Source organism: Pinus tabuliformis, chromosome 9, assembly GCF_031772625.1.
Source record: "Pinus tabuliformis cultivar Carrire ecotype Pingquan chromosome 9, CPIR1, whole genome shotgun sequence".
Classification (NCBI taxonomy): Eukaryota; Viridiplantae; Streptophyta; class Pinopsida; order Pinales; family Pinaceae; genus Pinus; species Pinus tabuliformis.
The window spans coordinates 159,989,898-160,061,986 of record NC_142307.1 but is presented as its reverse complement, the minus strand read 5'-3'; the positions used below and the strand labels follow the sequence as shown (position 1 = coordinate 160,061,986).

The window sequence follows — 72,089 nt, the reverse complement described above, 5'->3', positions numbered from 1 at the left end:
ACATGACCGTTGGGCCAGGCCAGAACGAGGAACGATGATGAATATCATTCCATGGTGCTTCCTCTAGAGACATAATTTCCATGATAATTTCGTCAGAAGGAAAAATCTTAGTTAAGGGATCGGGAGAATCCAAAGAACCAAGCCACAGGGATTGAGAATAGGCGTCAAGAGACATACTTGAATCAGTATGATTAGTGGGTACTGAAGCTGAATCCGTAACAATCTCCACATAATCAATCTTGGTAGGGCTTGACAGCATGACATCACCCCATGTATCAACAAGATCAGGAGAGGGAATGACCCAAGGATTAGACTTAACCAAGATCATGTAGACTGAGGAAACATGCAGGGTGGGAGAGGAAAAATACATGTCAAGGTGGGATCTTTTAAAATTCCAGCCCCCACGCTCTCATAAAGAGCACCAGTACGCTTCACGTAAGGAGCATTGCCATCTCAGGAAGAAGAGGCAAAGGAAGACAACTGGTCGACTGTGAAAATTTTCCCTTGATGAGGAAAATGGATCACGTGGACCAGAGAGGAGGCTACAACATGCATGGAATGGGTCCAACTCTATCCGTGTAGAAGATTATATTTAATATTTGCATCAACAATTTCTACTTCAAAATTGACTGTCTTGCCTTCCAAGGTAATGGAAATATTAGGAAGGACACTGAAAGTTCGAGAATCATGTCCATCAAAGGCTTCCAATGTGTTAGGTGATTGGTTAAGGGTAGGATAACCAATTTCCTTCCAAGAAGAGATAGACATGATGCAGGTGGAGGCACCTTCATCAATGACGGTCTTATGAATTTTCTTCTCATTAATGATCACCTGAATGAAAAAGGAAATTTGATGAGGTAAGCATAGAACATGGTTTTCAAGATCAAAACAAATGAGATTGGAATCAAATGGATCAATACCTCCAATAGCTAACAACAATTCTTTTCGTCGAGAAGGACAACTTTGAAGGACCTCGAGAGCAGACATAGCTAATGGTGCTTGAGCCAAATCCTCAACAATGTTATAATCCTAAGCAGCTTGAGCATTTGGATTATACAAGGACTTTCACAGCACAAATAGAGAGCATGTTTGAATAGAAAAATTAGGATTAGGTCACTCTATATGGAGAGGACCAAAGTTAGATGAGATAGAGGAGGAAGGGGTGCCTTATTTCTCTTTCCCTTCCGTCGGAGTAGGTGTTTGATAATCTTTTGATTGGTAACCACATTTATAGGTGTTTTCATCATAAACACTTGGGAACCTATGGAAGTGGAAGACTAAGGTTGGTCTATTTGGGTTGTTGGGACGGAAAGGGATCTTTCAAGATAGCCGCGGTCCCTTTGAGCGATTGACTAACTTTAGATCGTCGGGGACAATATTTAGTGTAGTGATCCTCCTCGGGGATTTGAGGCTTCGGTTCTTGAACTGTCTCTGCGGCATATATATCTTCGGTGTGGCATTCTAATCGGATTTGAGGCTTCGGTTCTTGAACTGTCTCTGCGGCATATATCTTCCGAAGACATAATGAGTTAAGTTAAACAGATCTCTTCGCCGTGAACGCAGATCTCTTCGCTGGGAACGCAGATCTCGCCGTGAACGCAGATCTCTTCGCCGTGAACGCAGATCTCTTCGCAGATCTCGCCGTGAACGCAGCTCCCGTATTGATTTAATATTCTGGGCTATCTCTTTGCCGCTGGGTTCTAATCCTCTATAGTTAGATCTAGATCTAATCTTTTCCGACTAGATCTATATCTAATCTTTTGTCTTTTTCCTCTACGGCTGGGTTCTACAAGGAAGTAAAATATGGCTCCCAGCTTTGCGAAAATAGCAGCTGGCTCAATGCCGTCAGCGCCTGGAGGGCAAGCTCCTGCCCATATTGTCAGTGAAGCTCCAGCACCCACTGTCCAGGTGGTCCAAGCCTCACTCGATGAGGCTTTGAAGTTTTCTGAAAGTGCCCTAATTTGTCGGTTCAATGGTTTTTGGCCGCGACTAACAGCTCTCCACAATTGGATCTCAGAGGTATGGAAGCCTGTAATTTCTGATGACATTAATATCTATCCCTGTGCTAGGGGTTTCTTTATAGTAGATTTTGAAAATCCTAAAAGCAGACAATGTATTATGGATTCCGACCCTTGGTTTTGGGAAAAATCAGGCTTATTCATGAAGCCATGGAACCCATCATTCGATCCCTCAACAGCAGTGATAACCTCAGCACCAGTTTGGGTGAGATTTCCAAGCCTACCCTTGCATCTCTGGAATCTTTCCTCGCTAAAAGCCATTGGAAACGCAATTGGGAAATTTTACTGCAGGTGTCCAGAAACAGAGGAATATGCCATAACCACCTATGCACGCATTTGTGTGGAAATGGACTTCAGTGCCGGATTCCCAGCGGAAATAAACCTAACAAGTAAAGATTATATGTGGAACCAGAAACTCGATTATGAAAGTGTCCTCTTCCGATGTCGATCCTGCTTTGAGACAGGCCATCTAGCCAAAAATTGCCCAAAAGCCTCCCAGAAAAATCCTGGTAAAAAAAGCCACCACAGATCTACTTGGTGGGAAGGAGCACAAAAAGAACACTACACTGTCATCAAAGAAGAATACTCTAGAGAAAACTCTGAATCACAAGAAATTGGGCAAGACAGAAACAACTCTCAAGACAAGCATGGAGAAAGCCCTGCCCAACAACAAAAAAGTGCACTCGACAACCCCTCAAGTGTCAACAGTTATGAGGATTCGATTATCGTGCAAAATAAATCTTCATTTAACAACAAAGCAGATCTCTTAGACCAAACCTCTTCTCCGACTATCTTCAAAAGGACGAACACAATTGACCACGAAGCTAAGACACCATTGTTTCAAGAACCAGAAGAGATGAAGGAGATGCACGATAAAGGAAGTTGGAAGACCGTACAGAAAAAAAAGAGAGCTACAACACCAATCTCGCCAAGAAAGACAAGGCCAGACAATTAAAAATTAAAAATATTATAGGTCCGATAGACCAATTTGGTCTCAATGGACGGTAACCACCATCATCATCATCATCATCAAATGAGACATGGATACTTAGGCTTTCTTTGAGAAGCATCGCCAGTAGATGACTTAGGAGGGCCTTGTTTCGAGGTATCAACTTTGGCCTTGAATTTGCCCTTCTTTTTACCCTTAGAGGATTTGTCCACTGTGGTAGACTGAACAATGTGAACCTCAGAGGTTTTACCAGGACCAGCTGAATTTTGAGAGGGATCATTAGAACTGGTGTTCGAGACCACTTTCTTCTTGGAAGAAGATTTTGCGGGGATCTGAGACATAGAACCAATCACTCCATCAACAGGTGGGGTAGCTAGAGAATTCAATGCTGTCAGATTAGGTGATGGTCTCAGAGCATCGGGTAACATCTCATAGAATGTGCCAAATTGCGAGTAGACTAGGTCCAAATATTGGGCATGAGCAATGGATTTCTCCTCTGTAACACACCCACCCATAGCTATGTCCCTAGAAATTGGGCCAACGAATGATTTGGTGAACCATTCTCTTAGCAATTGGTCAGTAATTTCAAACTTGATCTGGCAACGATGACGTCTCCATTCATGCACGTCATCGGAGATATGGGTCGCAGTGTCTTTCTTAAGTGACGTAAGCAGATAGGTGCTAGTTTCATAGTGAACCGACAACTGGAAATGCGTGAGGAAATCCATAGTGATATTGTTGAAGTCACTATAGGTACCTCGAGGCAATTTTATGTACCATTTCGAGGCGGCCCCTGTGAGAGTTCTTTGAAAAAGCCATAAATGGATAGAATCATCAACCTACGAATTGGAGGAGCACCAAAGGCAATATTTCATCATGTGGGCTTGTGGATCCTCCTTCACTTTTCCTTGAAATTTTGGGCAATTGCCCAGAACTTTCATTGGAGCTAGAGGCCAATAAGGTGAATGAAGAATAGGATCATTAGTAAGCCTTGACACATCAGGGAGTTCCAATGTGGCCAAGAATGGAAATTTCCTATTAAAATAATTTGGGGCCTCTAAGTTGGCCCGGATTGCGGAGTGGTATAAGAACATACCAAGACTTGACTTGAGACTATTAGTTGAACCAAAAGAGTCGGTTTGAATGAAGAAACAAGTGGAGTCGGAATGGTGGGTTGCATTGGAATTAAAGTGACTACAGTTTGCACAATCAGTCGAGAGGTTGGGTTTTCAACGAACGAACCTAAGGTAGGCATTGCGTCGGAAGACCAGATAGGGTTGTGATATAATGACGAGGCACTGAGAGTGCCCTAAACAAACTGAGTTAGAGAGGTGTAACCACGAAGCAACGAAGGCTCGTTATACTTAAGGTAGACACTAGTCAGAATGCTTCCCGTATAAGAGAAACCTTTTGGAGGGAACGAATATCCCTGCTCATCAAATACGTGAGGAGTGTGTGTAGCAGAAACCTCCGAGTGACCCAGAGAGGAGACTGAAATCTTGCCTTTTGATTTCATGGGTGGAAACAAATGATGATGAGCAACCAAAGATGTTCAAGGAAATAATTTGAACAGAACGCTAGGTAGATCGTACACACTGTACGAACATTGCAGTGATATCACAACAGGATCGAAAAATAATTCAGAGGGTAAACAACTAGTCCTTGCTAACCTTCAGGAGTCAACGGACTCTCGAGAGTCTGGATAGGATTATCCAGAGATTCTGAGCCAGATTTGTAAGGTCACCAATTATCTGATGGAAGAGGACGAGATGACAAAGATTTAATACTCAAAACAATTCCAAGTTCAACACCTTGATCCTTAAGTGACTGTGAGAGTTTAGGGAGAGGCTCCTCATATGATCTTTCAGATGGAGGTGTAGAAGAGGAACTAGGTCAACTTGATGGTTCTGCCATGATGAATTTGTCTCAAACAACAAGAGAATAGAGATTAATTTCAGGGCTTCTTTAAAATATATTGAAGGTATACTCACGATGTGGTCCATAATAACACTATCAGGAATGTGATGTGATCATGGGAAAAAAAATTAAGACACTGAAATAGACTGATGACTTTTCATGTTCTAAGAGTCGAGAAAAAGGAAAAGATGACTCTAGTCACTTTTGGTTTGAACAAGCTCGAAAGGACAAGTGCTCGATGATCTTTAAAATTTAAAGAGTGAAAAAGAACAAAATGACTACTCAAGATAATCTAGGCAAAAGGATTACCAAGAAGTATGGGCAGGAAATCTCCCTGAATGTTGTGCTCGGTGTATCACATTTACAAGGCGACAGACTTGACTTCCTATGAATAAAGAATTGCAAACCTAGTGGGGTCTCCCTATATATACACGACGGTACAGGGAGCGCAAGTCCATACTAGCATTTTCTACTGTCGAAATGAATGACGGCTTCTAAGTTTAAAGACGTTGTAACACGTCTCTAGCCTAGGCCTCTAAATGTGAATGTTAAGTTTCAAATGTGCCTTAGGTTAATAGAATACATTTTAAAGGTTTATATTGAAATTAAGTCTCAGTTTATAGGCCCTATCGATGTCACTTGAAAAAGTCCTATATGCAACTATATGAGACAAAACCCTTTTCAATTCGATGAATGTTTACACTAATTGAGAGTAGACAAAACAATCAATGCAACAAACAAGCAACTGAGAGTAAGATGACTCTTCACTACTTCGCTTTTAAAAACAAAATAATGAAAATTATTTCCACTTCCTATCCTTCCTATCAAATGCACTTCAACTAGTCCTTTCAACAGTAAAAGAAGATCATTTCATTTTAAATGCTCATGATGATGCAGTTCTAGCTTTCAATGATGCTACTTAATGCAACACATCAATTTGTACAAACTAGAATGATGTATTTTTTGAATGGAATGATAAAATGAATCTTTCACATAGACATTTCAATGAAATTTTTTCAAACAACCAACATCAATCATAGACCAAGCAAGATAATAAGAGATCCTCTCAAACCAAGCATGCAAAGACTAATCGAAACAAAATGAGCAATGTAATCTATGCTCGAAAAGAGATGTTCAATCAAGAGAAGAGAAAACGAAACTTTTTCACTTTTTCAATTGAAAACAAAGCAATACGAGAACTAAAACATGAAATGCATGGGGCAGCTAACCAACAACTTGACTTGATGAGCAAACAAATGGTTGAATGGACAATGAACTAGATGCCCTAGGGACACAAACCATCCAAAATCTCAAAAAATCAAGTAAGGCAAACTCAAACCAATCAAGCAAACAAATCAAGCTAAGGAAGTTTTCTAGCCAAGGAGAATACAGGTAAACAAGGCAAGAAACAGAACTTATGAGGAAAAGGCACATTGGCAATGATTGAGGAGAAACCCTAATTTTAACCTACAGGCATCGGCGTGAATGCCTAACTAAAATAAAGTGCCACAAGGGGCTATGACGCAACTGTTTAAGGGTAAATAATGCTGGTCGGTGCGACTGCCAGAAAATAAACAGTGTTGATCGAGGGATTCAAAGAAAAAATAAAAGTTATCAGAAATCAAAACTAGACTTGTCACTCTAAATTCAAGAATCTAGGCAGCAAACAGTGTAAAGCATAGAAAACCAAAAAGAAAGAGTGATACGAAAAAAGTCAACAAAAATCATGAAATTCAAACAATCCAAAGAGAGATATGGATCCCTAGCAGAGTTGCCAATTTGTGGAGTAGGAGTATCCTTTCTGCGGACAGAGACGATCCCTCTAGCCCAAGAGTGGGTCTAGCTGCAAACAAGACAATCTAATGTAAATTTCCTTAGATTAGAATCAAATAAGAGGGACTACCTCTTATAGCGCTAATCCACTTGATGTTGATCTTTCTTCCTTGCTCCAGCTTCCTTTCGTTCCTTTTCTTCAAATACCTAAAACAAACATGCAAGAAAAAACAACAAATGTGATAGCATAAAATTGAATTCAATCTACTTAAAATGTTAAGGAGTTTTAAGCTATCAAATGTAATAATACACATGATATAGGAAATAAACCATTACTTGTATTAATATAAAATTCAAAGAGAAATACAACCGGAGCCTTGTCGTTGTAGGTTCCCTTTGGCATGTTCAAGTTCCAACAACACTATAAGCATCTCATGATTCACCCTCAAAACAATGGAAGTTCAATGCCTCTTTTCCTTAGCTCCAAACCAAAAACTATAAGCTTATTCTCCCTTCACACATAAAATAGAAGGTTGAGGTTCTCAAGATGGCTATCAAAATTTGCAGATAATTCCAGCCCTTTCACTAGCTAGCTGAAGTTGTCAAATGAGGAGTTTATATAGCTTTGATAGAGGGGAAATGGATTCTCTTATGGTGGGAGAGGCCTTATCCCTTTTGGTTTGTTCCATATTAATAGGGGAAAGGATCCCAAACAGTCTCTCTTGGCTCTATCCAGCCCAACCATTTACCAGACTTCTGTTCATGAAGCTTCTAGACCTGGAAGCTTTGACTCCAATTTTAAAAACTTACCAAAAGAGGGTCGGTGTGGGTGATGAATGGCTCACTTGCACCATTCTATGCTAGTCTTAGTTTTAAACTCTGCAAATTAGTGCTGGGAGGGAACTAAGCGTTGGTCTTGAAAACTTATCTTGAAGGAATATTCTTAGGAATTGATGTAAGAGGGAAATGTTTTGCAGATGAAGAGGGATGTAGGGACACGCTCTTCATGGCAGGGAAACATATGAGGGTCACTGTAGAGGTCTTCGAGGATCGAGGAACGGGGAGTATAGGGACAGTGACAAAATGTTGTGTAACAACATGTAAGGCTATCTAGATGAGGAAGATCCTCGTTGGTTTGTTTGGTCAGCAGATGGTCCGATCCGACATTGATTTATTGTGATAATCAGAGTTGTATCAAACTCTTTGAAAATCCATTCTTTCATGATTGGTCGAAGCATATTGATATCCAGTATCATCATCTCAGAGATTGTGTTTTGAGGTGGATCATGTTGTTAGATTACATTCCCATGGAGGAGCAAGATTCTAACATCTTGAAAAAGGCATTGTCAAGATGTAAATTCGAGTTTCACAGAGACAAGATCGTGGTAGTTGATAATCCCTTTCTTGTTGAGAGGGAGTGTTGAGAAATGGCAATAATAAATTCTAGTTTAATTTGTCCTTGAATTAAATTGTGAATTAAATTCAAATTCTATTGTCATAGCAACTTAAAATAGTTAAATTAAGTTTATTAAACTTACCTAACTTAGGAAATTCGAGTTGGAAGTAATTCTGAATTCATTTATATGTTCTCCCTACATTGTAGGAGTCCAGTGTGAGTTAATTGTAGGTTGTAAAATAGAAGACTCAGTTTCATGAGTTAGTTCAGGTAAATTAGTTCTGAAATTGATTGAGAGAACTAATAGTGAGTTAATAGTCAGTGGTGACACTAATGAACTCCACCAATGCTACTCTATTTAATTGAATATTTACTCATTAGAAACTCATGCATGTCGATTTGAGAAAGACCCAATTGAGACTAAAGTGCAAGGACAATGTACTATTTATTTTAGATTTTTGTGAGTTGCACTGATAGTGCATGCATTCAAGAACTGATCCTTGAGGGATTACTCTATTTTTAGAGGCTTTATTTCCCTTTAAATAAAAGTTATTCTTCCTAGGAATTACACATTGGAATAAAGAGTTGGAGAGCTTGTGAAGAGGCTAATATTTGGCCTTGAGCTTTCTTATGAGTTGGAGATTGAATTTGCTGAGTGCTGGGATTGTTCTTGAGAGAACAAGCATTGCAATTTCATCTTGATTTTCCAGATTAATACAAAACAGATAGTGGGGTTTTGAGTTGTGGCTTTCCCTGGATATTTATTGTGTTATGTGCCTTTGATTCTCTTGAATTCTCTATTGATTATTGTTTTCTCAATGTTTATGGGATTCCGTTGTAAAGAGTAAAAGTAGATTATTGTTTTTTTCTTTAGTACATTGCATGAGCTTGTGAATCTACCGGATTTTCTACATAAAGTGAACAAGAGTGTCAAATTCTAGTTAACTCGAGTTTTTTCCTCGTGACTAAGAGAGAATTTTGGTAACAAAAGTTAGATGAAGGGGGAAACTTGTTGTAGATTAAGATAATGTGGTCCTCATGGTACATAGCTTGTATTATAGTCTAATATAGTCTAGGAGAAAGGTGTATTTCAACCAACAACATAGTATTCTCTGCTAAGATGATGAAAAGGTATCTTCATGTATAACACATTTAAGAAGATATCACAATTCAAATTGATAACTTAATATCTCTAAAAAAATTTAGGGTAATTGAAAACATTCATCAAAAGGATAGTAGTATCCTCATATATAACAATTCTCCATCAAAAAGTCATTGACAATTTTCAATATACATATATGACTACTATATCAAAACTTATCATAGATATCATTATTCAAAGGTAAATTCAGAACATTACATCCAAAAATAGTAATATCATCATGCATAATAATTCTCCATCAAAATAATGTTGATAATTTTCAATATATACATAAAAAAACAAGATAAAAATGATAATATCATCATCATATTTAATCAAATTAACTAAAAGACAATGTATGATTACCAAATAAAAATGTTTCATAGATATCATTATTCTAAGGTAAATTCACAACATGCATAAAAAAATAGGAATTTCATCATACACAATAATTATTCATAAAAAAATGTAAACAATTTTCAACATATTCATAAGGTAACAAGAGAGTACTGATAGTATCATCATCATTATTCAAATCAACTAAAATCAAGTGTATGATTACCATATTAAGGAATCCCAACTAAATATAAAAAATAACGCATGGCTAGCTAGCATCATGAAAATCATAGTCAAGATCATCCCCATTATCATTTCCATGATCATCATCCTGACCATCCTAATAATATCATCCACATATTCATCACCAATTCCGTTGCCATCCTCATCATCATCGTCTCTGATATATGATGTAATCTAAACATAGTCTGTATCATCATCTTCATGGTCATTACATGTAGCGTTCTAGAAAAAATATCAATAGTACATGTTAGTACTAATTCTACAGCAAAATGAATAGTTTTATTACAATGCTAACCATAAAATGAGATAGGACATAATAAAATTTAATAGTTCTAAAAAATAAAATGAAGATATGGTTTAAGATATATTGGAGATCTAACTAAGATTACACTTGTAATTCACATTAAGTAGTAGAAGCGTTTTTTAATGCATATGAAGTAGGTACCCATTTGTTCTTCATATTATATTGTGAATGTTTCTTATGATTTCCATGCACGATTGGTAAATTGAGAGTTACTCGAAGCTTTATTTCAAATTATAATTGTAATTCAGGTTAGAAATAGAAGAAATTTTAACAAAAAAAGAATGTCACATGAAATATTGAGTTGTTTTTAATGCATGTACTTTTCTATGTTAGAAAATAAGTCACATACAATATGGATGTCACATAAAATATAGTAGAAAATAATTGTTTTCTACTATTGATTGTTTCCAAGCCCATGGTTTTGGTAACCACCAACAATAGAAAATAATTATTGACCATGGTGATTTGATGGAAAAGGTGGATATCCAACAATTTCCACTCAAAGCATTGGTAAAAAAATCATCTAACTTAAAATTCTTTAACTAAAAGCAGGTTAACAATGTATCCATTCAGCTATTATTTTACTTCTAATAAATTAATACAAAATTAAATATTAATATTTATAATTTATATAATTTATTTAATTTATTAGAGTCAAGTTATTTTAAAATTCAAATTAGAAAATATTAATATTTATAATTTATATAATTTATTTGAGTCAAGTTATTTTAAAATTCAAATTAGAAAATAGTTAAATTTTATAATACAAAATAATTTTAATATTAACAATATTTCACTTTAATATATTTTAATAATTATATAAAGTACAAAACACCATTGACTTTTATCCTCTATTTTGATAAATTATTTTTCATAATTATTAAAATTAAAATAAAAATTCTGAAAAATATTGGTTATCTATTTTATTCACTAAACAAATGACAAAAGCATCTTCTTCAATAAATACGTGAGGAAACAGCATCTTCAATAATAAATTTAAAATTCAAACAACGTCATTCAATAAACAAGTGAGAGACATCATCTTCAATAATAAATTTAAAATTCAAACAGAATCATTCGATAAATAAGTGAGGAAACATCATCTTCTCACGGATTTCGGCCATTTAATCACATGGCTAGACTTTCAAATTTTAATACAATTTCACAACTTCATGTTTTCGCCAAGGAAGGCACTGTATAAAGAAGGTCTTTCCTCTCCAAACGAATTTTGGCAGGTTTCCATCGTATCAGAGATTATACAACTCACACATTGCTGTTGGGAAAAGTATCTATTCTGAACACCCCTATCCCACTCTAAGGTGTGATAGTGCCTTAGCAACAAACAAGGAAAACTACTTGAGTATTCTTCTTTATGAAATGTAAATGAGGAGAAAGGATGTAACTAACCTGTGTCTTTCGCTAGTTTGTTGATCCAATCGCTCCTCTCTTCAATAGCTCCCAGCTCCCTGCTCCCTTACCGGCCCAGCTTTACCGAATCCCTGCAAGATCACAGAAGAGAGAAACTACACGAAGATATAGATTTACATTCATAAAAAGCTTAGGATCAGATTAAGCTAAACATGCAAATATAACAAAGCATCATTGATACACAGCATGTAGGAGAAACTCAAATAATTTTATTGATATGATAAGAAAGTCCAAGAGGAGATACAACCAAGTGAGTCCCGATCCAGCCTCTACCTCCCAGCAAAGGAATCCCTTCCTCTCCTCCAACAAAGCATAAATCACCCAATGTACTAATCTCAATCTCAAACCAACAACAATTCTTTGCAAAGTACAAAATTCCAGCCCCTGGATCTCTGGGATGAGGGATCCATATATAGATGTAAGCAGAGAGGATGAGTCAACTTATGTTTTGACTTGTGGCTTCTCTCTGTCAGTTCTTGCTTCCACTTGGAGACTGAGAGCCTCTTACTCATCACTTGGTCGAATTCAGTGAGGCAAGTGTCATTGGAGAAGATTCTGGAAGCTTCCATGGTCTTTCCACCTCGTTGAATGACTCTGCCACTTGTCATTTCCCGCTCAACGCACCTGGGTAGTGCATTCAAGTGCGTTGCAACGCACCTAGCCAGTGTATTTGGGTGCTTTGCAACGCAGGCAGCTAGTGGAGCTTCTGAATTGATCCTGATTTGACTAGTTCTGAGTGGTTTTTGGTGGAGAAAAGCTGTCATTGGTTGACCTTGTTCCTTTAGGGGCAGGAACAACACTTTTAGGGACTTTGGATCGCTTGGATTATGGACATTTCATGCTCAAAGTTGTAAGGCACAAAAATGTCTATAACAGTTGCCCCCTAAAGTATGAGGCTGTTTATCGGGTGAAATGCTTTATTAGGAGGATCCGAAGTTCATTCAATGCTGGGAGGAGACCTGTAATAAGATACAATACAATACATTATTTTTCATACTGTTTTCATGATCTAGCTGAGGCAGGAATTCCCATGCTCAAATTTATAAATTCATTTTTATGTACATAGGACAGACAATCGTCTGATGGTAGACTGATGATTTTGATGAAATCATCATCCTTTTGGTAGGATGATCATCTGTTCTGCAATGTTGTACATGTCAATGTCTTTATTTTTTCCTGAATATATATCGCAGCCTGGATGGATGAAACTAGATCTGGGGTCTTCAATCTCGTCTGATCTTCACTCTAAGTACAAGTCGATCCATGTGAGAAATGTTTTGAAGTCGAACATGGAAAGACATCGCTTGATTACCAGTCAATGATGTAAACTGTTAACAAGCGCGAGAGGAATCACCGATAATGATAATGACCCTCAAGGTACTGCAGTACAATTCACCTGGTGTGAATAAAGGACATGGCGTCGAAGACCACGCAAAATCTTTCGGTCGAAGGTCATTGATGTATACCTGTCGTCGGAAGTGAGAAACTTGCCATTGAGGCATGCAAGCTTCAAAGTACTGAAGGGGGGTGTTCCTAGATCAACTTCTTGGATAATGAGCTGATGTCGACAAGAAGCGATCTGTCAAAGGAGGGCCTTAATGTATCCCACATCAATGACACAGAAAGGAGCAAATGATTTTGATGGAGGTGAAAACGATCTGATGATATATGGTTCAGGGTGGCGGTCATGAAAGAATGAAGTATAATGTATGGTAGTGGATGGGACACGGTTGACTTCTCTGGATGACTTCTCTTGAACATATCGGCGACACTTATATGATGGATTGGTAGCATTTACCCCAAAGGTGGATGGTATGGCGAGACCATGGTGATGTGACCGGTGAATGAAACAACCCAACCCGACTCAGGCACGGAGTGGAAGTGTCATGTTCAAGAGCGACATGCTACCAATAAAGGTTCTTTGAGTTTCTTCCCAATTTTTCCCCAGTCATTGCTGACCAGTACCTCTTTATTTTTGTCAAGCTTGAGGAGGATAACATATGCTTGTTCTATAATTTGCCCTTCGGGCAAACCCATCGCTATGTTTTAACGAGCCTAGCGATAGTGAAACTCGTTCTCGTCTAAAGACAAGTTTGTCGCTATTAATCTTTTTAACGAGTCTAACGACAAAGATAACTCGGTCCTTTTCATTTTTAGAGAGTCTGAAAAGGTACGTAAAGTTAACTCCGGAGTTCCTTTTTCGTCATCTAATCCCTTAAGTCCGAAAAAGTATAAAACAATACAGAAGGGATGAATTTTCGATAGTTTTAACGAGCCGAACAAAACAAGCGCTCGATCTTTTTGTGCAATAATCCCTCAGGTCCAAAAAGATTAAAATCTAGAGGAGGGATAACACTTCCTGTCGCTTTAACGAGCTGGAAGGCAAAAACTTGGAAATCTTTTCATATTTTACGAGTCAAATGAAAAGAGCTTAAAGAAGACTCGTCTTTTGAGGAACGAGTGATAAAATGGGTAGCAGCTGATTCCAGGTAATGGTTGGAATTTTCCAAGCACGACAGTGTCACAAGGATGGCTAGTGAAATCACTCTTCGCAGCTGTTCCTCAAAATGGGTAAACAATCAAATGGAGGTGAATGATCGGCCAATGGAAAAGTGGAGGTGACGGTGCAAACACGACCAAGGCTTTAATGGCTGATAATGTTACATTCACGGTGGTTATTTACCGGAGGATAGTTCATTTTTTAACGAGCTTAAACGCGGGTTGAAACACTTGCTCGATCTTATGTTTATTTTTTAACGAGCTTGAACTATGCGCTAAAACTGCTCGATTAATCCAGTCATATGATAAGAATGTCTCATGTAAGATGCCATTTTTTATGGAGCTTGCGCCTTACAAAGCTATGCCCCACATCCTTTCGTTATGCAAGTTCGGAAGCGACTAATCCTACGAGTTTAAAGGGTTAGACCTACGGGTTTAAAGGGAGGACCTAAAAATTTAAAAAATAAATAGCCGCCCCTTGCTTGCATTCCAAAAGGTTTGCATGCCCCCAGGTATAAAACAGAGTTTCAAGGTTACCTCTACTTCACTTCCGCCAAAACAATTTTTTTACCGAGAGAGGCCTACCTCTTTCAGGTCACCCAAAGATTGTTCTATTAATCTTTCAAACAAAACACTTCTTCGGCGATGTCTACCGAGATAAACAAAGGTGAGCGACGATGCCCGCCAACTCACATAACTTTGACAAAAGAATCTTATTCTAGAATAACCCATATCTCAATCACGGATGGGGTACAGACTAGTCATATTCTCCCACGGAAACCTACCCTATACCCGAAGTTTTCCTGCCGAAGCAGACCAGGATGCATGCCCCCTGGGTTCCAGTCATATCCCTCCGAATTACTCGTGCTCATCGGGAGGACGGACCGTGGGTTGAGACATTTCTTGTGTGAAGAGACCATTTAGGGACGGTATATGATTATTTGTGATGCGTGATCCAGGAAATGAAAGCTAGTCCACGAGCTTGACCACTCTTCCTTCGTGCGGAAAACACATTACTCTAAAGAGTGAGGAGACGATGGCTCCCATGCAATATATATAGTCTCGTCCAAGGAGTAGGTTATAATCCAAGGGTCCTTGAACGACCATCACGTTCATTTGAATGGTCTTCCCTTTCAATGTTATGGGCACATTGGGGAGGATCCCTAAAGGTCGACTGGTTCCTTTATCAAAGCCTGTCTAATTTCTCATCTCAAGAAAAAGCGATGGCAAACCAAGTGCTTTCCAAGCAGTAGACGAAAGGATACTCACAGATGCCCCCTCATCAATGATGGTGCCAGCCATGACCATTCTGTATATTTGGACGATAATTCAGAATGGTATGCTTGCTGGCAAACGGGGTCTGCCTAGTTGGTTCCAGTTGAAGGATACAACCAGGTTGCTTGGTGGTGGGACCGAGTAGACGACCAGGTATCGCTCTGACGAACTTCCTTCCTGCGATAAAGGAATGGGTGGATTACCCCTGTGTTCGTCGGAGTCTGTGTTGATGAAGAGAATTTGGACGGTGTCATCCTTATTCTCCTCAGTGACTGTATCATTCGAAGATAAGACCTCTGAAGGCAAGACCGGGTCAACTACCGCCTTGACCTTTTGACTTTCGTCAGGTATGGATTCAGCTGGTTCATCCTCAATGACCAGCACTTCAGCTGACCACTTGAGCGGGCCAGCTGGATTCTCAACTAACGAAGGAATCGGCAAGAGTTTTTTATATCCAGGAGGAAGTCGTAACAGTGAAACCGGACGATCATCCAAAACTCTTTTAGCTTCGTCTAAGAAGGGACAACGGTGGATGGCGTGATTTCCTTCGCACAGTTTACAAGGAGATCTAGCTCTCCCTTTTTGTCCTGGGACTTCACTTTCGCTAGTTGACGGTGTGCTTTCAACATGGCTATCAGAGGTTGACGCCACCGGATTGTGCAAATGGGGAGACCAGTCCCTTAGTATCCGAGGGATGCAGGGACAATCTCTGTGAAAGTGGTCTCCCTTGCAAATGACACATGGCGATTTAGGCCTGGTCAGTGCAGTGTGTGGATTTTTGTTAGACGACACTCGTTTGCCCCTAGCCGCTTTTGGCTCCTTCTTCTTCTTCTCTTTCTTCTTCTTTTCCTTCTTCTCCTTAGGAACTTGACTTTTGGCTTTGCCAGCCCCATCAAGCGAAGAGGAAGGAAGAGAGGAAGAATTAGAGGAAGTAGAAGGTTGGTGGGTAACTCTGGACTGGTCTAACTGCTGATTCGACTGTTCAGGAATAGTGGTGTTCTGAACGACATTGGTTGAGAAGAGCCAGACCGGTAAGCCAATTGTCAGTCCTGGAAGCGACAATGTGGCCATATGGGGCGCACCAACATCTCCCCAAGAGGAGAAGGGACTAGGATTTCCACCAAGGGGAATTCCTTGGTTGGTAGGCTCCATTTTCTCAACCTAAAGATCAACGCAGGAAAAAGGGTATGAATATTCCGTTTAAAATAAATTTTAACGACGCTCGGACACAACTTGCTTTTTCAATTTTAAAGAGTCCAGAAAAAGCAAAAGATGACTCTAGTCTCCTTCGATTTTTAATGAGCCTGAAGTGACAAGTGCTCAGATGGACCTTTTTCTGTTAAGGAGTCTAAAAAGGAATGAAAGGGACTGCTCTCGAGTTCTAGGTAGAGGGTGTGCCAAACAACGTTACTTAGCACTTAGTCACACAACAATCACACACTCCTTTTAACAGTGCCTCCTCTTGGCACTCACCTCAGCACTCTAACAGCCAACACAAACACGACATCAACACTTCTAGACAACGCTCAGCACAACAGCTCAACGGCTCCTCTAACTAGTTAATCACAACACACTACACACTCCACAATGCGGCTTGATTGGCCGCACCAATCTACACACCACTGGCAGACTCTACCTGCGTTTCACACCACAGAGCCCTCACAACCCTCGCCAAACATAGCTCACCTGAGCTCAGATCTTCTCACAGCTCACTTGGCTCTTTCAACAACGCTCCAACTTACACCACCGAGCTCTGACTGTTAACTCCAACTCAGAGCACATAGCTACAACTCACAGCACTCACTGAGCTATCTCATAGCTCTTCACAACTCATCCTCACACCTTCTCTGTGACCTCACAGGTCACCTCTTTTTCTCAAGCTACGGATTCTATAGTCTGCTTCTCCTTACAGCCTTGGCTGGCTGATTCTCAAGGCGGCTCCTCCACGCCACTGCTCCTCTACACAGCTTCACACAATGGCTCACTGGCAAATCGGCGCCCTCCTCATACAACGCTTCAAGGCACACTGGCTCCTCACATGGTGGCACACCCACAACAGTTCTTTAAGCCACACTAGATCCTCATACGGTGGCACTTCCACAATGCTCGCTCTTCCTCACACATTGGATACAGCGGAAACCCTCAAATTTAGAACACAACACACAGTCAATCTTCTCCTCCAAGCGCAGACCAGCCTTGAGATGTGAAACTAAGCTGAAACCTTCGCAGAAAACACGCATACTCTGGCTCCCCTCACGCAGCACTAACACTCCCGCAGCACTCAAACAACGACACTCCTCCCAGTGGCACTGAGTAGCACCCTAGTGGCACTCAGAGCTCTCGGCATCTCCAGCAGCACTCACAGCACTCAGCGGCACTTAGCACTCCTCAGTGGCAGCGACACTCAGCACTCACAACAAGCTGCGTTGACGCAATGATGGGCGATTCGGCAACCCCGAAATACAAATGCATTACACACCGAGCTCAAACCCTCAGCGCTGGTACCATATTAGAGATTATACAGCTCACACGTAAACACAGAAAGTTTCAACTTGTCTTCATTCATCTGCTGAACAGGTTTTTATACATCACAAAGAACTTTCTTGAGTCTGATGGGGCGGTGGCTTCTTCAGGAAGCTTGCCCACAACATTAAGGAATTCTGCCTCCCCAGTACATAGCATAAGTAACTCTCTTCTCATATCTGGTACGTTGTATAAACCTGCTTCTTCAATATTTTTGATCTTCATATATGGTACGCAGCATGAACTTGTTATATTCTATATTTCCTCTGTGTTTCATCATGTTCTATCATCTTCTATATTTCCTCTGTGTTTCATCATGTTCTATCATTTTCATCTATTTCAGATGCTAGTATTCAACACATCGTTATATTATTTTGATATGTCCACAGACAGTATTTTGTCATATTCTGATCTAATATGGATCTATATCATCCCTCTCTCTTGTATGTTTTTGGGATCTTATAGTTTTTTTCTCATGATCTCTCTTCATGACCTATTTGGGATATCTCCTTGCTATCTGCCCTATGATGTATACTCCAAATATCTATGAATATAATAAAGTTTTTTTTCTTACTGAAAAAGGGAAGGCCGGGGTTTTGAATTTAAGGCATCTCGTGTGTTTGACAGAAGATGAAAAAATTATAAAATAGTGAGCTATTTATTGTGGACAACGACAATATAGTTGGCCAATTCAAGCATCAACCAAAGAAATTTTCTATATATTGCGTTGGGAAACTTATTCCAGTGAAAAGTGTGTTGAGCCTCAATACGCAAGGAAAAGAAAGAACGATGGCATCTGCAATTCCAGTTGAGCAGAATCATGATGGTCTGAGTGGAATTATTGAGAAGCTAATGTCGAATGGAGTTAACAATCTTCAAGTGCAGGAGAAGTTTATCCTGCCTCCCAACGAACGCCCTTGCATGTATGAGGTCTGCTATTCTGACAGCATTCGGGTGGTGGATCTGAAAGATCTAGATGGCCCTAACAGAACAAAGGTACTCCAACAAATCAGCAGTGCCTGTGAGGAGGATGGATTTTTCCAGGTATATATGTCAAACCCTAACAGTTTTTCATCCTCATGACTTTTCTTTAATGTTTCCTGTTTTTGGAACACCGATAAAAATAAATGGAGTGAGTGAAACACAAATTTACTTTTTATTGGTTAATGGTTTGGAATTATTTTGAAAAGCTGGATGGTTTTAAAAGTTACCAAATTCTTGTTTCAAATTCAACTATCCACTAATTAAATTGTTCCATAAAATACTAGATCTATGAACCAGAAATAGCTGATCATATACTGGAATTTCTTTAATAGTCAGTCATATTCTGGAATTAATATACTGAGTGAGCATGAAGTTGAATATTTGAGTGACTGTATATTTTGTTGACCACAATATGGTTGATACGGTGAAGAACAGATAGTGAACCATGGCCTGCCAGAGACTGTCATGAAAAGCATGATGGATATCGCCAAAGAATTCTTCGAAATGCCCGTGGAAGATCGAGCATGTCTTTACTCAGAGAACCCAAGGCAGCTCGTTCGGCTCTCGACCAGCACGAATGTTAGCAAAGAGAAAGTCCATGACTGGAAGGACTATCTCAGACATCCTTGTCATCCTTTAGAGGAAGTCATCGGTTCTTGGCCTCAAAAACCTGCAGCCTACAGGTCGGTAAACAGCAATTTTTTAGACACAACTCATCGGATATGTGATGTAACTTGTTATGATTTAGCTTTTGCCTTCTTTTTTTCACAGGGAGGTCGCTGGCAAGTACGCTTTGGAGATGAGAGCACTATGCTTAAAGCTGCTGACAGCCATCTCAGAAGTTCTAGAGCTGGAGTCTGATTACCTGGATAAAACATTTGGAAAACACGACCAATTGATGGTTATAAATTATTATCCTCCATGCCCAAATCCAGATCTTACCCTTGGTATACCAGGCCATTCAGACGCTGGGGGCATCACTGTTTTGATGCAAGGCGATGTGAGCGGCCTGCAAGTTCTAAAAAATGGAAAGTGGGTTGCTGTAGAACCAGTACGTAATGCCTTCGTTGTCAACTTGGGAGATCAGTTGCAGGTTTGTAAAAACTACGCAGATCCATAAAACATAGTTTTTCAATCTTTGTAAAAGTTGCAGATAGACTTAATCATGATACTTGTGTGTTCCTTTTTTTGATTTGAATATATTAAAAAGGTGATCAGCAATGGGAGATTCAGGAGTGTTTAGCATCGAGCAGTAACAAACGCGGCGAGTGCACGTATATCAATTCCTACGTTTTACAGTCCTTCAGTGGATGCATTTATTGCTCCTGCACCATCCATGGTTGATGAAGCGCATCCAGCTCAGTACCGTGGACATACGTTTGACGAATTCCTTGGAGTTTTCTGGAGCCAAGGATTGATAAGGAAAACTGTATTGGATCATTTCAAGATCCGCAATGCCCCATGATTAAGGTTGTATATCATCTCTCTACTTTCTTTATCTAACGTTGACCAACATTATCTAATTTTAGTTTTGATACATGACGTGCGTGGCAGGTAAGGCAGCGTTCCATGTGCCAAAGAACATATGTGGAGTAAACTATTGAAGCTGCTGTCACTGACATATCGTTTATACTTCTAGGAGTATAATAAGTGATAAATAAATAGCACATATGCCCCCATGGAGGCTAGTCTACCTAACTTTGTATTTAGGGTAATCTATGAGGTTGACTGTAAACAACAATCCATAAATTGATGATAAATAAGTATATGTTTATGATTATTGTTGTGCTCCTTTGTAATACTATGGTTCTTTATATTGGTGGTGGTGTTGTTTTGAGGGTATGGTTCTTTATACGGGTGTTGTTGTTTATAAGGAAATGATTTTTTTATTACAATAAAATTATAATGTTTTGAAACTTGAAATTTTAATATTTTTACATTATAATTTTAAATTAAAATAAAATTTTATAATATTTATTTTTATTTTACTTTTAAATTTATTATTTATAAGGAAATATTGGTGATAAATAATACACGTTTATAATTATAAGGAGATATTGGTGATAACTAATATATGTTTATGATTATTATTGTGCTCCTTTGTACTGGTATGGTTCTTTATATTGGTGGTGGTGTTGTTTACCAAGGTATGGTTTTTTATGTGGGTGGTGTTGTTGTTTATAAGGAAATATTTTTTTATTACAATAAAATTATATTGTTTTGAAATTTGAAATTTAATATTATTATATTATAATTTTAAATGATGATGGTGATGGTGATTTAAAAATTGATGATGATGATGATGATGATGATGATGATGATGATGATGATGATGATGATGATGATGATGATGATGATGATGATGATGATGATGATGATGATGATGATGATGATGATGATGATGATGATGATGATGATGATGATGATGATGATGATGATGATGAAATTAATTTTGATGATGATGAAAGTGATAAATAATATTAAGTAATTATATTATGTATTTAATGGAGAATTAATAATTTATTTAAAAATTAATTTTAGTTGATTATTATTAAGAAAAATATTATACAAAATATTTATTTTATATAGTTAACATATCATATGTGAGAATTTAATTAACAATTTATATTATTATTATTATAAATAATAAATGATTAATTTTCTTTGAAAATATGATTATCTTAATGGATGAATCTTATTTTCAAATGAATCCTAATTACAAAAGCATATATATATATATATATATATATATATATATATATATATATATATATATATATCACACTAAAGACAACTCTTAATTTAAATTAGTAATTGTTTTTAAAGGTATAATAAGTTAACAAGAGAGGTATGCAATTTCATGTGTATCAATTTAATTCAATGTTTATCACGCCTTTTGAGATGTGGGTGTGACTAGTAGATGAAGAAAATGTTTGGTGGTATGTTATTTGTTGTAGAAAACTTGATTTTACTATGATGCAATTATCACAATAAATAGATATTTTGTTGTTACATGAAAGATTTTTTTACTTTTATTATTTTTATTTATTTATTTATGTTTTATTTTTTATTTTTTTTATGTATCAATATGATTTTATTTTTTTTCTAAGATATGATTTTTGTTTTAGTGTATCAAAATGATTTTCATTTTCTTGTGATACATTGCATGAAAAATATTGAAGGCTAAAAAATTGTATTGAAGAGTGACCTTTTGCAAGAAAGAGATATTATTTTAAGAAGCAACTCATTACACTAAAAATATGGAAGCCACATTGCTATTTATAACACTTTATTTTTTTCTTAAATATCTAATCACAATAAACTTTTAAAATACACAAAAATAAAATATAATATTTACATAACATTCTGGGTTATAAGTATCCTACTTTCTATATAAAAATTAGATATTAAATAAAAACAACATTTATCAACATCATTGAAATAAATGATTAAGAAAAAAATATTGCACAAATTCACCTTGCTAGCTACCAAGGTCAAAATTCAACGAGTCATAACCTCTCAAGAGGAAATTAGCACGTCTTAAAAGTGTGAGGACAAAATTATGGGTAAAAAAAATATTGATTTTTATTATACTTATTTCTATATATATATAACACAATGTAAGGTTGCGGAATTATAAAATTCCTGGCAATAGAATTTCCATGTATGATTTTCAAGGTATATTTTGTTTTCTTTCCATGTAATTTCATAAAGGTTAAATGGATGTGAGCAACGAGTAGTGGGTTTTATTGCAGTTTCGGTAGTGTGTGTAATTTAATGAAGCCTTCAATGCTCAGTAGATTTTGTGATCATGAACGGCTCTTGCATTCTAATTTTGTAGGTCGTTGACCGAGCTTATCAAGTTATTATGCACGTGTAGGCTTCCACCCCACGTTCAAGTGGTGATAGGTCTTTATGTTAAAAAGCGATATTTGTATTAATAAAAAATAGCCACTGGTCAGCTCTACAACAAAGAGTCTGAACCAGGAGAGAATGGCTCTACAGAACACTCTACATACTCAATGTACATCACACATTATATAGTAATCATGGTTTTAGGGAAGTTAGAACCATACCCTAGAAAATAGAAACTAATTCCTATCCTAAGGTACTGTGAACCAATTCACTATTCTAGGATATTCTCCATTATCTCTAACACTCCCCCTTAATGGAGAAGGGGTTCACAAATATGCCTAACATCTCCCTAAACATTTCAAACTTAATTTTGCCAAGAGGCTTAGTGAAAATGTCTGCAACATTATCACATGTATTACAATATACAAGATGGATTTCTTTTGATTGCACTTTCTCCCTGACAAAGTGGAATTGTGTATCAATGTGTTTAGTGTTCTTGTGAAACACCAGATTATTAGCAAGTTTGATTGAACTTTAATTGCCGCATCTGATTATTGTTGCATCTTTTTGTTCTTCCCCAACATCATTGAGAATTCTATGCAACCAAACTTGATGCTCTACTTCCGCTAAAGACAAAGTAATTGTGTTTTGTTTCTTGTTGCTCCATGTAATCACCCTAGATCCAATGCTGAATCCATAGCCTGTTATGGATCTATGGTCGTCTACATTTTCATCCCAGTCTGAATCTATAAATCTTGTCAATCTAACATCAGAGGAATCAGTATAAATAATACCATAGTCTACAATACTTTGTAGATACCTCAAAACACATTTTGTTGCATTCCAATGACTCTCAAGTGGCTTAAACATGTATTGACATAGCACACTAACTACATAAGCCAAATCTAGTCTAGTAGTGGTTAGATAGATTAGGCTTCCAACCAGATGTCTATAAAGTGTCCCATCTGCCTCTTTAGAGCCATCCTCACTCTGAAGTTTAATGTTTTGCTGTAATGGTACTGCTGCAACCTTACACTGATCCATCCTGAATCTTTCCAGTAAAGCTTTGACACACTTACCCCGGGACAGAAAAGTTTGTCATGGATCTCTCCAAATCTCAAGACCCAAACAATATCTTAATTCGCTAAGGTCTTTCATTTCGAACACCTATGATATTTGTTTCTTGATTTCTTTGATTAGAGCAATTGCATCACCTATCATAATTAAATCATCTACATACAAAGAAATCAACACTATGCGCCCCTGTTCATCTTTCATGGTATACAGATTAGGGTCGTTTTTACTTCTGTTGTAGCCAAGTTGTAGAAAAAATGTATCAATCTTTTCATACCAGGACCTGGGTGCTTGCTTTAGTCCATTAAGAGTTTTCTTTAATTTACAGACTAAATGTTCTTTCCCTTTCTGGACAAACCCCTCAGGTTGCTCTAAATAAACCTCCTCTTTCAATTCTCCATTTAAAAATGCAGACTTTACATCTAGTTGGTGAATCATCCAATGTTTCTTAGTAGCTAAAGCAATCAACATTCTGATGGTATTTAGTTTAGCTATAGGGGCAAAGGTTTCTTCATAGTCAATGCCTTCTTTTTGTGAATACCCCTTTGTTACCAATCTATCTTTTAATTTATCTATGGTTCCATCTGCATTAATCTTTGGTTTTACAACCTATGGTTTGTTTCCCTTTAGGAATTTCAACAGCTCCCAAGTGTTGTTCCTGATTATAGATTCATATTCCTGTTCCATAGTTGTTTTTCATTCACTACATTCATTTGCTTCCTTATAACTAGAAGGTTCAACAACATTCATCATACTAGTCATAAAAGCTTTTTCCCTATATCTTGCTAGCAATTGAGCTTTCGTACCTAATCTCCTAAGTGGTGGGGTAGCTTCAAACCTTGTCTGATCATCATTTTCTGGACTTGGCTTGATAGCTACATCATCTTCTTTTCCTTCTTCTTGCTGCTACTGTTGTTTTTGCTACTGCATCTACTGCTGCTCATTTCCGTCACCTAATTCATCACTTCCTTCTTCCACCAAAAATGGAATATCCCATTCCTCGTTGTGCTTATGAGATTCTTCATGATCCTACTCATGGAATATGACATCTCTACTAACAAAAATCTTGTGAGTAGAGGGATTAAATAATCTATAAGCTTTATATTGTGAACAATACCCTATAAAGGTACATCTGATGGCTTTTGAATCTAGTTTTCTTCTATCTTCCTTTGGAATATGGGCAAATGATTTAGATCCAAACACTCTTAAATGTTTTACTGTAGGCTTAAATCCATATAATGCTTCATAAGGAGTTTTAAACTCAAGACTCTTTGTAGGATTCCTGTTTTCCAAATAAACTACAGTATTTAATGCTTCAACCCAAAAACCATTGAAAATATCCTTACCTTTCAACATGCTCCTAGCACATTCCACCAATGTTCTATTCTTTCTTTCCGTTACTCCATTCCGCCGAGGAGTAAGGGGTACTGTGAATTGCTATAATATCCCATGGCCTTTACAATACTTGATAAGCTCATCCTTCCTGTATTCTCCCCCTTGATCGGAGCGGAGAATTTTATATGCTTCCCTATTTTCTTTTCAATCATATTTCTAAACTACTTAAAGTATTCAAATGTGTGACTTTTATTACTCAAAAAATATGCCCAAGAAAACTTTGTGCAGTCATCAATAAACAGTAAAAAATACAGTGCAGCTCCTAATGACTTTGTTTGCATGGGTCCACAAAGATCTGTGTGCACTAATTAAAGTATTTCTCTCTGTTTCTTCTCTACTCAAACAGGGAATTCCTCTCTATGCATCTTTTGTAATGTACAAGCATCACAATCATTATGCACTTGTTTTAACATAGGAAGATCTCTTACCATTTCCTTTTTCTTAAGTAAAAACAAATCATTGTAGTTGATATGACCAAATATCTAATGCCACATCTCTTATGTAGTCAAATTCGTTGTTGTCAAAGCTCGAACTGGTGTTGGTCTTACATCCAATTTGTACAGACCTCCTATTTGAATTCCTGTAGCAATAGTCTTCATGCCATCTAACAGATCTTTAATATAACATTTAGATTTAAAAAATTCAACTTTAAGATCTTGATCTGTAATCATGGATACAAAAATCAAGTTCTTTTTTACACCAGGCACATACATGACATTATGAATTTGTCTTACAGTACCATTAGGTAAAATGACAAAATTTTTCCACACCCTTTGAACTAATGACTTCTATCATCACCTAGGTAGATTTTTGCTTCGTCGTTGATTTCTTTAAAATCTTCGAACCATTTTTGTTCCCCGTCATATGTGTTGATGCTCCCAAATCTACATACAAGATGTTTGCATCAACATTCTCATCAAAGTCTTCCATGAACAATCTGAAGTTCTGCTCATGATTATCATTTGTGAGATGACCAGCATTCATGTCTTTTCTGCTTCTACTGTTGTTCATGATATTTCTTCTTACTACGCTCCCTAGTGATATGACCAAGTTTTCCGCAATAAAAACATTTAATTTTAGAGTTGTCTCTATTTGGATGCATACCTTGAGTCTGATTTGGTCTTTTCTATGAGTTTCCTCCATTTTGCTGTTGCGGATTTCATTTTCCTTTGAAGAAGTTCTTTTTCGCCATCAACGCAAGTTTGAAACTCTGGGGCTTCAGAGACAATATTCTTTCTTATTATTGCATTAATATTCCTGTTAGTTCATCAAACTTTGGGATCTTCTCCCTCGCATTTATCCCAGTGATAAACATTGGTAGTCATCGGTCACACCATTCATGGGGTTACTAGATCTGTATCTGCAACTGTTTCACCAATGTCTGCCAATTTGTTCTTTAGAACTTTGATCCTCACTATGAAGGAAGAAACTATTTCATTTTCCTCCATCTTCGGGGATAAGATCTTGCTCTTCAGGAACAGAAGACGATTTATATTCCTGATCTCATACAAATCCTTCAATATTCCCCAAATTTCGCTTGTTGATTTACATTCTCTGATATGTGGTATGATGCAGTCTTTCACTGACATCTTCATCAATGTCCTTTCTTTACCTTCTCGCTTCTCCCAGTCTGGGATCAATGTTGATCCAACTGTTGGCTTTTGCTCATCACTATTTGAAATCGTCCTAGCACTCTGCACTTCTAGCAGAGTTTGCATCTTGAATTTCAAATTCACATAATTGGAGCCATCGAGCTTGTTATGCTCCTTCAAGTATGCTTCAATCATTTGATTATTCATCTTGGTGATTAAAAAAAAGAATTGACAAGTAAAAAAAAATATCTGCCCCAGATCTATGTCAAAGACAGAAATTGTTGATCTCCACAAGTTCAATTTTTGCTCATGGATTCCTTCTCAGGAAGATCTCTTGTTGTGATCCATGCCAATCCACAGCCTCGATGAAAATAAAAAATGGCACATCAGCCACCAGCCTCTGCGCAGACCTCCACGATCGGAGCAACCTCACTCCAAGCGACCTCTGAGCAGGTTGATCCTGTAGCTTATTACCACAACCAATTTCAAAACAGAGACGTGCAGCCACCTCTTTTTTCTTTTGCACGGTCGGTGCGATTAGCCAACACGGATTCGCGATGGTCGGCGCAAATATCCAACACGGATTCACAACGTCTTGTGGGAAGTCTTAGAGTGGGATCGGCACGATGTTTCCTCCAAACCATGAGACAGTTTTGCCTCATGCGTAACGGGCAAATCCTTCACTCAGCGAACAGGTTTCTCAGCGCTATTGCTCTGATACCATGTTAAAAAGAAATGTTTGAATTAATAAAAGACAACCACTGGTCAACTCTACGACATAAAGTCTGAACTAGGAGAGTCTGGCTCTACAGAATTCTCTACATACTCAATGTACATCACACATTATATAGCAATCATGGTTTTAGCAAAGTTAGAACCGTACCCTAGAAAATATAAGCTAATTCCTATCCTGAGGTACCATGAACCAATTCACTATTCTAGGATATTCTCCATTATCTCTAACACTTCATTGTCTGATTGCAAATTAAGAGCACTTGCAAACTACTTTGGAGTTTGAAGATTGCATTTGACTAATTCATTACTCTGGGTCTGCATTCACATTTGGTGGTGTTGGAAAACAAAACGTATAGAGTTACTACTACGATCACACAATGACACAAAGTGATCCAACGGTGGAGGAAACTTAGGTGGAGTTTTGGCTATGGTGATTCATACTATGAAGAGAAAAAAGATGAACCATATCTGGCCCTTGAGTGGAAACAATAAGAAGATGTTGTAGTATCTCTAGAACCCATGTCTAATTTTGAAATGTTTGTCATTTATTATTTGAATAATATGAAAAAGATTATTGGATTAAATTTCTTGACATAATACAAAATAGTTAGCTTCAGTTGACGATATCAAGAAACAATTATGGAGTTGAGAGCTCCGTAGAAACTCCGACTTGGTTTTGAATAGTTTTTGCAACTTCCATTTAGGTTACTGATATCATTCTTCCTTGACCAAGAATAAATCCTCTAAGTATTTTTTATGAAAGCACCTCATATGCCTTAATAAATCCTCTAAGTATTTTTTATGGAAGCACCCCATACACCTTAGTATTGCTTCTTATAGCTTTGAATTGATATTTATCTTTTTCTCTGTACAGGTCTTAAATGGAGTGGTATCTCCTTTTGGATAAGCCTGATATTTTATTTCCTTACTAATTTTTGATTAAAATTCATAGAGTTGGTTGTTTCATTTGCTTACCAAATACCTATTAAATGCGAAGAGGATTATTTGTCTTTTAACTATTGGTTCGATATCTATATATTACAACCATAGATTATGCATATTATACATGAGTCAAACGTAATAAAAAATGATGCTAGGATGGTAATAGTGATCTAGAAACTAATCAACATTATCTGTTTCGTGATCTTTGGGAAGAGGGAGGATGTGTGACCCTCATCTCTAACAGTTCTCCTCAAATATATGACATTATCTGAGACATTGCTTAACAATGGAAATATTCTCTAGATAAAGTTTGCACAAAGGTTGCAGATGTAGGGGACTATGAATCCATTTCAACAACTGCAAAGGAGTGTCATGAGTGGTGACCTTTTAACGTTGTTATCTATAACACAAGAATAGTTAGAATAGGCTACACAGATGAAATCAATATTGGAGATGTGGATCTTGTTATTGACACTAATCTTGGTGGGGTAGTTTACAATGTTCATTCTTTGTTACCATTGATGAAACAACAAAGCACCAAGTGAAATCTCACATCCATTGTTCTCATGGTATTGTTGGATTCTATGGCTAAACAATACGCTGTGATGTATGAAGATAGTATTTTGATACATTCTGATATCTTGGCTACCATATAAAACCAAATTGTTATAGAAACAATGACTGGCAATGGCTAGTTGATAAGTTCTTCAAGAGAATTTCTAGCTAGGAATTTCGTTGTTTATCCATGGGTGGTCATGTGACTCTGACAAAGGCAGTGCTAACTCAACTAGGCATTTTCTAGGCTCACTTATTTCATATCCCATTGGCAACTATAAATAACATAAACAAAATTATGGAAAATTTTATTTTGGCTGCTTGTAACTGAAAGCACAAATATCACCTTACTAAATTTAGCCATATTGCATGCTCAAAGATGAGAGGGGGATGGGGTATCATGAACCTTAAACTATTTGGCAAAGAATTATTAGTGAAATCTCTATGGTAGGATGTCTTCAGATGTGGTGTATGGAGTAGGATGATCCACCAAAAGTATATGAAGAATAAAAGTTTCACTTGCTGGTTTCGTAAAAATTCCATTAGTATTTTAGGTGGCTCGGCTATATGGAGAAGCTTTCAAAAAGTGGGAAATTTTTTCCTCAATCATCTCAAGTAGAACATGGGATTTGGACACTCCATGATTATTAGCCTTGATCAGATATATGGAACAAATGTGGGATGCCTTTTCTCTGAACCATTGCGCCTGGCTTTTCTTAGAAAAGGCTATTTGTTCTGGAATCAATTGATTCGAACATGGAGTGACCACTTTCCTATATGGAACTCTCCATTACAGATGGGGATGATAGGACAAATGGCGTATGAATGGATGTTCATTATTGATGTTTTAAAAGCTGCTGGGATTTGTAGGGAGGTCCGTCATGACAGACTTATTTGGTTTGGGAAAATTAAATCTGCAAATGTTGTGGTTGCAGACATATATGATAAACTGTGTGAGGTAGAAGGCGGATATGTGGTGGATCCGATGCTATTTGATTTATGGAAATGTCATGTCCCATGTAAAATCATTTACTTTACATGGCTTGTTTTCCACAATAAGAATCTAACATGGGAGAATCTGCAAAAATGTCAATGGTATGGTCCTAGCATATGTGTTATTTGCAAGCAGGAGGCATAAAACAATGCACATCTATTTCTTTCATGTCAACATGTTTCCAAGGTATGGTTTAAACTTGCTGCTTATTATGATTTTCCTCACCTTCAATTTCAAAATGTTGCAAATTGTTTGAGATGGTGGCTTAAGCAAAAATTGGCATGGAGGAACGTTCCTCTATTTGTATTCTAGACTATATGGAAATGGAGGAACAAACATATCTTTGAGAATTATTTTGAAGATTTTGGAGTTATATATTAAAATATCATTTCATTAATGGCACTTTATCCAGCGAAGGAGACTCTCCAAAAACAGAAGCAGAAAAAGAGTGTTGCTCCTCCTATGGTATATCTGATCACCTTCTTCGATGGGGCTTCACAAAACCAAATTTGTGGATGTGGCATATGGCTAGTTATGTCACCCGATTTGCAGTATAGGGCATATTGGATGCAGGGATATGCATCAACAACAAGGCTGAGGCAATGGCACTTTGGGGTATCATTTGGCTTATAAGTTTTTTAAATATCCCAAGGGTAGGCTTGGCAATCTCACCCAACTTATCATGGGTTTGAATTTTCCTGCCCCCAACTTATCATTAGCTTGGTCATATAGCAAGACTAGATCACCATCAGAAAAAGCATGAGGAGAGACCGACTGATCAAAATGGGATTTAACTCACTTTCTCTGTGCTTCAATGACTAAAGCAATGATCCAGAGGGTTTCATCCAGTCGTTCCAAAAATAAGAGACGATCTTCTTGAGGTGAGGTATCAGGGAGCATTTCGACAACCAATTTGAGTGATGGAATTTCACATTCAATCGGTAAGGTAGCTTCTAGACCGTAGACTAGCTAGAAAGGGGTGAATCCAGTTGCATCTTTATTCGAGGTTAGGTAGGCCCACAGAGCTAAAAAAAGCATGAGATGCCAATTGGATTTGTGCATCCCAATGGTGCACTGAAGCATAGTGACAACACTTTGTTTACAGCTTCAACTTGGCCATTGACCTGAGGGTAGTATGGATTTGAGCCATCATGACAAAAGACCAACGTAGAAGTCAACTCAGCCATCATGTAATCATGAAAATGGGAGCCATGGTCAGTGACAATGGCTTGAGGCACTCCAAACTTGGAAATCACATGATTAAATAAAAATTGCTCCGTCATTTTACCGTTAGCTGAATATGTAGGCATTGCTTCAGCCCATTTGGTGAAGTAATCCATGGCAATAATAATATAACCATTCCCCCCCCCCCCCCCGCGGGAAAACTAGGGTTACATGTCATAAAATCAATGCCCCATTTGGCAAAGGGACCAACGATAATAACAGGGTGAAGGTGAGCGAGTGGGCGCGCATTTTTTGCTGATAAATCTAGCACTCATGGCATTTGCGAACAGCAAGAATGCAATCCTTAAAGATAGAGGGCCAAAAATAGCCATCACAGAGTATATTTTGAGTAGTGGTGTAGCCAAACAAATGACCACCACATGCGCCAGAATGGCAATCATTCAAGACTCTTTCAGCCTCATTGAGAGTTAAACATCGACGAAGAATTGAATCAACACCAACGCGATATGAATTATCCACAATGATGCGGTAAGGTTGGGATTGATGCCGAATGCTTTGGCGATCATACTTGGACAATGCAGACAAGAAGGTAGAAGTTTGGAGATACATGATGATATCACTGTACCAAGGATTGAGAGTGATAATTAGAAAAAGAGTCTCATCGGGGAGCTGCTCATCAGCACCCATAGGAAGAGAAGCATAGGGAAGAGAGAAAATCAACTTAGAAAATACAAGTGATTTGTTTGATATGGTAGTAGTGAACACCAAATCAAATTCCTGGAGGATGACACTCCACTTGGAATACTTTCCCCCAAGTAACTGACGAGTCACAATGTAATTTGTGGGGTTACACTTGGAAATCATGGTTGCATCGTGGAGGAGAATATAATGCCGAAAGCATTGAACGGCCTAAAGAGCAGCCAAAACCAACTTATCGACATGAGAATAATGGGTCTTAGTATCGAGGAGGTTGCACCTGAGGTAATAAATGACATGTTCATGACCTTCATCATTGTCTTGCACCAACACCATGGCAATAGTGCTAGAAGTTGCAGCTAGATAAAGGAAATAATCGTGATGATAGTTCAGAGGATGCAACAAAGGAGCATTAATGAGGACAACTTTCTAGTCATCAAAAGACTTTTGGGTATCCTCATCCCAAATGAATGGATTTTCTTGCTTAAGCAATCAGGTGAACCCTAAAGCTAGCTTAGCATACTTAGGAACAAAGCAACGAAGGAAATTCACTTTCCCTTGCAGACTCTGTAATTGATGCAATGAAGAGGAAGGGGATAGATTAACAATAGCCTCAACTTTGAGAGGATCAAGATGAATTCCATCTTTCAAAACAATAAAATTGAGGAGTAGTCCGGATTCGACGTAGAAGACACACTTATGTGGATTCAACTTAATGTTATAGTGTCTGCAACAAAGAAATATTTTTCAAAGATGATCGGGATGGTCATGGCGCTTATGTGCATGAGCAGAAAGATCATCCAAATAAGGTTGAACGATATTTTTAATGTCATGGAAAGCATAGGACATTTCTCATTGAAATGTAGCCCCAACATTCTTAAGGACAAAAGGGAGCTTTCTATATGCAAAAGTGTCCCACGGACAGATAAAGGAAGTCTTATCTTGATCAGTCGGTGCAATGTTTATCTAGTTATAACCAGAAAAACCATCCATAAAGGAAAATATCTCACTCCTAACACATTCATCGATGATCTGGTCTATAAAAGGAGTGGGATAATTATCCTTTGGACAGGAACGATTAAGGTCACAGTTATCAACACAGACTCGAATGGTGCCTTGTTTCTTAGTCACCGATACAATATTGGACACCCAATATGTCAGAGGGATAGGATAAATAAATCCATCTTTTAGAATTTTTTCAACTTCCGCTTTAATGGTGGTCACTTTTCTAGGGCGCACTAGACGAAGTCGTTGGCAAACGCACTTCGTGTTAGGATAAGTTGGAATTTCGTACATGACTATACTTGGGTCAATGTTGGAAATTTCTTCATACGACCATGCAAAAACATCTCGAAACTCTTGAAAAAGACGAGTGTAGATCTTGATCTCATCAGGAGAACAAGTCACCCCAATATGAACGTTTTCAACGATACCCAGTTTAACAGAAATGTCAATAGGCATCGTTTGGGTAATATTACCCATGTTCCCTTCTAACCAAACTTCATGGGTCATGATAGGTGTTTGAAGTGGTTGGGTTGGGAAACGAGAAGAGAACTTCTCAAGACAAGTAGACATGACCATTGGGCCAGGTAAGAACAAGGAACGATGATGAGTATCATTCCACGGTGCTTCCTCCAGAGACATAATTTCCATGATAATTTCGTTAGAAGGAAAAGTATTGGTTAAGGGATCGGGATAATCTGAAGAACCAAACCATGGGGATTGAGAGTAGGCATCAAGAGACGTACTCGAAGCAGTATGATTAGTGGGTACCGAAGCCGAATCCATAACAATCTCCACATAATTGATCTCGGCAGGGCTTGACGGCATGACATCACCCCATGTATCAACAAGACCAAGAGAGGGAATGACCCAAGGATTAGACTTAACTGAGATCATGTAGACTGAGAAAACATGCAGAGGTGGGAGAGGAAAAATACACATCAAGGCGGGATCTTTGAAAATTCCAGCCCCCACACTCTCATAAGGAGCACCGGTATGCTTCACATAAGGAACATTGCAATCCGAGGAAGAAGAGGCAAAGAAAGACAACTGGTCGACCGTGACAATTTTCCCTTGATGAGGAAAACAGAGCATGCAGATTAGAGAGGAGGCTACAACATGCATGGAATGGGTCCAACTCTGTCCGTGTAGAAGATTATATTTAAGATTTGCATCAAAAATTTCTACTTCAACATTGACTGTCCTGCCTTCCAAGATAATGGCAATATTAGGAAGGACACCGAAAGGTCGAGAATCATGTCCATCAAAGGCTTCCAATGTGTGAGGTGATTGGTTAAGGGTAGGATAACCAATTTCCTTCCAAGAAGAGATAGACAAGATGCAGGTGGAGGCACCTTCATCAATGATGGTCCTGTGAATTTTCTTCTCATTAATGATCACTTGAATGAGACAGGAAACTTGATGAGGTAAGCGCAGAACATGGTTTTCAAGATCAAAACAAATGAGATTAGAATCAGATGGATCAATACCTCCAATAGCTGACAATAATGCTTTCCGCTAAGAAGGACAGCTTTGAAGGACCTCGAGAGCAAACATAGTTAATGGTGCTAGAGCCAAATCCTCAACAATGTTATAATCCTGAGCAGCTCAAGCATTTGGATTATACGAGGACTTTCATAGCACATGTCGATAGGGTGTTCGAATAGAAAAATCAGGATTAGGTCGCTCTATATGGAGAGGACCAAAGGTAGACAAGATAGAGGAGGAAGGGGTACCTTATTTCTCTTTCCTTGCTGTCGGAGTAGGTGTTTGATAATATTTTGATTGGTAGCCACATTTATAGGTGTGTTCATCATGAACACTTAGGAACCTGTGTAAGTGGAAGGCTAAGGTTGGTCTACCATTTGGGCTACTAGGATGGAAAGGGCTCTTTCAAGATAGCCAGGGTCCCTTTGAGCAAGTGACTAACTTCAGATCGTCGGGGACAATATTTAGTGTAGTGATCCTCCTCACAGATGAGACATGGATACTTGGGCTTTCTTTGAGAAGCATCGCCAGCAGATGAGTTAGGAGGGCCTTGTTTCGGGGAATCAACTTTGGCATTGAATTTGCCCTTATTTTTACCCTTAGAGGATTTTTCCATTGTGGTAGACTGAACAATGTGAACCGTAGAGGTTTTACCAGGACCAGTTGAATTTCGAGAGGGATCACTGGAACTAGTGTTTGAGACCACTTTCTACTTGGAAGAAGATTTTGTGGGGGTTTGAGACACAAAACCAATCACTCCATCAACAGGTAGGGTAGCCAAAGAATTCAATGCTTTCAGATTAGTGATGGTCTCAGAGCATCGGGTAACACCTCATATAATGTGCCAGATTGCGAGTAGACTAGGTCCAAATACTGGGCATGAGCGATGGATTGCTCCTCTGTAACACACCCACCCATAATTATGTCCCTAGAAATTGGGTTGACGAATGATTTGGAGAACCTTTCTGTTAGCAATTGATCAGTAATTTCAAACTTGATCAGGCAAGGATGACGTCTCCATTCATGGATGTGATCGGAGATATGGGTCGCAGTGTCTTGCTTAAGTGACGTAAGCAGATTGGTGCTAGTTTCATAGTGAACTGGCACCTGGAAATGAGTGAGGAAATCCATAGCGAGAGTGTTGAAGTCACTATAGGTACCTCGAGGCAATTCAATGTACCATTTTGAGGCGGCCCCTGTCAGAGTTCTTTGAAAAAGCCATAAATGGATAGAATCATCAACGTACGAATTGGAGGAGCACCAAAGGCAATATGTCATCACGTGGGCTTGTGGATCCTCCTTCACTTTTCCCTCAAATTTCGGGTAGTTTCCCAAAACTTTCATTGGAACTGGAGGCCAATAAGGCGAATGAGGAATAGGATCATTGGTAAGCCTTGACACATCAGGGAGTTCCAACGTGGCCAAGAACAGAAATTGTGTATTAAAAGGAATTTGGGGCCTCTAAGTAGGCTCGGACTACAGAAACCATCATTGTTGGTAAGGATTTTTTCCCCCACAGTGGATGATTTTGTCCATATGGAATCTGATTTTTCCCCCATTGTAGGTTACCTTGCCCATAGGGAGGATTCTGTCCTGGGTAGCCTTGATACTATTCTGCCATAGGCTGCTGATAAGCAACATACAGGTTAAAAGGTTACTGAGCTTGTTGACCTTGGACATACGAATTTTGCACCTATTTCCCCTGGACATAAGGATTTTGAACCTATTGCCCTTAGACATAAGGATTTTGAGCTTGCTGCTGTAGGATTTGACTTTGACCTTACAAAGGCTAACCTTGCTGATATGAATACAAGGGTTGATGTTGCCTGGGTTAACCTTGTTATTGTAAAGGATGGCTTTTCTACTGTAGAGGTTGTCCATGCAGTTGTAAAGGTTGACCTTGTGAGGACATAGGTTGGCAGGATTCATGAACAAACTGTGTGTGCGGCTGCAAATTTTGTTGCGACTGTTGCAAGGGTTGCCCCTGCGATTTGTTGTAGTTTTCCTTGCTGCTGCACTACCTACCCTTCCTGCTACAAGGATTGCCCTTGCTGCTGTGAAGGCTACCCCTGCAGCTGCAAGGGTACTTGGACAGTTCCTAGGGTGACACCCTGAGGGTAGTGAAAGTTCCCAAATTGGATTTGGCCATATCCACCAGGCACAACAGATGGACCAAGCTAAACATAGGGCCCAGCTAGAAGGATGTAATGTGGATTTACCATTGTTTGTGAACCATATGGAACATAAGGAGGTTGGAACAAAACCTGAGCCACATATGGCTACTGGTATTGGACGTTACTTGACCCAGATGGACCAATAGGGTTTGTAATAACATTGTAAGAGGGTTGATTCATTCCAACCATGTGAGTTTGTGAGCCACTCACATTGGTTTCACCAGACATCATGGATATATTCAGATCTTTCCCCCCAGCCAGTGGTAGAGTCCGTTCACTCACTAGAGTGGTAGAAGAACTTACCAAGACTTGACTTGAGACTGTCAATTGAACCAGAAGAGTCGGTTCAAAAGACAAAACAAGTGGAGTCGGAATGGTGAGTTGCACCGGAACTGAAGTGACTGCAGTTTGCACAATCGGTCGAGATGTTGGGTTTTGAATGAATGAACCTAAGGTAGGAATTGCATTGGAAGACCAGATAGGGTTGTGATATAATGATGAGGCACTGAGAGTGCCCTAAACCAACTGAGTTAGAGAGGTATAACCATGAGGCAATAAAGGCTCGCTATACTTAAGGTAGACGCTAGTCAGAATGCTTCCCGTATAAGGGAAACCTTTTGGAGGGAACGAATATCCCTGCTCATCAAATACGTGAGGAGTGTGTGTAGCAGAAACCTCCGAGTGACCCAGAGAGGAGACTAGAATCTCACCTTCTGATTCCATGGGTGGAAACAAATGACGATGAGCAACCAAAGATGTTCAAGGAGATAATTTGAACATAACACAAGGTAGATCGTACAGACTATACGGACACTGCAGTGATATCACAACAGAATCAAAAAATTGATTAAAGGGTAAACAACCAGTCCTTGCTGACCTTTAGGAGTCAGCGGACTCTCGGGAGTCTAGATAGGATTATCCAGAGATTCCGGGCTAGATTCGTAAGGTGACCAATTATCTGATGGAATAGGACGAGATGACAAATATTGAAAACTCCAAACAATTCCAAGTTCAACACCTTGATCCTCGAGTGACTATGAGAGTTTAGGGAGAGGCCCCTCAGATGATCTTTCAGATGGAGGAGTGGAAGAGGAACTAGGTGAACCTGATGGTTCTGCCATGATGACTTTGTCTCAAACAACAAGAGAATAGAGATTAATTTCAGGGCTTCTTTAAAATATATTGAAGGTATACTCACGATGTGGTCTAGAATAAGACTATTAGGAATGTGATGTGATCATGGGAAAAAAAAATTAAGTCGCTGAAATAGACTGATGCTTTTTCATGTTTTAAGAGTCGAGAAAAAGGCAAAGATGACTCTAGTCACTTTTGGTTTGAACGAGCTCAAAAGGACAAGTGCTCGATGATCTTTAAAATTTAAAGAGTCAAAAAGAACAAAATGACTACTCAGGATAATCTAGGCAAAAGGATTACCAAGTAATTGTGAACTGCAGAATACCTCCCGACGAACCAAGAAGTACGGGCAGGAAATCTCCTCGAATGTTGTGTTCGGTGTATCATGTTTACAAGGCGAAAAACTCGACTTCCTACGGATAAAGAATTGCAAACCTAGTGGGGTCTCCCTATATATACACGACGGTACAGGGAGCACAAGTTCGTACTAGCGTTGTCTAGTGCCGAAACGAACAACAGCTTCTAAGTTTAAAGACGTCGTAACACGTCTCTAGCCTAGACCTCTAAATGTGAGTGTTAAGTTTCAAATGCGCCTTAGGTTAATTGAATACATTTTAAAGGTTTATATTGAAATTAAGTCTCAGTTTTGAGGCCCTATCAATGTCACTTGAAAAAGTCCTATATGCAGCTATATGAGACAAAACCCTTTCAATTCGATGAATGTTTACACTAATTGAGAGTAGAGAAAACAATCAATGCAACAAACAAGCAACTGAGACTAAGATGACTCTTCACTACTTCACTTTTCAAAACAAAATAATGAAAATTATTTCCACTTCCTATCCTTCCTATCAAATGCACTTCAACTAGTCCTTTCAATAGTAAAAGAAGATCCTTTCATTTTAAATTCTCATGATGATGCAGTTCTAGCTTTCAATGATGCTACTTAATGCAACATATCAATTTAACAAACTATGATGATGTATTTTTTCAATGGAATGATAAAATGAATCTTTCACATAGACATTTCAATGAAAAATTTTCAAACAACCAACATCAATCATATACCAAGCAAGATAAGAAGAGCTCCTCTCAAACCAAGCATGCAAAGACTCAATCGAAACAAAATGACCAATGTAATCTATGCTCAAAAAGAGACATTCAATCAAGAGAAGAGAAAACGAAACTTTTTCACTTTTTCAATTGAAAAAAAAGCAATACAAGGACTAAAACATGAAATGCATGGGGTAGCTAACCAACAAATTGACTTGATGAGTAAACAAATGGTTGAATGGACAATGACCTAGATGCCCTAGGGACACAAACCATCCAAAATCTCAAAAAATCAAGTAAGGTAAATTCAAACCAATCACGCAAACAAATCAAGCTAACGAAGTTTTCTAGCCAAGGAGAATACAGGTAAACAAGCCAAGAAACAGAACTTATGAGGAAAAGACACATTGGCAATGATTTAGGAGAAACCCTAATTTTAACCTACAGGCATTGGCGTGAATGCCTAACTGAAAAAAAGCGCCACAAGGGGCTACGATGCAACTGTTCAAGGGTAAATAGTTCTGGTCGGTGCGACTACCATAAAATAAACAATGCTAATCGAGGGATTCAAAGAAAAAATAAAAGTTTTCAGAAATCAAAACTAGACTTGTCACTCTAAATTCAAGAATCTAGGCAGAAAACAGTGTAAAGCATAGAAAACCAAAAAGAAAGAGTGATACGACAAAAGTCAACACAAATCATGAAATTCAAACAACCCAAAGAGAGGGATGGATCCCTAGTGAAGTTGCCAATTTGTGGAGTAGGAGTATCCTCTCTATGGACAGAGACAATCCCTCTAGCCCAAGAGTGGGTCTAGCTGCAAACAAGACAATATAATGTAAATTTCCTTAGATCAGAATCGAATAAGAGGGCCTACCTCTTATAGCTCTAATCCACTTGATGTTGATCTTTCTTCCTTTAGTTCCTTTTGTTCAAATACTTGAAACAAACATGTAAGAAACAACAACAAACATGATAGCATAAAATTGATTCAATCTACTTAAAATGTCAAGGAGTTTTAAGCTATCAAATGTAATATTACACACGATATAGGAAATAAACCATTAATTGTATTAATATAAACTTCAAAGAGAAATATAATCGGAGCCTTGACGTTGCAGGTTCCCTTTGGCATGTTCGAGTTCCAACACCACTATAAGCATCTCATGATTCACCCTCAAAACAATGGAAGTTCAAGGCCTCTTTTCCTTTGCTCCAAACCAAATACTATAAGCTTATTCTCCCTTCACACACAAAATAGAAGGCTGAGGTTCTCAAGATGGCTATCAAGATTTGTAGATAATTCTAGCCCTTTCACTAGCTAGCTGAGATTGTCAAATGAGGAGTTTATATAGCTTTGATAGAGGGGAAATGTATCCTCTTATGGTGGGAGAGGCCTTATCCCTTTTGGTTTGTTCCATCTTAATAGGGGAAAGAAGCCCAAAGAGTATCTCTCGGCTCTATCTAGCCCAACCATTTACCAGACTTCCATTCACAAAGCTTCTAGACCTGGAAGCTTCAACTCCATTTTTAAAATCTTGCCAAAAGAGGGTCAGTGCGGGTGATGAATGGCTCACTTGCACTGTTCTGTGCTAGTCTTAGTTTTAAACTCTGCAAATCGGCGCAGGGAGGGAACTAAGAACTAGCGTCAGTCTTGAAAACTGTGCTTGAAGGAATATTCTTAGGAATTAATGTAAGAGGGAAATGTTCTATAGATGAAGAGGGATGTAGGGACACGTTCTTCATGGCAGGGAAACATATGAGCGTCATTATAGAGGTCTTCCAGGATCGAGGAATGGGGAGTATAGGGACAGTGAAAAAATGTTGTGTAACAATATGTGAGGCTTTCTAGATGAGGAAAATCTTGGTTGGTTTGTTTGGTTAGCAGATGGATCCGACATTGATTTATTGTGATAATCAGAGTTGTATCAAACTCTTTGAAAATCCATTCATTCATGATCGGTCCAAGCATATTGATATCCGGTATCATCATCTCAGAGATTGTGTATTGAGGTGGATCATGTTGTTAGATTACATTCCCATGGAGGAGAAAGATGCTAACATCTTAACAAAGGCATTGTCAATATGTAAATTCGAGTTTCACAGAGACAGGATCGGGGTAGTTGATAATCCCTTTCTTGTTAAGAAAGAGTGTTGAGAAATGGTAACAATAAATTCTAGTTTAATTTGTCCTTGAATTAAAATGTGAATTAATTTCAAATTCTATTCTCATAACAACTTAAAATAGTTAAATTAAGTTTATTAAACTTACCTAACTTAGGAAATTCGAGTTGGAAGTAATCTTGAATTCATGTATATGTTCTCCCTACATTGTAGGAGTCCAGTGTGAGTTAATTGTGGGTTTTAAAATAGAAGACTCAGTTTCATGAGTTAGTTCAGTTAAATTAGTTCTCAAACTGATTGAGAGAACTAATAGTGAATTAACAGTCAGTGGTGACACTAATGAACTCCACCAGTGCTACTCTATTTAATTGAATATTTACTCATCAGAAACTCATGCATGTCGATTATGAGAAAGACCGAATTGAGACTACAGTGCAGGGACAATGTACTATTTGTTTTAGATTTTTGTGAGTTGCATTGATAGTGCATGCATTCAAGAACTGATCCTTGAGGGATTACGCTATTTTTAGAGGCTTTATTTCCCTTTAAGTAAAAGCTATCCTTCCTAGGAATTACACATTGGAATAGAGAGTTGGAGAGCTTGTGAAGAGCCTAATATTTGGCCTTGAGATTTCTTTTGAGTTGGAGATTGAATTTGTTGAGTGCTGGGATTGTTCTTGAGAGAACAAGAAATGCAATTTCATCTTGATTTTCCGGATTAATACAAAACAGATAGTTGGGTTTTGAGTTGTGGCTTTCCCTGGATATTTATTTTGTTATGTGCCTTTGATTCTCTTGAATCCTCTATTGATTATTGTTTTCTCAATGTTTATGGGCTTCCGCTGTAAGGAGTAGAAGTAGAATATTGTTTTTTTCTTTAGTACATTGCATAAGCTTGTGAATCTACCGGATTTTCTACATGAAGTGAACAAGAGTGTCAAATTCTAGTTAACTCAAGTTTTTTCCTTGTGACTAAGAGAGAATTTTGGTAAAAAAAAGTTAGATGAAGGGGGCAACTTGTTATAGATTAGGATAATGTGTTCCTCTTGGTACATAGCTTGTATTATAGTCTTATATAGTCTAGGAGAAAGGTGTATTTCAACCAACAACATAGTATTCTCTGCCAAGATGATGAGAAGGTATCTTCATGTATAACACATTTAAGAAGATATCACAATTCAAATTGATAACTTAATATTTGTAAACAAATTTAGGGTAATTGACAACATTCATCAAAAAGATAGTAGTATCCTCATATATAACAATTCTCCATCAAAAAGTCATTGAAAATTTTCAATATACATATATGAATACTATATCAAAACTTATCGTAGATAAATGATACACATTGCTTCAAGATCCAAATAAGTTTAGGCAGGGGAACTAATAATTATGCTGAACTCTGTACTGCTAAACATCTCATTCATTTTGCATTGGAAAAGCATTGTAGACATCTACAGCTGTTTGGTGATTCCAAAATCGTTTGTAATTGGTTAAATAATGCATCCCACTGTAATGCATTTTCATTGAGGCATATATTAGAAGAAGCACAAAGATTGATATCTTCTTTTGACTCCTTTTCCTGTCGCCACATTTACAGGGAGCAAAATACGGGGGCAGATCACCTTTCCAAAGAGGCAGCGCTTAGACAGGGCAATGACTGGTTGATCCAGGAGGAAATAGATGGGACCTTCCACCAGCATTACCACAGACCTTTTGTGGAACTTAGAGAAAATGGGCTTTAAGCCCTATAATATTTTCTGATAATCTTGTATATATCATGTTTATATTTACAACTTTTTGGTCTATATTTATGACTTTGGACATACAGTTCAGATTTTGATACTTAGTTTCTCTCTCTGCGAAGAGACAGCATTCAATTTTGATCTTGTTCTCTCTATGTTAGAGAGCAGGCATAGACACAGTACAACAGATAACAGACTCCCTGCGTGGAGATACAACTGTTTCTTTTCTTTTTTCTGGTCAACAGTTTTTTGAACTTGACAGGCAACTCTGCCTCCATATGCATATGCCTTAGCATCTACAAAATGTAATTTCTTATATATCAATAGAAATTACGACTTTTTTCCATGGAAAAAAAAAAAAAAACAAAAAAAAAACTTATCGTAGATATCATTATTCAAAGGTAAATTCACAACATTACATCCAAAAATAGTAATATCATCATACATAATAATTCTCCATCAAAAAACATTGACAAATTTCAACACATATATAAAGTAACAAGATAATACTAATAATATCCTCATCATCTTTAATCAAATCAACTAAGATTCAAATGTGTGATTATCATATCAAAATCTTTCTTGAACACCATTATTCTAAGGTAAATTCACAACATCCATCAAAAGCTAGTAATATAATAATTCTACATCAAAATAATGTTGATAATTTTCAATATATACATAACACAAAACAAACAAAATAAAAATGATAATAACATCATCATATTTAATCAAATGAACTAAAAGTCAATGTATGATTACCAAATAAAAATGTTTCATATATATCATTATTCTAAGGTAAATTCACAACGTGCATAAAAAAATAGGAATCTCATCATACACAATAATTCTTCATAAAAAAATGTAAACAATTTTCAATGTATTCATAAGGTAACAAGACAGTTCTGTATCATCATCATTATTCGAATCAACTAAAATTCAAATGTATGATTACCATATTAAGGAATCCCAACTAAATATAAAAAAATAACGCATGGCTAGCTAGCATCACGAAAATCATAGTCAAGATCATCCTCATTATCATTTCCATGATCATCATCTTGATTATCCTAATAATATCATCCACATATTCATCACCAATGCCGTTGCCATCCTCATCATCATCGTCTCTGATATATGATGTAATCTAAACATAGTCTGTATCATCATCTTCATGGTCATTACATGTAGCATTTTGGAAAAAAAATCGATAGTACATGTTAGTACTAATTCTACAACAAAATGAATATTTTTATTACAATGCTAACCATAAAATGAGATAGGACATAATAACATTTAATAGTTCTAAAAAATAAAATGAAAATATGGTTTGAGATATGTTGGAGATCTAAATAAAATTACACTTGTAATTCACATTAAGTAGTAGAAGTGTTTTTTAATGCATATGAAGTAGGTACCCATTTGTTCTTCATATTATATTGTGAATGTTTCTTATGATTTCCATGAACGATTGGTAAATTGAGAGTTACTAGAAGTTTTATTTCAAATTATAATTGTAATTCAGGTTAGAAATAGAAGAAATTATAACAAAAAAAAAATGTCACATGAAATATTGAGTTGTTTTTAATGCATGTACTTTTCTCTATTAGAAAATAAGTCACATACAATATGGATGTCAAATGAAATATAGTAGAAAATAATTGTTTTCTACTATTGATTGTTTCCAAGCCCATGGTTTTGGTAACCACCAACAATAGAAAATAATTATTGACTATGGTGATTTGATGGAAAAGGTGGATAGCCAGCAATTTCCACTCAAACCATTGGTAAAAAAATCATCCCACATAAAAAAACATTCTTTTACAAAAGTGAAGGCCTATATTCATATTATTTATGGTGTCTTTCACCTAAAGTCATGCACTTCCGTCATATGTCCAATACTATAGGTTACAAAAACAATGTGTGAATACCATAAATCACTATTGTAAAAACTAATAAATAGTTATATACAATAAAAATTAATTGTACTAATAAATTTTTTATGGAAAAAGTGTATAGCAACCAATTTCCACTCAAATTATGCCTAGTCTCTTCTCTATCCACGAAAACCATATTTATGAAAATTTTGATAAACCAATATAGATTAATAATTTTTTTTTAAAAAGAAAATTGATTTATGAAATAGTTTCCCACAACCTGAATCCAGTCCTTGGTATCCTGATCAACTTGCTTATCAAGATTTAATCTTCATGTTTTTCTAACACTTCAACATTAGAAAATCACTCTATCATGGTGTTTGAGCATGACATGTGAGCCGCAGCTTGAGCATACGTTTGATTGACAGAGGAGGGGGATGCATTGGTGGCAGCAGTGGGGCTAGGATGACGTCTCCAACCTCCAAGCTAAGTGGTGGAGAGACCATGTGTATCCATGACATGAGACGCACAGAGGGTGAAAAGAGAAGTGGAATACATAAAAGAGAGGGGAAGAGATTGATGCTAGTGAAAACGCTGAGTGAACCAACCAGTGTGGTTCATCGTCAGGACAAGTTGAATGAGCAGAGCTTGCTATGCATTATAAATAGATAGGCCAAAATATCCAATGACCAAATTTCTAGATCAAATAACGGCTAAAATGACAACAACGAGATTTGACCGGAAACGGTTAGTTTGACTATGAAGTGTATAAACATTATTTATTCAAATAAGTTAATTCAGTTATTAATTTTCTTATTAAAATAAACGTAAATGGACAATTTTATAATTATAAATATATATTAGAATAAGTGAGTTAATATACTATAATCATAAAATAATCAAAGTAATTATATATAAATATTAAAAATAGAGTATTCTGTAAATAGTTAATTATATTTTAAATAAAATATAAGTTAAAGCGACATTTATATCTTAATTTAAATTAAGTAAATAAATAAATTAATTAATTAGTTATCAAAGATATTATATAAATATTAGTTAGTTATACAAGTTAAAAATAGAGTAATCTATAAGTAGTTAATTATATTTTAAAATATAAGCTAAAGGGACATATATTTATAAATATATATTAACATAAATAAATTAGTTTCATATTCATAGTCAAAGAGTTTCCCGATATATAAATATTAGAGAATTACAATATTAATTAATAGTTTATTAAGGGTAAAAATTAGTATATTAGTTTTAAATTAATTATAAACTAAATTAATTTTAATTTAATTAAAAATAATAATAATTTAATAGTCAAAGAGTTTAAATTACGAAGAATCGTGCGGACGGGCAACTTGGGTAGGGCGCGCCGTGCACGACGAAACGATGAAGTGTTGGAGTTGTGAATGGAGGTGTGACTTGTGCGGAAGCACCCGTGTGTGGCGACTTGGTTACGATGAGGCGCGCCGAAGTTAGGCAAACGACACGATTGTGTGACGAGGTGAACGAAGGGTTGGTGAGTCGTGCGGCGACCATGTGGAGGCACCGACGATCTGGGCAACCGAGTTTGCCGAAGTTTGAAAATTGGCCAAGTGTAAATTTGGGGTTTCCCAAGATTTAACTTGTACTTATAAAAGAAGATTATATATATTGATTCGAGCAGACTCATATTGCAGGGAGTTGCCCCTCCCTTTATATTGTTGTGCAATTGTATATGTGTTAATTGTTGTTGATGATGAATATGTATGGGTTTTCATCTGTATAAAGGACAAAGATAATACTTGGTAACGAAAAATAAACTAAGTATGGAATGTTAGGCGTAGTCTACAATCGTAAGTATTGGTGAAAAGAAAACGGTTGGTAGTTCCGCACCTCACTATAGTGTGGTTGGAAGATTACCGCCAGTGTAGAGGCGTGATAGGTGGTATTAGAGCAGGTTCACAGTGGGTGAAGTCGGTGTATGACGAAGAGCTGATACACACCTTCACTTCGTGACAGGTGGTATCAGAGCTGGTGAACTGAATCAAGGAGTTGATTCTACGAAGACCGAAGACTTGGCAGGAAGTTCAAGTTTTGTAGGTGACAGGTGGAATATCAGGGTGATTCAGGTGAATGGTGAAACAGGTTTAGTGGAGGTGAAGCTTAATGCTTAGACCAAGTTGAATGACAAGGCATGGCAGGTTTGGAAGAATGCGAAGGGAAGCTCTTGCTTACCTTATACAGGTTGAAGCAGATGAAAGGAGAGAATCCCTGGATTTGAAAGGAACTTGAAGTCTTGGAAAAGAATGCTGAAGACGAACTTCTTCAACTTGGTTGGACAATGGAGCATGATGAAGTTGCAGATTGTGCTGACAAGGAAGAGGAAGCCGTGATGATCGAGGATGTTGCAGATGTGACAACAATGGAGGATGAACTTCAGATTGATCAAGTTGAACCAGGATCGTGCAGTTTGCAGACATGGATGGATGAGGATACTCACATGGAGGAGCCTCATGATGATGATGATGATGTAAGTACTATTGATACTTGTGTTTCATTTGAGCTTTTGGGAGATGAACCATATGCAGGGAAGGGCAAAATCAGTTTGTCGATGCAAGGGAGCATCTTACCATGGATGTCTATGATGAGACCTTGTATAGAAAAGCAAGGATTGTTGATTGTTGCGGGACTTGTTGGGGTGTTTGTGACCTTATGATAGAAGGTACAAAGGCCCGTGACAAGGGAGGAACATGATGATCATTGCGAAGGATTGGGTCATGCTTTAGCCACATGGAGAACTGGCTAAATGACCGGCATGACTCATGGACAGATTGGAGGGCACACTCTTGAGTATGGTAATAATTGGGTGGACTTCTCATGGCCGAGACCAAGAGATAGTCTTGGTGGAACCTTTAGTGGGGAAGCTTTGATGGAGAGACTCATGTGATGATGATATGGTTGGGTGACCGAGTTCACCAGACCAAAGATTATAGACTTGGATGAGGATGACCGATTGTTGTGATGTGTCTACTTGGTTGGACTACATGGGCAACTTAGTCATGGACATCTGGTTGGAGATATGGAGCATGACAGACTTATGCATGGATATTATGCAGGAGCACTTGTAGAGGTATCACTTATGGGCATCCATTAAGGAGTGCCAAGGCAGGGATGTTGTGCAGGTAGATTTGTTGGTGTGACATGGAGACTTATTATTTATGAGCCAATGGAGAGGTTGTGCACCGTTGTACAACAAGGCCATGGACTTGGATGGAGTTGTGAGCAGACTATGGAGCATTCCTACTACATGGAGAGCTGAGGCATCTTTCAGAGACCTTTGAGCCGAGACTTGTATGCTTGCTAAGATGTTGGTTGGAGATGACTCATGGAGCTCATGATGACATGAGATTGTTGTGACTTTTGGGGACTTCATATATGGTGGACTTGGAGGATTTGATGCATTGAGGAGCTGAGGTTAGAGACTTTGATGCAGGATGGGATGCATACTTTCAAGTACATGTATGGGTGTGGCTTGGAAGAGTGATTTGATGTGGAGGATCGATATGAGACACTTTGGAGTGATGGAGTTACAATGATGATGATGCCTTGGTGGCAACACTTGGGCATGGGTTGAGCCGAGACTTAACCACTTTTGGCACATGGGAGCTGATTGATCTATGATCATGGGGCAACACATTGATAGATGAAACAGGTGTATACTTGTTTCTTTGGCAGACTTGAGGGATGGCACATACAGATGTGATGGAGGTTGCTTCATGCACCTAGATGTGGCACATCAAGAGTGGGGTTGATGTGATGATCTCTTCACTTTGAGGAGATGGATTTTGCAGATGGATGATGTTGGGATAGATGCGGCTGATTTCATACAGCACATTGACACCAAACATCATGGACAACATGTTGCAGATGAGGTGAGGACTACTTCATGGACCTGGGCATGGCTTACTTATATGGAGATGGATTCTTGATCGAGTTGATGATGTGATGGGATGTTTTGAGAAACGACTGATGATGGCATGAGGATGTGCATTCTTATGATTTGAGCGTGACAGTTGGACAGATCACCCGACTAGTTCGAGTCATGAGGGTCGACAGTGTACAGAGATGTGTTAGCATTTGTTGGAGTATCATGGCAGCAGTTCATACGAGGACAACACATGATGGGGTTGACACGATATGTTGCAATGGGCATGTAGCTTGAGATGGAGGGACCAGCCTTCCACGATGGAGAGCATCATGCGGAGATTGTGACGAGGTGGTTGATGATCATGGATTGAGATGATTTTCCGATGTATGACATATCGATGGAGTATATGCCTTGGTATGGTGATCTTGGTGACGAATGGTTGCCGGGATGAGATACTGTCGAGGACGACAATGACTTCAAGTGGGGGAGGATGTAAGGACCTGCGGTCCGTGCGATGGGCAGGGCGACTCCACCATGTGAAGGAAACATGAACGAATGCGTGAGAAGTGTCTTGGAGATGAGTTTATATGATGTTGGGCGAGTTGAGAGGGCGGTCCCACGAGTTGGGCCGGTCGACCCTCCACTAAGGCAAAGGCAACATGTTGAACGAGTCGTCTTGGGTGTTGGACATGGGTCGGCCGGGTGACATAACCCACCACCTGCTCGTATATATTGGAGGGTGTTTGGAGGCAAACGATCATCATTCGGCCAACATGAGTTCGAATAAGGAGTTCTGCAGTGCATGGATGAGCCCACACGACGAGCGGAACTCGGGTGAAAAACTCGTTCAAAAAATTTGGGTGAGAAACTCGGGTGAAAAACTTGTGCAAGGAACTCGTGCAAAAAACTCGGGCGAGGGTGAACTCGGGCAAGGTCGAACTCGAGCGAGGTCAAACTCAGGCGAGGTCGTTCAGACAGAACTTGGGCGAGGTCGTCAGGCAGAAAACTTGAGTGAGGTTGTTGGGCAGAAAGCTCGGGCAAGGTCGTCAGGCAGAAAACTTGGGTGAGGTCATTCGGGCAAACCAGACGAGGTCGTCAGGCGACTCGGGCGAAGTCGTTCGGGCGAGCCGGGTGAGGTCATCGGGAGACCCGGGTGACGTCATTCAGGCAAACCAAGTGGGGTTGTCGGGCGACCTGGGTGAAGTCGTGTGGCAACTGGGGTGAACAAGTTTGGGTGAACGAGTTTGGGTGAGCGGGTGGACGTGCAGACAGGCGGCCGGGTGAGGGTGCGCCATGCACGCCGAAATGAAGAATCGTGTGGATGAGCGACCCGGGTAGGGCACGCCGTGCACGACGAAACGGTGGAAATGGTGAAGTGTTGGAGTTGTGAATGGAGGTGTGACTTGTGCGGAGGCACCCATGTGTGGCGACTTGGTTACGACGAGCGCGCCCAAGTTGGGAAAATGACACGATTGTGCGACGAGGTGAAAGAAGGGTTGGTGAGTCGTGCGGCGACCGTGTTGAGGTGCCGACGAGCTGGGCAACTGAGTTTGCCGAAGTTTGAAAATTGGCTAAGTGTAAATTTGGGTTTCCCAAGATTTAACTTGTACTTATAAAAGAAGATTATATATATTGATTTGGGCATACTCATATTACAGGGAGTTGCCCCTCCCTTTATACTATTGCGTAATTGTATATGTGTTAATTGTTGTTGATGATGAATATGTATGGGTTTTCATTTGTATAAAGGACAAAGATAATAATTGGTAACGAAAAATAAATTGAGTATGGAATGTTAAGCGTAGTCGACAATCGTAAGTATTAGTGAAAAGAAAATGGTTGGTAGTGCCGCACGTCGCTATAAGCGGTTGAAAGACTACTGCAGGTGTAGGGGCGTTAATTTTTTTTTTTTAATTAAATTAAAATTAATTTAGTTTATAATTAATTTAAAACTAATATACTAATTTTTACCCTTAATAAACTATTAATTAATATTGTAATTCTCTAATATTTATATATCGGGAAACTCTTTGACTATGAATATGAAACTAATTTATTTATTTTAATATATATTTATAAATATATGTCCCTTTAGCTTATATTTTAAAATATAATTAACTATTTATAGATTACTCTATTTTTAACTTGTATAACTAACTAATATTTATATAATATCTTTGATAACTAATTTATTTATTTACTTAATTTAAATTAAGATATAAATGTCCCTTTAACTTATATTTTATTTAAAATATAATTAACTATTTATAGAATATTCTATTTTTAATATTTATATATTTACTTTGATTATTTTATGATTATAGTATATTAACTCACTTATTCTAATATATATTTATAATTATAAAATTGTTCATTTACGTTTATTTTAATAAGAAAATTAATAACCGAATTAACTTATTTGAATAAATAATGTTTATATCCTTCATAGTCAAACTAGTCTTTTCCCCGTCAAATCTAGCTGTTGTCATTTTAGCCGTTACTTGATCTAGAACTTTGGTCATTGGATATTCTACCCTATCTATTTATAATGCATAGCAAGATCTGTTCATTCAACTTGTCCTGACGATGAACCACATTGGTTGGTTCGTCAACAAAAATATCTCCATGTGATTTTCGCCGAAGATTCTTCTCAAAATTGATATGGACCAGAGAAGCCTAAATTCAATAATTATATTTTAATTAAAAAATATAAAATAAATTTCTAGTTATATTTAAAATATATATATATATATATATATATATTTAGAAAAATTAATGATGATGATGGTGGTGGTGGTTAACGTCCACTGAGACCAAACTTTGGTCTATGGGACCTAAAGAATCAAATTATTTAGTTTGATTTAAGATTTTATTCCTATGCTCAAAAAGCTTGAAGAGAAGCCTCTTGAGCTCACTATAATTTTGACATCGTAAAAGACTAGGAAGGTTAGTATTGCGACAAAGATGATGAAATTGAGATCTAATATGTGGTTGTATGCAGGGCACTCTAAGAGGAAGTGATTTTCATCCTCCATGTTCCTATTCTCACAGATATGGCAGATCCTTTCCATCCATGGTGTTTTAGGAATTGCCCAACGACCTGTTTCACTATGGAGCTCACGAGAGTTCGTTCTAATCTTCACTATATTAATTTTCTTCTCTGAGCTAGTTAAAACAGAGAGATATTTTTGATCTTCTAGGGTGGGATTGATGACCTTCTTATAATAACTTAATTTTCTTTTAGCTGCTAAATCTTTCTCACACCACATTTTTTCTTTGAACTTAGAAGTAACAATATTTTTAATGTTATTAATGTTTTGTAGTGCATAATTCATTGAAAGTTCATAAATTATTTTTTTAATTAATTTTATTTTCTTATTATAAATTATTATTATTATTATTATTATAAAATATTGAAAGTTGATAAATTATTTTTTTAATTAATTTTATTTTGTTATTATGAATGATGTTTTTTTTTCTTTTACATTAATAATATAATTTCAAATATTAATTAGTTTTGTATTTAAATTTATGTTTAATTTTTTTTATATTTATCTAATATAATTATGAAATTATCATGTAAATTATGAAATAACAAATGAAATCATATGAATATATGTTTATTTTTCCACATTTAGATACTACACTACTAAAATTGTCATGAGAATTATCAAATATCAAATAATATTATGAGAATATAGGTTTACCTTTTCACATTTACCTAATACAATTATGATATGACCATATAAATTATTAAATAAGCAATATATGAATACATAAAATTTCAAAACAAATAATTACTTTATTTTTTTGCAATTACTTAATATAATTATGAAATTATCATATAAATTATCAAATAACAAATATTTTTTTTTCTCTGCAAATACTAACTTCTATTAACTGAAAGGCAAAATATTTTTACATATGATCGAGGCGTGACAGCACTCGACAGAACAGAACTGCCCCGTTACAGACATAAGCTGGGGAAACCAGTTACAAAGTGCAAGAAACCAGAAATCAGACATAGAGAGAGACATGCATTGCCGAGAAGGAGAACTGAGCCAGCACAGAGACACAAAAGACATTGCAACCCAGCATATAAAGAGTCATCAAATTCCATCTGGGAGCCAAAAAACAATAGGACAATTGCATAGAAACCTGACCACAAGCCTGAAACCGAAGCCGAAACAAAAAGAGACAGTCCCAAGTGGCGCTACTTCTCCTTTGCTGGGTCATGGTTTTTCTTCTCATCCTGAGCAGTATCACCAGTCTTCAAACCTTCATTACCGCTTAAATCGCTGTCAGGGATTGCTATGGCATGTTCCGCCTCGCCATGAGTTCTGTCCTCAGCTGCAGGTCCTGTGTCTTCAAGGGGAGGAAGATTTTTAAGAAAAGCCTCCTGTTCATCTTTCTCTTTTTCCCAATTTTCCATGTTGTCTTTGTCCGAGGAATTCTCACTGCCTGGAGAGGGGTCAGGGGCGATGCAGGCCAAGGGGGAGACAAGGTTTTCCTCTTCCGAGAGTATAAGGGTAATGTGGGCAGTGACCAGGGGCCTGTGCAGATTACTTTGAAATTTGAAGTGCGTTGTTTGAAAAGCACTATTCGGAGTAGGTTTCCGACCAGAGCCAACAGAAGGCCCAGCTTCATGGACGGGGGAGGGATTGAACGGTTTCGGCGCCGTTTCCATGGCATGACCGACTGGAGGATGCAGACGGCTGTCACGACGCCCCCCTGAACGATGCCGCTTGCCCGAACGAACCATGATGACAGAAAGAAGGTAGGACACAAATGGGTTATGGACGGGATGACCAACAGGACGGAGTCGGGTGAGGCAAGAGGGATGCCCAACAGAGCTTGCGACCGACACCACAATATGACAGAGCTTGTAAACAACCACAAAAATTGCAGACAATAACAGAGAGCAAGAATCCAGAACAGGGGAGAAATTACCCTTGAGAGAGATGGTTTTGAGCTCGCGGCAATGCACCAAATTTAAGCCATCACCCACAGCTCCCGCAAACCAGGTTATATTACCGCGCGACTGAGCACAAGGCTTGGTGAGTGAACCATGGATCGGCATGATTATAACATGAGGCATGTTGCGTCGATCAACGCAGAACTTAAATGCAAATCCGCCACCCGATCTCTCATTAATATTCATTCCTTGCTCGCATGAGGTTACGTCCCGGGAGGCCACGCTGCAGCTGGCAGTATTAGGCATTAACTTCGTGCATGGAGAACTGTGGAGACAGTAATGCCACCCGAATCTGAGAATCAAATAACAAATATTATTATGTGAATACATAATTTTTTTAAACAAATAATATAAATTATCAAATAACAAATAATATTCTCTGAATACATAAATTTTTAAAACAAATAATACAATTATAAAACTAAGGTAAAAATTATCAAATAACAAATACAATATATAAATTTTTAAAACTAATATAAAATAAATAATTAAATTATCTTTTCACATTTACTTAATATAATTATAAAATTATATTATAAAAAATTAAACATAAAATAAATAATTGTAATTCAATCATTAATTAAAAAAAAAAAACACTTATTAATATTATTATGCTTGGTCTATAATATTCCCAACATTATTTCACCGGCTTGACAACGAAAAGTAACTGGGATCCTGATCTTTGGGGATCATGATCGCCAATTTCTTTTGGTAAATGGACTTCACCTTCAAACCTGCTCATTCATGATATCAGTCAATTCCAGTGGGCCGGTCGATAATGTTTGCCGCAACTGAGACTTGAAAATGACCGCTTGACACGCAAGTGTCCCACCTCACATCCACCCTGTGGAGAAAATAACTTATTCTCTCTCCATGCGTTGTCGTTTATCCCATAAAGCCGACTGAAAATCTCTGATTTTCTTCGCACGGATTTTGGCCGTTTAATCACATGGCTAGACTTTTAAGTTTTAATACAATTTCGCGACTTCATGTTTTGGCCAAGGAGGGCCGGAGTTTTGAATTTAAGGCATCTCGTGTGTTTGACAGAAGATAAAAAATTATAAAATATTGAGCTATTTATTGTGGACAACGACAATATAGTTGACCAAGTCAAGCATCAACCAAAGCAATTTTCTATATATTGCGTTGGGAAACTTATTCCAGTGAAAAGTGTGTTGAGCCTCAATACGCAAAGAAAAGAAAGAACGATGGCATCTGCAATTCCAGTTGAGCAGACTCGTGATGGTCTCGGTGGAATTATTGAGAAGCTAATGTCCAATGGAATTAACAATCTTCAAGTCCAGGAGAAGTTTATCCTGCCTCCCAACGAACGCCCTTGCATGTCTGAGGTCTCTTATTCTGACAGCATTCGGGTGGTGGATCTCAAAGATCTAGATGGCCCTAACAGAGCGAAGGTACTCCAACAAATCAGCAGTGCCTGTGAGGAGGATGGATTTTTCCAGGTATATATGTCAAACCTCAACAGTTTTTCAACCTCATGACTTTTTTTTTAATGTTTTCTGTTTTTGGAACACCGATGAAAATAAATGGAGTGAGTGAACACAAATTTACTTTTTATTGGTTAATGGTTTGGAATTATTTTGCAAAGCTGGATGGTTTTAAAAGTTACCAAATTCTTGTTGCAAATTCAACTATCCACTAATTAAATTGTTCCATAAAATACTAGATCTATGAACCAGAAATAGCTGATCATATACTGGAATTTCTTTAATAGCTAGTCATATACTGGAATTAATATACTGAGTGAGCATGAAGTTGAATATTTGAGTGACTGTATATTTTGTTGACCACAATATGGTTGATACGGTGAAGAGCAGATAGTGAACCATGGCATGCCAGAGACTGTCATGAAAAGCATGATGGATATCGCCAAAGAATTCTTCGAAATGCCCGTGGAAGATCGAGCATGTCTTTACTCAGAGAACCCAAGGCAGCTCGTTCGGCTCTCGACCAGCACGAATGTTAGCAAAGAGAAAGTCCATGACTGGAAGGACTATCTCAGACATCCTTGTCATCCTTTAGAGGAAGTCATCGGTTCTTGGCCTCAAAAACCTGCAGCCTACAGGTCGGTAAACAGCAATTTTTTAGACACAACTCATCAGATATGTCATGTAACTTGTTATGATTTAGCTTTTGCCTTTTTTTTTTACAGGGAAGTCGCTGGCAAGTACGCTTTGGAGATGAGAGCACTATGCTTAAAGCTGCTGGCAGCCATCTCAGAATCTCTAGAGCTGGAGTCTGATTACCTGGATAAAACATTTGGAAAACACGACCAATTGATGGTTATAAATTATTATCCTCCATGCCCAAATCCAGATCTTACCCTTGGTATACCAGGCCATTCAGACGGTGGGGGCATCACTGTTTTGATGCAAGGCGATGTGAGCGGCCTGCAAGTTCTAAAAAATGGAAAATGGGTTGCTGTAGAACCAGTACGTAATGCCTTCGTTGTCAACTTGGGAGATCAGTTGCAGGTTTGTAAAAACTACGCAGATCCCATAAAACATAGTTTTCAATCTTTGTAAAAGTTGCAGATAGACTTTATCATGATACTTGTGTGTTCCTTTTTGTGATTTGAATATATTAAAAAGGTGATCAGCAATGGGAGATTCAGGAGTGTTGAGCATCGAGCAGTAACAAACGCGTCGAGTGCACGTATATCAATTCCTACGTTTTACAATCCTTCAGTGGATGCGTTTATTGCTCCTGCACCATCCATGGTTGATGAAGCGCATCCAGCTCAGTACCGTGGACATACATTTGACGAATTCCTTGGAGTTTTCTGGAGCCAAGGATTGATAAAGAAAACTGTATTGGATCATTTCAAGATCCGCAATGCCCCATGATTAAGGTTGTATATCATCTCTCTACTTTCTTTATCTGACATTGACCAACATTATCTAATTTTAGTTTTAATACATGACGTGTGTGGCAGGTAAGGTAGCGTTCCATGTGCCAAGAACATATGTGGAGTAAACTATTGAAGCTGCTGTCACTGCCCTATCGTTTATACTTGTAGGAGTACAATAAGTGATAAATAAATAGCACATATCCCCCCATGGAGGCTAGTCTACCTAACTTTGTATTTAGGGTAATCTATCAGGTTGACTGTAAACAGCAATGCATAAATTGATGATAAATAAGTATATGTTTATGATTATTATTGTGCTATTTTGTAATGGTATGGTTCGTGTTGTTGTTTATGAGCGTGTGGTTCTTTATATCGGTGGTGTTGTTGTTTATAACGAAATAATTTTTTTATTACAATAAAACTATGGTGTTTTGAAAATTAAAATTTAATATTTTTATATTATAATTTTAAATCAAAATAAAATTCTATAATATTCATTTTCATTTTTATTTATAAATTCATCATTTACAAGGAAATATGGGTGATAAATAAGTATATGTTTATGATTATTATTGTGCTCCTTTGTAGGTATGGTTCTTTATATTGGTGGTGTTGCTCTTTATGTGGGTGGTGAAGTTGTTTATAAGGAAATAATTTTATATTAATTATAATGTTTTGAAAGTTGAAATAATATTATAATTTTAAATTAAAATAAAATTTTATTATTATTATTATTATTATAATGTGGGTGGTGAAGTTGTTTATAAGGAAATAATTTTATATTAATTATAATGTTTTGAAAGTTGAAATAATATTATAATTTTAAATTAAAATAAAATTTTATTATTATTATTATTATATATATACTATGTTTGAGAAGGATTACTTGATTATGTTTTAAATTTTAAATAAAAGCAAGTGAAGTATATTTTCCAAACTTTAAATGATATATTATTTTTATGATGATGATGATAGTGGTTAACCTCCATTGAGACTAAATTGGTCTATTGGACCTATAATTTTCTTAGTTTTTAATTGTCTGGCTCCTCGTCTTTCTTGGTGAGATTGATGTTGTAGCTTTCTTTTTTTTTCCTCTACGGTCTTCCAACTTCCTGTATCTTGCATCTCCTTCATCTCTTCTGGTTCTTGGGACATTGGTGTCTTAGCTTCGTGATCTATTGTGTTCGTCCTCTTGAACATAGAAAGAGAAGAAGTTTGGTATAGGAGATCTGCTTTGCTGTTAAATGAAGATTTATTTTGTGCGATATTCGAATTCTCATAACTGTCGGTGCTTGAGGGGTTGTCGAGTTCACTTTTTTGTTGCTGGGTGGGGCTTTCTCCCTGATTGTCTTGAGAGTTGTTTCTTTCTTGTGATTCAGAGTTTTCTCTAGAATATTCTTCTTTGATGACAGTGTAGTGTTGTTTTTGTGATCTTTCCCACCATGTAGATCTGTGGTGGTTTTTTCTAGTAGAATTTTTCTGAGAGGCTTTTGGGCAATTTTTGGCTAAATGGCCCGTCTCAAAGCAGGATCGACATCTGAAGAGGAAACTTTCATAATCGAGTTTCTGGTTCCACACATAGTCTTTACTTGTTAGTTTTATTTCAGTAGGGAATCCAGCGCTAAAGTCCATTTCCACACAGATGCATGCATAGGTGGTTCTGGCATATTCCTATGTTTCTGGGCACCTACAGTAAAATTTACCAATTGCATTTCCAATGAATTTTAGCAAGGAGAAATTCCAGAGATGCAAGGGTAGGCTTGGTAATCTCACCCAAACTGGTGCTGAGGTTATGACTGTTGTTGAGGGATCGAATGATGGGTTCCATGGCTTCATGAATAGGCCTGAGTTTTCCCAAAACCAAGGGCTGGAATCTAGAATGCATTGTCTGCTTTCAGGATTTTCAAAATCTACTATAAGGAAACCCCTAGCACAGGGGTAGATATTAATTTCATCAGAAATGACAGGCTTCCATACCTCCGAGATCCAATTGTGGAGAGCTGTCAACCGCGGCCAAAAACCATTGAACCGACAAATTAGGGCACTTTCGGAAAACTTCAAAACCTCATTGAGTGAGGCCTGGACCACCTGGACAGTGGGAGTTGGGGCTTCACTTACGATATGGGCAGGAGCTTGCCCTCTAGAAGTGGACAGAACTAAGCCAACAACTATTTTCGCGAAGCTGGGAGCCATATTTGCCCGTAGAAAGTCGAGACCCAACCACAAAGAGATAAGGCAAAAGATTAGATCTAGATCTAGCCGTAGAAGATTAGATCTAGAACCCAACCACAAAGAAGATTAGGTCTAGATCTAGATCTAGCCACAGAAGATTAGATCTAGAACCCAACAACAAAGTCTTAGTAAGTATTTTAATCTGCAAGAAATCCTAGTAGGAAAAATCCTTCTTTTAGTACCGAGAATCAAATCCTGCTCCAGATAAAAATAAATCACCGACTTTCGCTTCATGAACCACTCAATCTAGAGATGCGCATGTAAATGAGGACTTGCTCATAGATCTATTTTTGCAAATCTGAGATCAGTGATCGTTATGGAGAATGTCGAAAGAATAACGCTTAAGAAGAGCACCACATAGAAGCAGATCTGGAGCCACCGATCTGCTCATGCAGAGATGAAAGAACCCAGCCGCAACAGAGATGGAAGAACCCAACCACAAACGGAAGAACGCAACCGTAGACGGAAGAACTAAGAACTGCAACCGCAGATGAAAGAAGAAACGCAGCGGCAGAAGAAGCGCAGCCGTAGAACTAAAAAAAACATAAGATTTATCGCTCACTATATTTTTATAATGGTTATAAATTAATAATATTAAGTAATTATATTATGTTTTAATGGAAAATTAATAATTTATTTTAAAAATAATTTAGTTTATTATTATTAGGAAAAATATTATACAAAATACTCATTTTATATAGTTAACATATTATAAGTGAGAATTAAAGTTAATGTGAAGAATAACATTATTTTTTGTCACGATTCTAATTAAATTTAGTTAACAATTTATATTTATAATATTATAAATAATAAATGATTTTTTATTTTTTTTTAAAATATGAGTATTTTAATTGATAAATCTCATTTTCAAATGAATCCTAATTACAAAAGACTCTATATATAAAATATGGTATTAGATATAATTTGCATATCTATTTTTAATAATGTATTGTATTAGATATTTTTAATAATGTATTGTATTAGATATTTATTAATAGTGTGATTTCTCCATTTGGTTTTTGGTTATTTTGGAATTTTTATTTTTTAAATATTTGATAGATTTAATGTAAAATATAACTCTTAAGAGCAAGGTTCTAATTACATGGAACTTTACCTAATTTAGTCTCACATTTTACTTTAAAAACTAATACACAGGTTACATGTTGATCACCCAATAACATATTCATTTGAAATATATAAGATATTTAATTTTATTTTACACATTCATGAATATTTTATATATTTATATTTAAATGTATTTCAATTAAAATGATATATGTAATTTTTTCCTTATAAAATGATGGTTTCTGTGAGAGTTGAACGGTTGCAAAGTTATTTATAAAATTTAAATTAGTAATTGTTTTTGAAGGTATAATAAGTAAGTTAACAAAAGGGGTATGCAGTTTCATGTGAATCGATTTAATTTTCAATGTTTATCACACATCTTAAGATGTGGGTGTGATTAGTAGATGAAGAAAATGTTTGGTGGCATGTTATTTGTTGTAGAAAATTTGATTTTACTGTGATGCAATTATCATAATAAATAGATATTTTATTGTTACATGAAAGATCTATTTTTTTTTATTATTATGTATCGAAATTATTTTACTTTTTTCTGTAAGATATAATTTTTGTTTTTGTGTATCAAAATGATTTTCATTTTCTTGCGATACATTGCATGGAGAATATTGAAGACTAAAAAATTGTGTTGAAGGGTGACCTTTTGCATGAAAGAGATGTTATTTTAAGAAGCAACTCATCACATTAAAAATATCTAAGTCACATTGCTATGTATAACACTTCATTTTTTTTTCTTAAATATCTAATCACAAGAAACTTTAAAACAAACATAAAAAGTAAAATATAATATTTACACTCTATTCAACATTCCCTTCCCCCCTTATAATTATGATAGATTCTATTTAAAAATTACATATTAAATAAAAACAACATTTATCAACATCATTGCCATAAATCATTTAAAAAAAAATTATTGCACACATTCACCTTGATTGCTACCAAGGGTCAAAATTCAACAAGTCACAACCTTCTGGGAGACTAACAAGTCCTAAAAGTGTAATAACAAAATTAACCGTAAAAAAATATTAATTTTTATTTATACTTATTTCTTCATATATATATAACAATGTCCCTTGAAATAAAATTCATGGCAATCTACTTGATAAATTGCAGAGATAAAGTACAAGAATTTCCATGTATGATTTACAAGGTACATTTTGTTTTCTTCCATGTAAAATGGATAAATCTAATGTGAGGAACCAGTAGTGGGTTTTATTGCAGTTTGGGTAGTGTGCGTAATTTAATGAAGCCTTGAATGCTCGGTGGATTTTGCGATCGTGAACGGCTCTTGCATTAATCCTCGGTGGATTTTGCGATCGTGAACGACTTTGCATTAATTTTTTTATGGAGCATTCTAATTTTGTAGGTCCTCGACCCAGCTTATGCACCTAGGCTTACGGTCAAGTGGCGATAGGTCTTCATTGTCCGATTGAAAATTAAGAGCACTTGCAAACTACTTTGGAATTTGAAGATTGCATTTGACTGATTCATGACTCTGGGTCTGCATTGACATTTCGCAGCTATGGAAAACAAAACGTATAGAGTTAGTACTAATATGGTACAACGACACAGAGTGGTCCAACGGTGCAAGCGTTTTAGGTGGAGTTTTGGCTATGGCGATTCATAGTATGAAGAGGAAAAAGATGAACAATATTTGGCCTCTTAAGCTTTTGAGGGGGAAACAATAAGAAGATGTTGTAGTATCCCTAGAACCGTGTTTAATTTTGAAATTTTGTCATTTATTATTTGAATAATATGAAAAATATTATTGGATTGAATTTCTTGACATAATATAAAATAGTTAGCTTCAATTACGATATCAAGAAATACTATTTTTCTCTCTTTTTTCTTTTCCTTTTCTTTTCTTTCTTTATCTTTATCTTTATCTTTTTTTCTTTTTTTTTTTTCCAGATGAAAAAAGCATTATATTCATTCATAGAATTTTGACATTACATCTCTTCAGATTCAGTAGCTTCATGGATCTTATAATCAGATTAGTCTATGAGAGGTTCAAAAAATAATAACAGTTCAGATAGTTTTCTTCATATGGCCCATTTGATACAGACCTGTATCATTCTATAGAGATTCAAAAAAGGATAAAAGTTGCAGTATGTGTTATCACCCCAAAAAACTCTCCTAGGTTGTATATCAGAGATGCTCGGGAACATTATAAACTCAACAAAAAGTTGGATAAATGGTGGATGAATGAAAGAAATGCTGCATATTCAAGCAAGATAACCACTCCTACTATTCTTAACCCCAAACATGGGTGAACACCCCCAGACTACAAGGCTTTAGACCACCAATTACTCACAGTTTAAAGAAAATGTGATGATGGATAAGACTGACCACACCAGCAGATGCACAGGACCCTGTGATGGCTGGCTGCAACCAGTTACAAGGTCTGTAAATCTGTTATCTAATACACAGACAGGATGACAGCTCTCTAGCATTAAAATAACAGAAACCTGCAAACAAATTCAATGATACATGCTAAATCCTAACACAGAGGTGGGATGACAGCCCCTCTAATGCTAAACATTAACATCACATGAACAAATGCAAAGTAGGCACAGCTTGGAACAAGAAGAAGAAGTGGACAGTGAGCAATTAACAACAAAAGAAGCTTGCATTAGCTAAAAATGAAGACCAGGCGCTGCAGGTATCATGGCAGTTACAATCTCCAGAAGTTGAACCTTACAGCAAAATAACACTCATCACCCTATTACATCGTTTGTCTGGGTATATATAGAATCTGTTCACAAAATTGCTCTGCTAAGCTATGCGTGGTGTCTTAATGGACCACCAACCACATTTACATTTAGATCTGGGTCTTTGCTACAGTTTGACTGCTTTAATGGATGGATTTAATCTTTCTGGTGCTCTGTAGTCCTTCCTAAACAGGTAGAGTGTAATATGTACAAAGCTCCATGACTGATTAATGCAATTATCTTCTCGAGCCCTGTACTGTTTATCCTTCGTCCATGCTGCTCTTTAAATGTAGTTGCTGAGGTATTACTGTGCAGGTACAGGGCAGCTGATGGCTTCGTCCTCCCTCTGGTTGCAGAGAACAGTCGGGAGTTGAGGTTTCATGGCGGAAGAAGGTCGAACAGAAGAATCGATCTCAACCGTCGAATCGCACAGATTAATCAGTGGAGATCGCTAGATGAAGAGTATTGGGAATTAGCAGATGGCGAATGTGGGTCGTCGTATCCACAGATGGATGGCGGGGATCACATCAGAAGGAGCTACCGGGAGACATATGCGCGGGAGCAACAAGGGCCGTCGGATCTGGACACGCCGGATCCGACGGTGATCGCTATCGGAAGGCGCGCACAGGTTAACGCGCGGGAGGACGTACAGGATGGGTGGTTTTGTGGGCGGGCGGTATTCCCCGCACCGCTTATTGGCCGACGGTGGTTTCCGTAATATGGGGCGCGATCCAATACAAATACGCTATGTGGCAGTCCGAAACCACCACCCCCGTGGGCTAATGGGTGCGTAAGTCCACTGATCGGGGAAAGCATCTATCATCGATCTAGCGATGGACGGTCAGATGGCGAGGAAGGAGATCGATGTTTAACGGATGCGATGAAATAATGAGGACCGTTAGATCTGAATGATCAACGGTGGAGATTTAAAAAATGACAGAGGGCTATTTTGGGGCAGGTTCATGTGTTAAGCGCCCTGGAGTTAAAGCGAACGGGTTACGTAGAATTTAAACAGGGTTTTACAGGCGGAAAGGAGGTGAAGCAGGGTGCTACAACCGAGAACAGAAAGGCTTTAGGAAATAATAAAAATGGCGGGGATGGGAGAATATGAGGAGAATGAAGGAAGAGAAGGTAGAAAAACTTACTGCGAGCTTTCATTACGGCCAAAAACCCACCATTAGACCCAAATTGACCTTAAAACGCTGAAAATTGATAGCAGAGCTAACATTGGCTCCTTCTGGGGATGAGATCCTCCCTGCGAGGTCTCAAGAACCTACAGACCAATGCCTTCATCCAAAACTCAGCTTTAAAAACATTTGCCTAGTATCCATTGGGCATGGAGTCAAATTAAGCCCACTCCTAAAACTAAAAAAGAAATTATTAAGGCCTGAAAACTTAAAACTTCAAAGCTGCCCATTTGTTGGGCCATCAAAATTGTTGCTTGTCATCCGGTTCATCATAAATCAGCAAGACAAGATTTATTTGATCCTCTACCTCAAACAGTTTAGGACTTTTAAGCTTGACAGGCAGATTTGGATCAAATTTCATTCCCCTTCTGTGTATTTTCTTCCTTGGATGTTCTTCATGGGAGCCTTTGTACACCTGCTGAATAACCATTGTTGCTGTGTACTTGTCTGTGTCTTTTGTAGTCTGCACAACTAATATGAAAGCTGCACCATTGTATTCTTGTGCAGGGGACATAGAGGCATTTTCTGCTCCTGAATCTTTGTTAGAACAGTCCTCATCCAAGGAGGGATTCCAATACTGCACATCCTCTTCCTCTGTCATCTGATAAGCTGCCCTTCTATTCTGTGTGGGGACCATTTGAGCAGGTATCAAATTATCAAAACTGAGGTGATTAGTCTCAGCCTTGAGAATTGAATTATGTTCTGCCTCAGTGTTTAAGTGGCAACCTTGAGGGATTGTTTTTTGAGTAGACAGAGGGACAAAAGATGATGGGGAGCATTCCTCTCCCTTTTTAATCATTGGTCTGGGGGCAACAGCAGGCTAGCTAATTTGCAAATCTGCATTGCCATGGGAAGATGAGGTGGCATCGAGCACAGATTCTTGGAGGATGAAGGTGCGTTCTGCTGATTGATGGTGCTGATAAGCTTGTTGTTCTGCAGGCACAACAAACTGACAAGCAGTGCCACTTGATAATGCTTTTTCATATGCAGCTCTGGTTAGGAAAGGAGCACCTTCCAAACCATGGACCTCCTCCTCATGCTGCACCTCCTCCATGACTATATTTTGTAAAAGGGTCTTCACCTCTTTATCTTCATTTGCAATCTTTTTTCTTTGCAAAATCTGCATCTGCTCATGTGTTCCTCTGTATGAATTTGAAGTTGAAAAAGAAATGGAACAATGAGCTGCTACCTCCTCAGAATACTGCTCAACTTTTAACTTGGAAACTTTAGAGGCCAAAAACTCAATCATCCTAGCTAATTCATCTATCTCAGGCTCTGAGGATGATGAGGATTCACCTCCCTGTCTTCTCCTTTCATCATCACCTTCGAGTCTTGCATATCAGCCAAAGAAGTACATCTTCTTTCTCTTAACAGCAGGCAGAATTGGGAATCGAAGGCATTAGCATAAGTAATCATAGCAGAAGTAGGGGTAGGTCTTACTTCAGCTGGTATTCTGCTATATATATGATTGAATCTTATGTTAAATTCATATATTAACTCACCATCTTCTCTCTGCAAGTTCCCAAATTCTTCATGATAAAAGAGCATATCTTTATTGTTCCTCCAGTGCTTTAGAAACACATCATCTAAGGCCTCAATGTCTACAATAGACCTAGTGGGTAAATCTCTAAACCATTTTCTAGCTTCCCCATCTAGGGTTTGAACAAAAACCCTCATCCAGACATCCTCTTCATTAATATCCAAATTATCAACATAGCTGTAAAAGGCTTCTAAATGCTCTTCAGCTGATATTTCTTCTTCACCAGTAAACTTTGGCATAAATTCTTAATAATCTCCTACAGGCATGGCATTCAAAGGGGTAGGTAGGACTAAGGGTCCATACCTAGCGGCAACTATTCGTTCTATCTTTGTAAGAGCTTGCTGGCCTTCCATGACTGAGGTAGGGAAAAAGGATACTGGTGGACTGAGTGGAATGAATCAATGAATGGAATAGCAGAAACAGAGGAATAAAATGGACAACATGGAAAGCTTCTTTCAATTGAGGTCCGAAAGGGAAATGAATAATAAGGAGCTGAATGAATCTCTGAAGGTGACATTCACTAACAGAGATACATGGAATTTTTTAAGGCTTACCTGACCCTGATGCTCCTCTCTGCAAAGTCTTTCTTCTACTTAACGGTCTTCTCAGGATCAGGCACTGGTCCGCTGCTGATTTCTGAAGATATCTCCGATCATGCCTCACCAACTACACCAGAACTGCAATGTGGAGTCGCCAAATGATGGTCTTCCTCTAGTGGAGTCGCCAGATAGATGATTACAACCAAAACTGTGTCCAGACCTTGTCTATCATCAAAATCTGGAACTGTGTCGTTCTCCCAGGGAAGCTAAGCTTCAATCTCCTCTCCCCGGCAACGGCGCCAATTAATGTTATCACCCCAAGAAACTCTCCTAGGTTGTATATCAGAGATGCTCGGGAACATTATAAACTCAACAAAATGTTGGATAAATGGTGGATGAATGAAAGAAATGCTACATATTCAAGCCAGATAACCACTTCTACTATGCTTAACCCCAGACATGGGTGAACACCCCCAGACTACAAGGCTTTAGACCACCAATTACTCACAGTTTGAAGAAAATGTGATGATGGAGAAGACTAACCACACCAGCAGATGCACAGGACCCTGTGATGGCCGGCTGCAACCAGTTAAAAGGTCTGTAAATTTGTTATCTAATACATAGACAGGATGACAACTCTCTGGCATTAAAATAATAGAAACCTGCAAACAAATTCAATGATACATGCTAAATCTTGACATAGAGGTGGGATGACAACCCCTCTAATGCTAAACATTAACAACACATGAACAAATGCAAAGTAGGTACAGCTTCGAACAAGAAGAAGAAGTGGACAGTGAGCAATTAATAGCAAAAGAAGCTTGCATTAGCTGAAAATGAAGACCACACGCTGCAGGTATCACAACAGTTACAATCTCCAGAAGTTGAACCTTATAGCAAAATAACACTCATCAACCTATTACATCGTGTGTCTGGGCATATATAGAATCTGTTTACAAAATTTCTCTGCTAAGCTATGCGTGGAGGTGTCTTAATGGACCACCAACCACATTTACATTCAAATCAGGGTCTTTGCTGCAGTTTGATTGCTTTAATGGATGAATTTAATATTTCTGGTGCTCTACAGTCTTTCTTGAACAGGTAAAGTGTAATATGTACAAAACTCCATGACTGATTAATGTAGTTATCTTCTCGAGCCCTATACTATTTGTCCTTCGGCCATGCTGCTCGTTAAACGTAGTTGTTGAGGTATTACTGTGCAGGTACAGGGCAGTTGATGGCTTCATCCTTCCTCTGGCTGCAGAGAACAGTCGAGAGTTGAGGTTTCATGGTGGAAGAAGGCTGAACAGAAGAATCGATCTCAACTGTCGAATCGCACAGATTAATCAGTGGAGATTGCTAGATGAAGAGTATTGGGAATTAGTAGATGGCGAATGTGGGCTGTCGGATCCACAGATGGACGGCGGGGATCACATCAGAAGGATCTACCAAAAGACATATGCACAGGAGCAACAAGGGCCGTCAGATCTGAACGCGTTGGATTTGACGGTGTCGCTATCGGAAGGCGCGCACAGGTTAACACGCAGGAGGACGTACAGGATGGGCGGTTTCGTGGGCGGGCGGTATTCCCCGCACCGCTTATTGGTCGATGGTGATTTCTGTAATATGGGGCGCGATCCAATACAAATACACCATGTGGTAGCCCGAAACCACCGCCCCCGCGGGCTAACGGGTGCGCAAGTCCACTAATCGGGGAAAGCGTCTATCGCCGATCTGGTGATGGACGGTCAGATGGCGAGGAAGGAGATCGATGTTTAACAGATGCGATGAAACAATGAGGACTGATAGATCTGAATGATCAACTGTGGAGATTTAAAAAACAACAGAGGGCTATTTTGGTGCGGGTTCATGTGTTAAGCGCCCGGGAGTTAAAGCTAACTGGTTACGCAGAATTTAAACAGGGTTTTACAGGCGGAAAGGAGGTGAAGAAGGGTTCTACAACCGAGAATAGAAAGGCTTTAGGAAACAATAAAAATGGCGGGGCTGGGAGAATATGAGGAGAATGAAGGAAGAGAAGGTAGAAAAACTTACTGTGAGCTTTCATTACGGCCAAAAACCCACCATTAGACCCGAATTGACCTTAAAACGCTGAAAATTGATAATAGAGCTAACAGTATGTATTCAAGCAGACATGTTATCTAGGTAATGGAAACTACCCAGCATCATGCCAGGTTTCCTTCATTTTAATATTCACATGGAATCCATCTAGCACCACCCGCACTCCAAGCTTAGATAATCTGTCTGCCTCCTATTGAGATTCCTGCATATGTGCCGAATGGAAGGTTGATTAAGGGAGCGCCATATTGTCTTGATCTGTTTTAGCTAGCCCTATAGAGAGGACTTGTGGATAGTGGCTTGTTCTCCCACATCGTCAGTAACAACCTTAGAGTCTCCAAATACATGAATGGTTTGTATGTCCAGAAATTTGGTGAACCACAGTAGCCCCCATAGTGCCATTACCTCTGCCTTAGTGTTAGTGCCAAGTCCTGCCCCCCAGTGTACATGGTATGACAGCTCTGGATGGATGTATAAGGTGAAGCTGCATCCACATTTGCGGTCCTGTGTGGCACCATCAAAGTAGCTCGCTGGCTATTCAATCTCAAGATTTGTATGTGATCGAAAAGGATTTTGAATTGATACATTCTGTAGGACTGCCTCGATCCTGTTTAATATTTTCATCAACACCTCTGTCCCCAATTCTCTGTGGCTATTGAAAATTATGTTGTTTCGCCACTTCCATATCTCCCATATGAAAATAGTAGGGATGAGGCATCGTAGGCCATGTTGGTTGCTCCACCATATCAACTAGTTTTCAATGTCTCCAAATAGCAGTACCAAGAAAGAAATTTTGTTTTCCAGATGTTTCCAGAGTATGGAGACTTTCGAACATGTTATGAAGAGGTGTAAATTATCTTCAACAGCTCTCCCGCATAGAACACAGTATCTAGGACCAGACCAATTCCGCTTCTGCAGATTTTCCAAGGTCAAATTTTTGTTCTTCCATACAAGCCAGAGAAAAATGGAGATTTTAATGGGGAGGTGTGGGCTCCAAAATTTGGCAAACCAACCATCCCCCTGATGGTTTGTTTGCAAGAAACAAAGTTTGTTGCATGTATCTGCAACCTCAATATTGTCTTCTGTCAGTTTACCCTCCCAGGCAATCGAGTCACATTCCTCATCACAGTAGAGACCTGATAGTTTCATATGAATCCGGATGTTATCCCAGTCAGCAATGACAATGCCATTTAGGTTCAGATCAGATGATTTTTTCCATACTGGGCAATTATTTACCCAGGCAGTAATGAGTTGGTGCCAGAAGAAGATCCCTTGACGATTTAGGCACTAAATGATGGAATATGGGAAAGGGTCCATGTCCATCAGTCCCCAGATGTGGTCGCGGCCAATAATGATATGATGTCCAATGCCAAGCTTCCAAGTTAGCATTTTGAGAAATGTATTCCCGATCTTAGTGAAACTACGCCATATGGCAGAGCCAGATGTTTGTCCAATATGGCCCAGTCGCATCCATACATTGAAATCAATGTTTTTCAAGTATTTTTGATTAATTACTTGACACCTAATGCTAGTTCTGAAGATCCCATGCCATATGGATTTTAGGAGGAGAGCGTGCCCAAATCGCTGCAAATCAAGAATGCCCCATCTGCCCATCCTCTTTGGCAGAGTGATGTGATTCAACTCCGAGAGGTGGTATTTTTGCTTTTGTCTCATGCCATACCAGATAAAATGTGCAGTAATTCCATCAAGCTTCTTAATGATGGATGAAGGCAACTGGAATAAATGTGCCTAGTAGACGCTTAGTTGCGTTATCACAACTTGTACAAGTGTGAAACACCCTCCCATGGAGAGACATCTGAATTCCCAAATGGAAATTTTCCAGAAATATCTGTCAACCAGCCATTGTTAGTGCAAGATCCTATACTTACAAGGGTTTAAATGAAAACCAAGGTATTTTAAACCATCATAAATACATTCAAAAGCAATACCAAACATATTAGCAATATAGTCAGTAGTCTCAGAAATCCCCAATATGTGCATAATGACCAATTTGCTTTGATTCATTTTGAGACCAGTAGCATTTCCAAATCTATAAAAAAATTGAAATAAATGGAGCCATGCAAACCTGTTTAGGAGCCCCATTATAAGTACATCATCCACAAAAAAGCTATGAGAGATTCGAATATTTCTCCCAATCTTAAGAGGAAGAAAATGTTTAGTGGCAACAACATCAGATATGTGTAGACTTAACCCATCCAAAGCAAGAATGAATAAGAGGGGAGATAATGAACATCCTTACCTAAGGCCCCTACCCGCCTTGAAATAATATGTCAGATATACATTGATGATTACAACAAATTGAACAATTGTGACACAGGCCATGATCTAATCGATGGCAGGGGTTTGTATACCAATTTTATGGAGGACGAATCTCAGGTATCCCAAGTCTAGGCAGTCGAAAGCTTTTTTGAGGTCAATCTTCATAATAACAGCCTCAAGTTTAATAGAGTGGATAGAATGTAAACATTCCTGAGTGGCAACAGCATCATGGATCTGGCGATGTTTGAGAAACCCAAATTGCCATGGGGAGATGAATGACGATAGGATGGGCTTCAGGGGGTTGGTAATGGAATTTGAGATAATTTTATAGACTAGATTACAGAGAGAAATGGGTCGGAAGTCAGAGAAGGAGTGGGTGATGGGCTTTTTCGGAATGAGGGCGATATAAGTGGAGTTTAGATGGGGGTGAACAGAGCCCAGAATTCGGGATTCTTCTATGAGGTTAACCAGGTCTGACTGAAACAGACCAAAAAAATGTGTAAATAATTCAATGGTCCAACCATCCAGACTGGGGCTCTTGTTGCCATGAAAGGAGAGAAGGACATCATGTATTTCCTCAGCAGTAATAGGTTTAAAAAGACCGTGATTTGCTTCCTCATTGAACATTTTTGGATAGTGATTTATACCCCACAGTAAATCCTCCAGGCAGTCCAAGGGTATGTGGCCGTAGGCCGATTTGAAAAATGTCAATGCAGTCCGACTGATGTCTTCTTGTGTTTGACACTTGGTTCCATCAGAGTTGTATATCTCCCAGATGGAGTTTTTTTTACGATGACAGTTTGCAAAACGATGAAAAAACTTAGTATTGCGGTCACCCTCCCTGAGCCAGATGGCTCTACTTTTTAGCTTCCAAGTCATTTCCCTTTGGAGCAAGATTTTGGATCTTCTTTTCTCAAGAATCTGAATGCGGGATTGGATGTTCTGTGGAAGCGAATGCCCAGTCAAGAGTGGGTGAATAGATTCCAACTCTTGTTCAATATCCACAAGCTCTTTTCTCAGATGTCTCTTCTTATCAATCTCCCACTTCTTAGTCGCCTATCATAGGATCCTTAGCTTGTCCACAAACGACCCCATATGAGATGGGGAAAAATAAGTCGCAGTGTGCCATATGTTTTTGACCAGTTCGGTGTAGGATGGGTCTTCTAACTAGATCCTGTTAAATTTGAATGGTAGCCCCCTTCTGAAATATCGATGATGCCAGTGTAGAATGATAGGGCGGTGATTAGAAATATGGCAGCTGATAATGTCAGATGTGACCAACCCAAGTCTGTTAATTAGCATATCATGTAAGAGAAACCTATCAAGCCACTTCACAATGTAAGAATCCCCCATCCTGCCGTTATCCTAAGTAGGGGAAATATTTGAAGGGTAGATATCAACAAATTTATGGTCCATGATAATGGCTTTTAAAGAATCCACCCTATTATCCCTGCGACATGAGCGACCCCAATTTTCGTGTGCTGCCACTGTACAGTTTAGGTCCCCCCCCCAGAATGAGGGATGTTATGTTCAGCAGCTCCAACTCAACCAACTGTTTCCAAAAAGGCTCCCTTTCACGGTAAGGAGCGTAGATATTGAGAATTCTCGCAGTTTGACCCTGTAAGGATCTCAAATAGCAATCAGTCCCCCTGAGTGTCCATTGGCATCAATGGCCGCCATGTGCTGTTTCAGAAACTCTAACTTGGTTTTGAACAGTTTTTTCAACTTCCATTTAGGTTACTGATACCATTCTTCCTTCACCACAAATAAATACTCTTAAGTATTTTTTATGAAAGCACCCCATACACCTCAATATTGCTTCTTATAGCTTTGAATTTATATTTATCTTTTTCTCTATAGAGGTCTTAAAGGGAGTGGTATCTCCTTTTGGATAAGCCTGAAATTTTATTTCCTTACCAATTTCTGATTAAAATTCATAGAGTTGGTTGTTTCATTTTCTTACCAAATACCTATTAAATGCGAAGAGGATTGGTTGTCTTTTAACTATTGGTTCAATCTCTACATATTATAACCATAGATTATGCATATTATACATGAGTCGAATGTAATAAAAAATTGATGCTTGGATGGTAATAGTGATATGGATACTAATCACTATTATCAGTTTTGTGATCTTTAGGAAGAAGGCAGGTTAGAGGATGCAAATCTTTCGAGGAAAACATGTTATGATAATTGGAGGAACAAGGGGCATCGGCCTTGCAATTGAAATGGAGGTTCTTGAAGAGGGAGGATGTGTGACCCTCATCTCTAA

The 72,089-nt window shown here is 38.0% G+C and overlaps 1 protein-coding gene and 1 pseudogene across 2 annotated transcripts; both read left to right on the top strand.

Annotated features, from left to right (window-relative positions):
* The first annotated feature begins 18,588 nt into the window (after nt 1-18,588).
* Nucleotides 18,589-20,523, top strand: LOC149147614 (protein DMR6-LIKE OXYGENASE 2-like; annotated as a pseudogene). Its single transcript, XR_016263395.1, has 4 exons — nt 18,589-18,846; nt 19,222-19,469; nt 19,558-19,879; nt 19,997-20,523. The product of XR_016263395.1 is annotated as a protein DMR6-LIKE OXYGENASE 2-like (transcript).
* Nucleotides 20,524-54,478: 33,955 nt separating this feature from the next.
* On the top strand, nt 54,479-56,481 carry LOC149147613 (protein DMR6-LIKE OXYGENASE 2-like). The gene is made up of 5 exons (XM_089440265.1): nt 54,479-54,763; nt 55,139-55,386; nt 55,474-55,795; nt 55,913-56,172; nt 56,257-56,481. Exons 1-4 carry the CDS (start codon nt 54,509-54,511, stop codon nt 56,165-56,167), a joined length of 1,080 nt encoding a protein of 359 aa, XP_089296391.1. The 5' UTR covers nt 54,479-54,508; the 3' UTR covers nt 56,168-56,172; nt 56,257-56,481.
* The last annotated feature ends 15,608 nt before the right edge of the window (nt 56,482-72,089 follow it).

Coding starts and splice junctions, on each gene's coding strand:
- LOC149147613 (XM_089440265.1), top strand. CDS start 54,509: ATGGCATCTGCAATTCCAGTTGAGCAGACTCGTGATGGTCTCGGTGGA. Junction 54,764..55,138: donor AGGAGGATGGATTTTTCCAG/GTATATATGTCA, acceptor GGTGAAGAGCAG/ATAGTGAACCATGGCATGCC. Junction 55,387..55,473: donor CAAAAACCTGCAGCCTACAG/GTCGGTAAACAG, acceptor TTTTTTTTACAG/GGAAGTCGCTGGCAAGTACG.